General features: G+C 52.3%; 1 protein-coding gene across 1 annotated transcript; it reads left to right on the top strand.

The window, feature by feature from the left end:
• Positions 1-8,624: 8,624 nt before the first annotated feature.
• Positions 8,625-52,255, top strand: LOC147116825 (fucolectin-like). The gene is made up of 5 exons (XM_085987238.1): positions 8,625-8,704; positions 24,813-24,883; positions 26,155-26,434; positions 32,994-33,171; positions 51,662-52,255. The coding sequence occupies exons 2-4, from the start codon at positions 24,817-24,819 to the stop codon at positions 33,142-33,144; spliced, it is 498 nt and encodes a 165-aa protein (XP_085843364.1). The 5' UTR covers positions 8,625-8,704; positions 24,813-24,816; the 3' UTR covers positions 33,145-33,171; positions 51,662-52,255.
• Positions 52,256-64,799: the final 12,544 nt, after the last annotated feature.

Below are 64,799 nucleotides of genomic sequence, written 5' to 3' on the forward strand. Positions count from 1 at the left end.
ACCAACCCCTTCACAACACTGGTGAACTGTTGGATCCTGAGCTGAGCTTCTGACCCAGGCCCCAAACTGAGGCCAGGATTATGCCCACTGGGAACCTTGGCCTTTGACCCTCGCAGGTATCTGGAGTCAGGAGGTGGACACTAACTGCCTGCCAATGGTGGCCACCCATGTTGCTGCAGGGGGGAGCGGGGATCAAGGGAGTTGCCTATCTAACAAGGAAAGTCTGGCTGAGGTGTCTGGGATAGGAGGACTTTCGAGGGCCCCCTCAGATTGAAGTGAAAGCTGACCCCTGTGCACCATTCCCCGGCATCCCCTTCCACCACAAAAGAAAGTTTGGCCTCCCAAATCTTGAGGTGGGTCCCACAACCTCCGGTTATTGGAAGGAGCCTTCTGGCCTGAACAGGAGCACCTCTGCCGACCATTTGCTGGATCCCTTGGAGGGCCCGTGATGCAGGAGCCCCAACTCTGGCTCCGTGCAAACATGGTCGATGGACACATTTGTGGGAGATAGAGGCACCGCCCAATGGCCCACCCCAGGAAGCTCACCTCAAGGCCAGGATCTGGTCCCGGCCTAGTTTCTGACTTTTCCGAAAGAATCCTGTAAATTTCTCTCCCTAAACCCCTCTGGGAGTCGCTGCCAGGCTGGCATTTATTGCCCATCCCTAGTTGCCCTGAGAAGGTTGTGGTGGGGCTTCTTCTTGACCCACTGCAGTCATTCTTTGTAGTGGTTTTGATAGAACTGAGGGCCTCGCTGGGCCAATTCAGAAGACAGTTAAGAGTCAACCAGGTCTGGCTCACCCCCCTTGAAAATCCTTCTCAAAACTCATCTCTTTCGGTCACCGCTTTAAACCTCTCCCTGCCTGGTTTAGTGACCATGTTCCTCACACCTCTAGGACTTTAGTTAAAGGCACCATAAGAAGATAAAAAATAGGATTAGAAATAGGCCACTTTTCCCCTCGAGCCTGTTATACCATTCAATAAGATCATGGCTGATCTTGGGCACAAAGCCATTTCCCAGCCTGCTCCCTATAACCCTTCACTCCCTTATCTTGCAAAAATTTGTCCAGCTCCACTTTAAATGTATTTAATGACCCAGCCTCCACCGCTCTCTGGGGCAGAGAATTCCACAGATTTACGACCCACTGAGAGAAGAAATTCCTCCTCATCTCAGTTCTAAAAGGGCGACCCTTTATTCTGAATCTATGCCCCCGAGTTCTATATTCCCCCATGAGGGGAATCATCCTCTCTGCATCTACCTTGTCGAGCCCCCTCAGTATCTTATATGTTTCAATAAGATCACCTCTCATTCTTCTAAGTTCGAATGAGTATAAGCCCAACCTGCTCAACCTTTCCTCATAACTCAACCCCCTCATCTCTGGAATTAACCTAGTGAATCATCTCTGAACTGCCTCCAGTGCAAGTATATCCTTCCTTAAATAAGGAGACCAAAACAGTACGCAGTACTCAAGGTGTGGTCTCACCAATTACAGTCGTCGAATTACAGTAAGCAGACGACGCTTGCATCTGCGCTCACTCAGAGGTCGAACTCCAAACCATCGTCAACACCTTCACCGAAGTGTACGAGAGCATGGGCCTTACACTAAACATCCGTAAGACAAAGGTCCTCTACCAACCTGCCCCCGCCACACAGTACTGCCCCCCGATTATCAAAATCCACGACAAGGCCTTGGACAGCGTGGACCACTTTCCATACCTCGGGAGCCTACTGTCAAAAAGGGTAGACGTCGATGACGAAGTCCAACACTACCTTCAGTATGCCAGTGCAGCCTTCGGTCGCCTGAGGAAGAGAGTGTTTGAAGGCCAGGACCTCAAACCCAGCACTAACTCATGGTCTACAGAGCAGCAGTGATACCCGCCCTGCTGTATGCTTCAGAGACATGGACCATGTACAGCAGGCACCTCAAAGCACTGGAGAGGTACCACCAACGCTGCCTCCACAAGATCCTGCAAATCCATTGGCAGGATAGGCGCACCAACGTCAGTGTTCTTGCTCAGGCCAACATCCCCAGCATCGAAGCTTTGACCACACTCAATCAGCTCTGATGGACGGGTCACATTGTCCTAATGCCCGATACGAGACTCCCAAAACAAGCGCTCTACTTGGAGCTCCGGCATGGCGAGAGAGCTCCAGGTGGGCAGAGAAAATGCTTCAAGGACACCCTCAAAGCCTTCTTGAAAAGTGTAACATCCCCACCGACACCTGGGAATCCCTGGCCCAAAACTGCACAAAGTGGAGGAGGAGCATCCGGGAAGGCGCCGAACACCTCGAGTCTCTTCGCCGGGAGCAAGCGGAAGCCAAGCGCAGGTAGCGCAAGGAGCGCACGTCAACCCAAGCACCCCACCCGCCCGCCCCTTCAACCACCGTCTGTCCCACCTGTGACAGAGACTGTAGCTCCCACATTGGACTCATCAGTCACCTGAGAACTCATCTTTCATGTGGAAGCAAGTCATCCTCTGTCCGAGGGACTGCCTAAGAAGCAGGTACAGTTGTAGCAGGACTTCCCTGCTTTTATACTCCAAACACCTTGAAATAAAGGCCAACATTCCATTTGCCTTTTTGATTACTTGCTGTACCTGCATGCTAACTTTTTGTGTCCCTCTGAACTGTAGCATTCTGTGACCTCCCTCCATTTAAATAATAATTTGCTTTTTTATTTTTCCTGCCAAAATGGATAACCTCGCACTTTCCCACATTATACTCCATCCGCCAAATGTTTGCCCACTCACCTAGCCTGTCCACATCCCTTTGCAGATTCTTTGAGTCCTCTGAACCACTTCCTTTCCCACCCATCTTTGTATCATCCACAAACTTGGCTACATTACGCTCGGTCCCTTCATCCAAGTCACTAATGTAGATTGTAAATAGTTGAGGCCCCAGCACCGATCCCTGTGGCACCCCACTAGTTACCGTTTGCTAACCAGAAAATGACCCATTTATCCCGACTCTCTGCTTTCTGTTAGTTAGCCAATTGTCTATCCATGCTAATAAATTACCCCCAATTCTGTGAGCTCTTATCTAATGCAGTAACATTTTATGTGTCATCTTATTGAATGCCTTCTGGAAATCCAAATACACCACATCTACTGGTTCACCTTTGTCCACCCTGCTCGTTACATCCTCAAAGAACTCCAGTAAGTTTGTTAAACATGATTTTCCTTTCCTAAAACCATGCTGACACTGTTTGACTGCATTATGTTTTTCTAAATGCCCTGCTACTGCTTCCTTAATGAAGGACTCCAGCATTTTCCCAACGACAGATGTTTGGCTAACTGGTCTATAGTTTCCTACTTTCTGTCTCCCTCCTTTCTTAAATAGGGGTGTTACATTTGCGGTTTTCCAATCCGCTGGGACCTCTCCAGAGTCCAGGGAATTTTGTACGGCTGAATCCTGCCGCTGCAGTGGGTGTGTGTGGAGGAGGATGCAGAGAAACTCCAGTATGATTTGGACAGGTTGGGTGATTGGGCAGATGCATGGCAAATGCAGTATAATGTGGATAAATGCGAGGTTATCCACTTCGCTGGCAAAAACAGGAAGACAGATTATTATCTGAATGGCAATAGATTGTGCAAAGGGGAAGTGCAACGAGACCTGGATGTCCTTGTGCACCAGTCGCTGAAGGTAAGCATGCAGGTGCAGCAGGCGGTTAAGAAGGCAAATAGTATGTTGGCCTTCATAGCGAGACGATTTGAGTACAGAAGCAAGGATGTCTTGCTGCAGTTGTACAGGGCCTTGGTGAGACCACACCTTGAGTATTGTGTGCAGTTTTGGTCACCTTATCTGAGAAAGGATGTTCTTACCATGGAAGGAGTGCAGCGAAGATTCACCAGACTGATACTGGGATGGCAGGAATGATGTATCAGGAGAGATTAGGTCGATTAGGCTTATATTCGCTAGAGTTTAGAAGAATGAGAGGGGATCTCATTGAAACTTATAAAATTCTAACAGGACTAGACAGACTAGATGCAGGAAGGATGTTCCTGATGGTGGGGGAGTCCAGAACCAGGGGTCACAGTCTAAGGATAAGGGGTAAACCATTTAGGACTGAAATGAGGAGGAATCACTGCACCCAGAGAGTGGTGAACCTGTGGAATTCTCTACCACAGAAGGCAGTTGAGGCCAACTCATTAAATATATTCAAGAAGGAGTTGGATATATTTCTTAAGGCTAAAAGGATCAAGGGATATGGGGAGAAGGCAGGGACAGGGTACTGAATTTGGATGATCAGCCATGATCTCATTAAATGGTGGAGCAGGCTCGAGGGGCCGAATGGCTTACTCCTGCACCTATCTTCTATGTTTCTATGTTTCTATGTTGCTATGCACCTTCTAAATCCGCCGGTGACGGACAGGTATAGCCGCATGACCGCGGTCTCTGATGTAAGAAAACTACTAGGCACTTGGTCTGAGTATTAAACAAAGCTTTAATCAACTGTTTCACAACATGGAGGTCTAGTTGTGTCCTTCACTAGTTCCTGTTAAAGAATGTCCTGAGCAAGCTGGGCCCATGCCCAAGTATTTATACTCTCCCTGGACAGCGCCACCAGCAGGCCGCCCAGTATTATTTCATACGTCATTTCCACATGAATGACAAGATTCATGTCGTTCTTCCCGCCTGAAAGATTGGAAGTCCGGCGGCTTCCTTCTACCGAATTAATCGGACTAAGAATAGACGCAGTCATTTGGATCTCCATTGGAGGCCAGAAGGCACGTCTCCTCAGACTGTGTTTTGGTCCCTGGGTCGCTTGGTTCGTACCAGTGGGCTGGCAGAGTCCGTGTCGCTTTGATCGACCTGAGGGGGACTGGGGAGATCATGGCTCCGGGTGCGGGCCCCCACAGGCGCAGAGCTGGCTTCACCCTGCTCAGTAGTCGGTGACTGACCGGCGTCCTGGCTTCGGGTGGCCATCCCGCGGGGAGCGCTCTGTTCCCCGGGTTAATCCGGTGGAATAGCTGGCAGATCCCTTGACGTCCCGGGTAGGGCGTCATCCTCAGAGGAGCGCAGGGTATCGGCGTCATTAATATGGATCCCACTATCGATTGGGTCCATGGGACCGGTTGGGCAGGGAGCCAGATCCTGAAGTGACACTGTGGATTCCCGGCCATCAGGGTACCGCACGTGCGCGTACGTGGGATTGACATCCGTCAGTTCCACTTCGTCGATAAGGGGATCACTCTTAGAGGATCGGACGAATCTTCGGAGCAGCACGGGGCCAGGAGCTGCCAACCATGACAGTAGGGATGTCCCATGAGTGGAGCGATGCTGGAACTTGAAGAATCGCTCGTGAGGCGTGACATTGGTGGATGTAGAAAGAAGAGACCTGATGGAATGTAACGCGTCAGGGAGCATAGTTTCCCACTGCTAGTCTGATAGGTTGGGTGACCTCAGTGCAAGACGAAAAGCGTTCCAAACGATGGCGTTGCATCTCGCAACCTGTCCGTTTCCAATAGGATGATACGGTGTCATTTTACTTGTGGCGATTCCCCATTGGGAGAGATAACTTTTGAGTTCGCTTGACATGAAGGAGGGACCCCGATCAGAGTGGATGAAATTGGCCTTACCATAAAGGGAAAAGACCTGATCGAGGCATTTGATCACTGTGGTACAGCAAGTAATCAAAAAGGCAAATGGAATGTTGGCCTTTATTTCAAGGGGGTTGGAGTATAAAAGCAGGGAATTCCTGCTACAACTGTACCTTCTTCTTAGGCAGTCCCTTGGAACCGAGGATGACTTGCTTCCACATGAAAAATGAATTTGCAGGTGACTGATGAGTCCAATGTGGGACCTACAGTCTCTGTCACAGGTGGGGCAGACGGTGGTTGAAGGGGCGGGTGGGTGGGGTGCTTGGGTTGACGTGCGCTCCTTGCGCTGCCGGCTCTTGGCTTCTGCTTGCTCCCGGCGAAGAGACTTGAGGTGTTCGGCGCCTTCCCGGATGCTTCTCCTCCACTTTGTGCGGTCCTGGGCCAGGGATTCCCAGATGTCGGTGGAGATGTTACATTTTTCAAGGAGGCTTTGAGGGTGTCCTTGAAGCGTTTCCTCTGCCCACCTGGGGCTCTCTTGCCGTGCCGGAGCTCCGAGTAGAGCGCTTGTTTTGGGAGTCTCGTATCGGGCATTACGACAATGTGACCCGTCCATCGGAGCTGATTGAGCATGGTCAAAGCTTCGATGCTGGGGATGTTGGCCTGTGCAAGAACACTGACGTTGGTGCGCCTATCCTGCCAATGGATTTGCAGGATCTTGCGGCAGCAGCATTGGTGGTACCTCTGCAGTGCTTTGAGGTGCCTGCTGTACATGGTCCATGTCTCTGAAGCATACAGCAGGGCAGGTATCACTGCTGCTCTGTAGACCATGAGCTTAGTGCCGGGTTTGAGGCCCTGGTCTATAGAAACACTCTCTTCCTCCGGCAATCGAAGACTGCACTGGCACACTGAAGGCGGTGTTGGACTTCGTCATCGACGTCTGCCCTTGTTGACTGTAGGCTCCCGAGGTATGGAAAGTGGTCTACCTTGTCCAAGGCCTTGTCATGGATTTTGATAATCATGGGGGCAGCACTGTGTGGCGGGGGCAGGTTGGTAGAGGACCTTTGTCTTACGGATGTTTAGAGTAAGGCCCACGCTCTCGTACGCTTCGGTGAAGGTGTTGACGACGGTTTGGAGTTCGGCCTCCGAGTGAGCGCAGATGCAAGAGTCGTCTGCATACTGTAATTCGACGACTGTAATTGGTGAGACCACACCTTGAGTACTGCGTACAGTTTTTGTCTCCTTATTTAAGGAAGAATATACTTGCATAGAAACATAAAAACATAGAAGATAGGAGCAGGAGTAGGCCATTCAGCCCTTCGAGCCTGCTCCGCCATTCAACGGGATCATGGCTGATCATCCAAACCCTAGCACCCGGTCCCTACACCGACAGCCATCCCACACAAGCCCTATCCCCGTAACCCTGTAACCCCACATTGGAGGTAGTTCAGAGATGATTCACTAGATTAATTCCAGTGATGAGGGGGTTGAGTTATGAGGAAAGGTTGAGCAGGTTCGGCCGATACTCATTGGAATTTAGAAGAATGAGCGGTGATCTTATTGAAACATATAAGATACTGAGGGGGCTCGACAGGGTAGATGCAGAGAGGATGTTTCCCCTCATGGGGGAATATAGAACTCGGGGGCATAGATTCAGAATAAAGGGTCGCCCATTTAGAATTGATGAGGAGGAATTTCTTCTCTCAGTGGGTCGTAAATCTGTGGAATTCTGTGCCCCAGAGAGCGGTGGAGGCTGGGTCATTAAATACATTTACAGTGGAGCTAGACAAAGTTTTGCAAGATAAGGGAGTGAAGGGTTATGGGGAGCGGGCTGGGAAATGGCTTTGTGTCCAAGATCAGCCATGATCTTATTGAATGGTATAACAGGCTCGAGGGGAAAAGTGGCCTATTTCTAATCCTATTTTTTATCTTCTTATGGTGCCTTTAACTAAAGTCCTAGAGGTGTGAGGAACATGGTCATTAACCAGGCAGGGAGAGGTTTAAAGTAGTGACCCAAAGAGATGAGTTTTGAGAAGGATTTTCAAGGGGGGTGAGCCAGACCTGGTTGACTCTTAACTGTCTCCTGAATTGGCCCAGCGAGCCCCTCAGTTCTATCAAAACCACTACAAAGAATGACTGCAGTGGGTCAAGAAGAAGCCCCACCACAACCTTCTCAGGGCGACTAGGGATGGGCAATAAATGCCAGCCTGGCAGCGACTCCCAGAGGGGTTTAGGGAGGGAAATTCACAGGATTCTTTCGGAAAAGTCAGAAACTAGGCCGGGACCAGATCCTGGCCTTGAGGTGAGCTTCCTGCGGCGGGCCATTGGAGTGGAGCCTCTACCTCCCCCAAATGTGTCCATCGACCATGTTTGCACGGAGCCAGAGGTGGGGCTCCTGCATCACGGGCCCTCCAGGGGATCCAGCGAATGGTCGGCAGAGGTGCTCCTGTTCAGGCCAGAAGGCTCCTTCCAATAACCGGAGGTTGTGGGACCCACCTCAAGATTTGGGAGGCCAAACTTTCTTTTGTGGTGGAAGGGGATGCTGGGGAATGGTGCACAGGGGTCAGCTTTCACTTCAATCTGAGGGGGCCCTCGAAAGTCCTCCCATCCCAGACACCTCAGCCAGACTTTCCTTGTTAGATAGGCAACTCCCTTGATTCCCGCTCCCCCCTGCAGCAACATGGGTGGCCACCATTGGCAGGCAGTTAGTGTCCACCTCCTGACTCCAGATACCTGCGGGGGTCAAAGGCCAAGGTTCCCAGTGGGCATAATCCTGGCCTCAGTTTGGGGCCTGGGTCAGAAGCTCAGCTCAAGATCCAACAGTTCACCAGTGTTGTGAAGGGGTTGGTTCAGTCCCCCCTCCCCCCCCCATCCCCCTGCCCCGAGCTCTCAGTCTCGCTGCACTTCTCCTTTCAAACAGTCCGTTCCCTCTTTCCCCATCCTGGGTAACGGTCCGACATGTATTGCGAATTCCTCTTGTTCTTCTATTTTATGCGTGTTTTGCTCAATTGATACTTCCAAAGATTGACAAATGGCATCAAACTTTTAGCCAATAGAAACCCAGCTCCAGCAGCATGTGACCAGTTGCACACTGACCCGTCTCTAAGCTGCTGTGATATAAACTCTAACCAAACCGCCAATCTAAGCACCTGTGAGGATCCTGCACAAGGTGAGCAAGCTTTCCTGATCTCTTTTCCTGCAGTCCGATTGTAGTCTGGGGATCGGGGAGTGCATCCAGGCTGGGACTTTTCCCTAGCATCCTGTTCCTCAATGTCCATCTTCAATCTGTATTAGAGCTTACAGTCAGTAGACAGGGCACAAAATAGGAACCTATTTCTGCAGTTGGGGTGCTTTTCCCACTCATCAATCCAGTCCCTGTGAATGGCTACATCTGAGTTTATTCTGCATTCACTGAATGCACTCCTTTCAAAGTCCTCTCTACAATTATAGAGTAAGTACCAACCTACTGAAGGTAGCAGGACAAGTAGATAAGGTGGTTAAGAAGGCATACAGGACACTTGCCTTTATTAGCTGGGGCATAGAATATAAGAGCAGGGAAGTTATGCTTGAACTGTATAAAACACTAGATAGGCCGCAGCTAGAGTACTGCGTGCAGTTCTGGTCACCACATTACAGGAAGGATGTGATTGCACTAGAGAGGGTACAGAGGAGATTCACGAGGTTGTTGCCTGGGCTGGGGAATTTTAGCTATGAGGAAAGATTTGATAGGCTGGGGTTGTTTTCTTTGGAACAGAGGAGGCTGAGGGGAGATTTAATTGATTTAATTGAGTTGTATAAAATTATGAGGGACTGAGATAGTGGATAGGTTGGACCCATTTCCCTTAGCAGAGGTCAATAACCAGGGTCATAGATTTAAAGTAATTGGTCGGAGGATTAGAGGGGAGTTGAGGAGAACTTTTTTCACCCAGAGGGTGGTGGGGGTCTGGAACTCACTGCCTGAAAGGGTGGGAGAGGCAGAGACCCTCATCACATTTAAACAGTACTTGGATGTGCACTTGAAGTGCCGTAACCTACAGGGCTACGGACCAAGAGCTGGAAAGTGGGATTAGGCGGGATAACTCTTTGTCAGCCGGCACGGACATGATGGGCCGAATGGCCTCCTTCTGTGCCGTAAATTTCTATTATTCTGTCCTTTAAATCCATTGGTTAATGTCTCTGTTAAATTAGGGGAGAGAAATCCGACATGAACAATGGACACATTCTGGTAGCCTCGCCGATGGGCACATTCTGGTAGCCTCACTGATAAACTAGAGAATATTTCATATACAGGAAACTCTCGTTTAAACGGCACCTAAATATCTGGTATTCTCTATTAACCGGCAAAATTCATGCTCCGAAAACAACACCTGAATAACCAGCAATGTTGCCGAGTCCGAGTCCGAGTCTCCCGCGGTGGCCGAGTTAGTCAGTGGGGGTAGTTCTCCAAACTGCCACAACTCGGCCTCTTGGCGCTGTCGGAAGTCCGAACACCTCAATAACAGGAGTCTGACTCTCCCGCGCTGCCGGGAGTCTCTTCTGATTATTGTATAAGTTTTGTTTTACTGTTGAGTAATTAAAGAGTTATGGATAACCCTCAACTGGCAGTACTGTACTTAATGAAGCATCTTCCACCATCCATTTAACACAACATTCTGTAGGTGAGGACCCAATTACTGTAAACTGAACATTTCTTGATTTTTTTATTTTTGTTTGTTAAAAATAGTCACAGTAGATTTACCCTCTCCGTCATCCGGAACGTTTGATCAACCTGCACCATCCCGGTCCCGTCGGTGCCGGATACCAAAGAGTTTCCTGTATAAAGGATTGAACTTTTATGCTGAGGAGGGGACCGAGTGTAACATGTCAAAGTTTGCAGATGATACTAAGATGGGAGGGAAAGTAGTGAGTGAGGAGGACATAAAAAACCTGCAAGGGGACATCGACAGGCTAAGTAAGTGGGCAGAGATTTGGCAGATTGAATATAATACTGGAAAGTGTGAGGTTATGCACTTTGGCAGGAAAAATCGTAGAGCAAGTTATTATCTTAATGGCAAGAAACTGGAAAGTACTGAAGTACAAAGGGATCTGGGGGTCCTGGTGCACGAAACTCAAAAGGTTAGTATGCAGGTGCAGCAAGTGATTAAGAAGGCCAATGGAATGTTGGCTTTCATTGCTAGGGGGGTAGAATATAAAAATAGGGAGGTATTGCTTCAGTTGTACAAGGTATTGGTGAGACCGCACCTGGAATACTGCGTACAGTTTTGGTGTCCATACTTAAGAAAGGACATACTTGCTCTCGAGTCAGTACAAAGAAGGTTCACTCGGTTAATCCCGGGGATGAGGGGATGGACATATGAGGAGAGGTTGAGTAGATTGGGACTCTACTCATTGGAGTTCAGAAGAATGAGAGGCGATCTTATTGAAACATATAAGATTGTGAAGGGGTTGGAGCGGGTGGATGCGGGGAAGATGTTCCCGATGATGGGTGAAACTAGAACTAGGGGGCATAGTCTTAGAATAAGGGGCTGCTCTTTTTTCAAACTGAGATGAGGAGGAACTACTTCACTCAGAGGTCCATGGAATATGCTGCCCCAAAAAGCTGTAGAAGCTACATCATTGCATAAATTTAAAACAGAAATAGACAGTTTCCTAGAAGTAAAGGGAATTAAGGGTTACGGGGAGCGGGCAGGAATTTGGACATGAGTCTAGGTTCGGATCAGTCATGGCCCTGTGGGTAGTGGAGCGGGCCCAGGGGCCGTGTAGCCTGATCCTGATCCTATTTCGTGTGTCTAATTCTGTTAGATTCAGGAGATGGTTCTGTGATAGTGGATTGGCGGTTAGGATCAGATCAGCCATGATCTTATTGAATGGCGGAGCAGGCTCGAGGGGCCGATTGGCCTACTCCTGCTCCTATTTCTTATGTCTTATGTCTTATTAAAAGGCTGCTTAGAGAGGGTGCAGGGGAGATTTACCAGAATGATTGCAGGGACGAGGGACTTCCGTTATGTGGAGACACTGGAGAAGCTGGGTTTGTTCTCCTTACAGCAGAGAAGGCTAAGGGGAGATTTGATAGAGGTGTTCAAAATAATGAGGGGGTTTTGAAAGAGTAAATAAGGAGAAGCAGTGGCATAAGGGTCGGTAACCAGAGGACACAGATTTAAGGTGACTGACAAAAGAGGCAGCGGGGCGATGAGGAGGATTTTTTTACGCAGCGAGTTGTGATCTGGAATGTGCTGCCTGAAAGGGCGGTGGAGCAGATTCAATAATAACTTTCAAAAGGGAACTGGATACTTGAGAAACTTTACAGGGGCTGTGGGGAAAGAGTGGGGGAGTGGGAATCTTCCAAAGAGCCGGTACAGGCTCGATGGGCCGAAAGGCCACCTCCTACCCTCCTGTTAAGTGGTAGCAGCTATCAGCTGGAGCTCTCCTCTCGCACAATAAATGTTACTAATTAACTGGGTTTGATGTATATTCTCAGTCAGTCGGTAAGAATCTCTGTCCTTGACGGGAAGCAGGTACTTTCCGCTGTGACCCGAATATCTACAAGGGAGGGATCTACAAGAAAGGTAACCAGCCTAAATATAAACAAAACAGGAAAAGAGAGCACAGGAAAGAATAAAGTAAGGGAGGACATTCATCGCAAGGGAATAAATAGAGTTATAGAAGAGAAATCTAAAAAGATGGTTAAACATAAAGTGAGAGGAAATCCTATTAAAAATGAGTTAAACTGTCTGTGCAGCAATACACACAGTGTCCGTAATAAAACAGGGGAGCTGGAGCCAATCATGCGTTGTGAGGAACCAGACATAGTAGGGATTACTGAGACATGGCTACAGAAAAATCAGGACTGGGAATTAAACATTGCAGGGTATAGCATATTTAGAAACGATAGGGAGGGAAAAAGGGGAGGTGGAGTAGCTGTACTTATTAGGGATAACATAATGGCAGTAGAAAAAAGTGACGCAGATATCAGCAAGACAAAAATAGAATCCATGTGGATAGAGATAAAAGATTATAAAGGATCGCCTAATAGTGGAAGGGAGATGGAGGAAGAAATATGCAGACAAATTAGGGAAATGAGAATAATAATCATGGGGGATTTCAACTACCCCAAAATTAATTGGACAGAAGAGGCAGGTAAAGGGGATAAGGGAATGGAGTTCCTACAATGTTGTACAGGACTCCTTTCTAACCCAATATGTAAAAAACCCAACAAGGGAGGATTCTATATTGGATCTAGTAATGGGGAATGAACCAGAGCAGATAAGAGAAGTAAAAGTAGGGGAACATAAAAACAATAGTGACCGTAATATAACGCGCATTAAGATGATAATTGAGAAGGACATAAGTGTGACGAAGACCAGGTTAATAGATTGAAGAAAAGCTGATTTTGAGGGGCTGAGAATAGAACTTGGGAAAATAAAACGGCCAACAATATTGGCAAACAATGTAGAGCAGCAATGGGAAACATTTAAAATGGTGTTTAACAGAGTGCAGGAAAAATATATTCTGCTAAAAGGAAAGAACAAACTAAACACTAATGAGACTCCATGGATGAATAAAGCCATAAGGGAACAATTGAGGGTAAGGAAAGAGGCATTCATTAAGTACACACACAGCAGCGGAGTGCATGATAAGAGAGAAAGGAAAAGATTCAGAGAGAAGTCAAAAAAACAATTAGGGTGGCAAAGAAGAACTATGAAATTAAATTATCAAGGAGCATAAAACAAAACAGTAAAATATTTTATAGGCACATCAATAAAAAAGGAAGGTTGGGATGGGAACAGGCCCATTAATGGATAGGATAATACCACAGGTAATGGTAGAGAGAGGGCAGAAATATTAAATCATTATTTTGCTTCAGTATTTACCAGGGAGATAGAACAGGTGGACATGACATTGGGTGATGAGATTAGTAATGAGATCAGTGCATTTAAAATAAAAAGAAGGGATATAATAAATAAAATAATCAAACTCAAAGAGGATAAAAGCCCTGGATTGCATCCACACATTTAAAAAGAATCTCGAGAAGAGATAGCAGAGGCATTACTACACATATTTAATAATTTGTTAGTAAAAGGTGTAGTGCCAGAGGACTGGTGGATAGACAACGTAATACCGATATTTAAGAAGGGAGATAGAACATGTCCAGGGAATTATAGACCAATCAGCTTAATATCGGTGGTAGGAAAAATAATGGAATCCCTACTAAAGGAGAAAATAGAAGAACATCTAGAAACCAAAAATATAATCATGAATAGTCAACATGGATTTCAAAAGGGAAAGTCTTGCTTGACCAACCTTATTGAACTTTTTGAAGAGGTACCAGAGAGAGTAGACAATGTTAATGCAGTAATGTAATTTATCAATGTAGCCAAGTGGGAAAATGCAGTGAATATTTAAGTCCACTAGATGGCGCGGTTCATTTTCCCCTTTAGAATTTGAAAAAAGGAGAAAAGGGTTATGGGAAGGGCCATGTGATGCCAAAGGAACCTCCCCTTTCTTCACAGCCTCCATTTTCTAGATCCAGCGTGAGGGGTGTGCTCTGAGGAGAGTTGGGGTGAATATGACTTTTGAAATGAACTTAGTCTGCGTAAAGTACAACTAAAACAGCATTTAGTGCAGCCAGACATAGTTTTAAAGTGATATTGTTTCCCAAATCACTCGATATCACGGGGATGCTTGTCGATTGTCCCACCATGTGCTGGTGTTAACCTTTGTTAAAATTGTTGCTGAGTCCTTGGGGCTACGTTTCGAACGAGTTTAATACTTTCTGTTTGCTTGTAAGAGGTGACAAGTGATAACGGGACATACGAATGTATGGTATGATATGTTTTGTTTTGTATAATGATTGTTAGTTAATTAACTGCCTTCACCTGTGGTTTGCCTCATGTTCTGTTTTGCAGCAAGCCACTGCCGTATTTTGTCGACTGTGTTTTATGTATTTACAATTTCATCCTAAACCTAGACCCAAGTTATTAATACAGAATAAAAAACCCCAAAAACGAAAGTTCGTGTCCTGTGCTGCTCCATTTCGCCAGGCTACATCTAGATTTTCAAAAGGCCTTCGATAAGGTACCCCATAATAGACTGATGAACAAGGTCAGAGAATGTGGAGTCAGGGGACAAGTATCAGAATGGATTGCTGGCTGTCTTCAGGACAGAAAGCAGAGAGTGGGAGTAAAGGGTAGCTATTCACAGTGATAGAACGTGGGCAGTGGTGTTCCACAAGGATCAGTGCTGGGACCACTGTTGTTCACAATTTATATTAACAAATTAGACTTTGGAATCAAAAACACAATTTCTAAATTTGCAGATGACACCAAATTGGTGGGACAGTCAATACTGAGCAGGACTGCAACAAATTACAGGAGGACATTAATAAACTTGCAGAATGGGCATATAATTGGCAAATGAAGTTCAACACAGATAAATGTGAGGTATAGGGCCAGAAATTCCAGGCCAGAAGCGTGAGTACGGTCGGGTTACTCACGCATCTGGCCGTTGGAAATGCCGGCGTTCAGCAGGAACAGCGCATGCGGGGAACGCCGGCATTTCCAGACCCGAGGTCTATTCACAGCGCGTGCGACTGCACAGGCAGTGCTTGCGCAGTGAACTTTGTAGATTTCACTGATGGATTCAGTGAGGGTAAGTCCCTAGAACTTGCATTTGAAAAAAGCAAGTGTAAAGTTGTTCATTGGCTGGGGAAGGAGATATATTTTATGGAGGAGCGTATGAAATGCAATATTTAGGTTTGGGAAAGGGAGGGAAGTTATTTTAAGAAATTTTAACTAAGTTTTAAACTTTAATTTTTTTTTTTTAAACGGGTTTTCAGAACGGTAGGTAGAAGGAGCAATTGTGGCTGTGTGAATGGAATGTGAGAATGAGTTATGTATGTATATCCACATATATTCCTTTACGTATATGTATGTATGTTTTATATTCCTTTACTAATGTGTATGAATGTATATTTTTAATTATGATTTTCCAATAAGTTACTTTCTCTGAAAGTCATAATTAAATAATACATTCATACACATAAGTAAAGGAATATATACATAACACGCAAAGGAATATATACAGACATACATACTTTCAGAAGCTCCACGATAAGAAATATCTTCCTCCGCAGCCTCTGGAGCAACTGTACCCATGCTTTTTTCATGTGTAAGTTGTAATGACTGGACCTCACTGAAAGCATTAATGAAAGCGGCGAATTATACCGCGCACGCGCTGCCTGTGCAGTCGCACGCGTTCTGCCTCTGAACCCCTTCGTTCAGAGGACAGGAAATGCCGGTTTTCCCCACATGCACTGTGCATGCTGAAAACCGGCATTTCATCCGGCCAGATGCGTAAGTACCCCGACCGTACTAGCGCATTTGGAAGGGAATTACTGGGCCAACATTTTACATGTCAATAAAATAAAACATTTAACAATTGCACAACTTGCCCCCTCGCATCTGCGACTGAGGGTCCAAGGAGGTGCATTGCGCAAGAGGTCATCATCGTACGTATCCTCACACTGTTCCCTTTGGGGAACTGTATGAAGTGGTGGAAGGATTTATAGCCGTGATTAATGCTCATTCCGTGACCGTAACCATCTTTGAACCAGCCATTAGGGTGGTTAGTCCTATGGCGGGCGGGTTTTACGGGCTCCCACAACCCATCTGAGGGGGGGGGGGGGCCACCAACACCCACGGACGCAAGCATCCCGCTGGATGTCCACCCAGAATTTAAAGTTGGAGCTCCGACTCCACTTGCCGGGACTGTCTGGAGTGGGGTTCAAAACCCTACTCCTTCTGGCCCAGCGGCGGGGATGCTTACTGCTACGCAAAAGGCCCACTCCGCACAAAAGGTGACACCCATACGTTTCCTGCGCCTTTTCCCTCCCCGTGACTGGAGCCCTATGCTGCCATTTCACGTTGCTAATTGGATTGGGCCTTTGTCATAGCGGTAGGATCCCCGCCGCTGGGCCAGATCAGCGTAGGGTTTCGAACCCCGCTCCAGACAGTCCCGGCAAGTGAAGTCGGAGCTCCGGCTCTAAATTCTGGGTTGACATCCAGTGGGATATTTGCGTCCGTGTGTGTGGGTGGCCCCCCCTCCTTGTATAGCTTGTGGGAGCCCGTAAAACCCTCCCGCCATAGGACTAACCGCCCTAATGGCTGGTTCAAAGATGGTTACGGTCACGGAATGAGCGTTAATCATGGCCATAAATGCTTCCACCACTTCATACAGTTCCCCAAAGGGAACAGTGTGAAGACACGTATGACGACGACATTGCTAAATAAATAAATGGAATTTAAAAAATTCTTTTATGGCTTTTAAAAGTCTTTAAATTGCTTTAATTCTCTTTAAAACTACTTCAGATTACTCAAAATAATGTAAACATTTTAAAAAGTTTATAAAAGTTACCAAAATCTTCAAAAAACTTCCAAAATCCTATTTAACCTGCTGCTTTGCATGTAAAAATCCTTAGCAGCTTGACAGAAACATTGGGGGCGTGTCCAGTGAAACTGAGACCTCAAGGGGCGTGTCTCACTTACACTGCACGCTCCTGGCTTCACGCTGGCTGCACTCCTGGGCGGCGTGACGTCATACGCTGCCCGGGAATGTGCTTTCTATTTCTGCAAGTTCAGGCGTCCCAGAAGCTGATCGGCACGAGCGCGGGGTAAGTGCAAATACGGGGCTTGCACGCGCTGCAAGCCCCGTTCTGGAATTTCTGGGCCATTACATTTTGGTAGGAAGAATAGGGAGGTCACTCATTACTTGGAGAGTGCGAGTCTGGGTGGGTAGAGGAACAAAGGGATCTCGGAGTACAAATACACAAATCACTAAAAGTTGCGACACAGGTTAGCAAGGCCATAAAAAAGCAAACCAAGCACTAGGGTTTATTTCTAGAGGGATAGAATTGAAAAGTAGTGAAGTTATGCTAAACCTGTATCGAACCTTGGTTAGACCACACTTAGAGTACTGTGTACAGTTCTGGTCGCCATATTAAAAAAGGATATAGAGGCACTGGAGAGGGTGCAGAGAAGATTTACAAGGATGATACCAGAAATGCGAGGGTATACATATCAGGAAACGATGAACAGGCTGGGTCTCTTTTCTCTTGAAAAAAGAAGGCTGAGGGGTGACCTAATAGAGGTCTTTAAAATCATGAAAGGTTTTGATAGAGTGGATACAGAGAGAATGTTTCCACTTGTGGGGAAGAGCAGAACTAGAGGCCATCAATATAAGATAGTCACCGAGAAATCCAATAGGGAATGCAGAAGAAACTTCTTTACCCAGAGTGTGGTGAGAATGTGGAACTCGCTACCGCAGGGAGTGGTTGAAGCGAATAGTATCGATACATTTAAGGGGAGGCTGGACAAGCATCTGAGGGAGAAGGGAATCGAGGGTTATACTGATAGAGTTTGATGAGGAAAGACAGGAGGAGGCTCGAGTGGAGCATAAACGCCGGCATGGACTGGTTGGGCCGAATGGCCTGTTTCTGTGCCGTAGATCCGGTGTAATCCCATGTAATCCTGGTTTGTTAATTATCAGACTTTATTTTTCATTGATTATCAAATCCTTTTTAATTTATATCATACTTAACAATTATACTCTATTTTCTACACAATTTTAGATAGTCAGTATAAGGGGGTGACTTGGTTATTACAAGGCACAGAATTTTTTTGGAAATTGAGGGATATGGAGATCGGCGGGAAAGTGGAGTTGAGGTCGATGATCAGCCATGATCTTATTGAATAGCGGAGCAGGCTCGAGGGGCCGTGTGGCCGACTCCTGCTCCTATTTCTTATGTTCTTAATTACAGATTATACAATAATACTCACGAGCCTCAAACAATGAGCAGGGTTTCAGTTAACATGATCCCTGGCTGTTCCTTCCTCTCCTTTACTCTGTTGCCCTTCCTTTCTATTTAAACTACTAGTGATAACATCTCAACTGGTGGACACTGATAGCGGTTTCAATCTATTTATAGCAACAACAGACTTCTGGTTTTTAATTATACTTGACCAGACTCTAACCACATGTTGTTTGCTACAGGGCTGATGGGAAGATGGTGAGGGATGAGTGATGAAAGCAGAGAGCAGTGGGCTGAATGATGAAGGATATAAGGAGAAGCGAGGGGTGAGATTAATGATGGGAGAGGGAGGAGGACCATTGGCCTGTAAAAAAATATATACAGAAATAGGTGAAAAACAAGATTAGGTGTGTGAAGAAAGAGCTGGAGTGGGACAAAGCAGAAAATAGAGAAGGTCACCGCCATATGATGCTGTCAGTAGTGTCCCAGCAACAGGAGGAGGTAACTCGCTGAGGGCCACACCTGGGGTCGGGAGTGAATGGGAAATCGTCAAATGCTCACTGGCTGCTTCTCGAATCTTATTCCAGATGGACACTAGATGGGCTAAACTCAGTAGATTTGCAAATCAACTAGCGCCTTGAGGTGGCGCCGCTAACGCTTGCTGCGAAATCCAGTGGGAGGTTAGCGGCAACGCTAACAGTTAGTGCCACGCGGCGCTGTGCCGCCACCGATGACGTCATCGCCATGAGCAGCGCCCCGCTTGCGCCCCGGCTGTAATATTAGGTGATGTCCCCCCAATTACCGCCGGACGCTATGTCCGCCGTGGTCAGGGGGGGCCGATCTGCGGCCGGGGCGGCACTAGTTCAAGGGGAGGTGGCGGGCGGCCATTTTTGTTGCTGGCTGCCTGGCAGCCATTTTTGTTGCTGGCCGCCTGGCAGCACATGCCTCCGTTGCGGTCCCCGGCCCCCGTGAAGCCCCCCGTGGGGTGCAGGCTGCTTCCCGTGATCCCAGCAATCCTCAAGTGCCAGACTTGTTTGCCGGCACTCCCGATCCCTGGTGGCCCAGCTGGACGCCGGGACGGACTGCGCCTGGCCCCTCCCCTTTACTAAATGAGTTTTACTCTGTATCTAACACATGCTGTACCTGCCCTGGGAGTGTTTGATGGGACAGTGTAGAGGGAGCTTTACACTGTATCTAACCCGTGCTGTACCTGCCCTGGGAGTGTTTGATGGGGACAGTGTAGAGGGAGCTTTACTCTGTATCTAACACATGTTGTGCCTGCCCTGGGATTGTTTGATGGGGACAGTGTAGAGGGAGCTTTACTCGCTATCTAACCCGTGCTGTACCTGCCCTGGGAGTGTTTGATGGGATAGTGTAGAGGGAGCTTTACACTGTATCTAACCCGTGCTGTACCTGCCCTGGGAGTGTTTGATGGGGACAGTGTAGAGGGAGCTTTACTCTGTATCTAACACATGTTGTGCCTGCCCTGGGATTGTTTGACGGGACAGTGTAGAGGGAGCTTTACTCTGTATCTAACCCATTATGTACCTGCCCTGGGAGTGTTTGATGGGACAGTGTAGAGGGAGCTTTACTCTGTATCTAACCCGTGCTGTACCTGCCCTGGGAGTGTTTGATGGGACAGTGTAGAGGGAGCTTTACTCTGTATCTAACCCGTGCTGTACCTGCCCTGGGAGAGTTTGATGGGACAGTGTAGAGGGAGCTTTACTCTGTATCTAACCCGTGCTGTACCTGCCCTGGGAGTGTTTGATGGGTCAGTGTAGAGGGAGCTTTACTCTGTATCTAACCCGTGCTGTACCTGCCTTGGGAGTGTTTGATGGGACAGTGTAGAGGGAGCATCACTCTGTATCTACCCTGTGCTGTACCTGCCCTGGGAGTGTTTGATGGGACAGTGTAGAGGGAGATTTACTCTGTATTTAACCCATGCTGTACCTGCCCTGGGAGTGTTTGATGGGAGAGTGTAGAGAGAGCTTTACTCTGTATCTAACCCGTGCTGTACCTGCCCTGGGAGAGTTTGATGGGACAGTGTAGAGGGAGCTTTACTCTGTATCTAACCCATGCTGTACCTGCCCTGGGAGTGTTTGATGGGACAGTGTAGAGGGAGCTTTACTCTGTATCTAACTCATGCTGTACCTGCCCTGGGAGTGTTTGATGGGTCAGTGTAGAGGGAGCTTTACTCTGTATCTAACCCGTGCTGTACCTGCCTTGGGAGTGTTTGATGGGACAGTGTAGAGGGAGCTTTACTCTGTATCTAACCTGTGCTGTACCTGCCCTGGGAGTGTTTGATGGGACAGTGTAGAGGGAGCTTTACTCTGTATCTAACCCGTGCTGTGCCTGCCCTGGGAGTGTTTGATGGGACAGTGTAGAGGGAGCTTTACTCGCTATCTAACCCATGCTGTACCTGCCCTGGGAGTGTTTGATGGGACAGTGTAGAGGGAGCTTTACCCTGTATCTAACCCGTGCTCTAACTGCCCTGGGAGTGTTTGATGGGACAGTGTAGAGGGAGATTTACTCTGTATCTAACCCATGCTGTACCTGCCCTGGGAGTGTTTGATGGGACAGTGTAGAGAGAGCTTTACTCTGTATCTAACCCGTGCTGTACCTGCCCTGGGAGAGTTTGATGGGACAGTGTAGAGGGAGCTTTACTCTGTATCTAACCCATGCTGTACCTGCCCTGGGAGTGTTTGATGGGACAGTGTAGAGGGAGCTTTACTCTGTATCTAACCCTTGCTGTACCTGCCCTGAGAGTGTTTGATGGGACAGTGTAGAGGGAGCTTTACTCTGTATCTAACCCGTGCTGTACCTGCCCTGGGAGTGTTTGATGGGACAGTGTAGAGGGAGCTTTACTCTGTATCTAACCCGAGCTGTACCTGCCCTGGGAGTGTTTGATGGGACAGTGTTGAGGGAGCTTTACCCTGTATCTAACCCGTGCTCTACCTGCCCTGGGAGTGTTTGATGGGACAGTGTAGAGGGAGCTTTACTCTGTATCTAACCCGTGCTGTACCTGCCCTGGGAGTGTTTGATGGGACAGTGTAGAGGGAGCTTTACTCTGTATCTAACCTGTGCTGTTCCTGCCCTGGGAGTGTTTGATGGGACAGTGTAGAGGGAGCTTTACTCTGTATCTAACCTGTGCTGTACCTGCCCTGGGAGTGTTTGTTGGGACAGTGTAGAGGGAGCCTTACTCTGTATCTAACCCATGCTGTACTTGCCCTGGGAGTGTTTGATGGGACAGTGTAGAGGGAGCTTTACTCTGTGTCTAACCCATGCAGTACCAGCCTGTGCACCAGGAACTGGGTAGATTCTGCCAAATGCACGTCAATTAGAACTCTTACAGGTACATAGAGGAGACGTCAATGCTCTGAGCCTGTGCTGTATTGAGAGGCGTTTGCCAGACATGAAAGGAGAGTGCTGGCCACTGTGGCCATGTGTCACCTTGGGCCTCTGCCGTTCAGACCCTGTCTCCTCTGCCTTGACTGCACTGCCAGCGTCTGACAGATTAGCTGAGTGGTGGGAATCACAGCTGAATATTGACCAGGAAACACATCAGTAGGAAATGCAGCATCTGGTGAGGGAGTGAAGGGTACGGAGCAGGAGGGGCACATGTTCTGCCCCCGCTCTGCGTTGAGTTAGCTGATTTCTGTCAGGATGGGCAGTGGTTGTTTTGCTCTCTTATCTAGATGGCTAATATCAACATTGCGGATCAATGATCCAGTGATCCCACTTGGAACACCTGCCAGTTTTCCATCAGTGCCAAGGCCTGCTGTACCTGTCCAGATCAAGCGCGCCCAGGTTTGTTGTACCCGGGCACTAATGTGGCCCAGCTTTACTCCCAACCCTGCCTGGTCTCCTTCAGCTCCTTCAGATAAAAAGTGGGAGCAGATAGAAGAGCACAGCGGCAGGGCGGAGTTGTCTGAAAGTGGTCTTGTTGCTACTGTGCGAGCTCCCACACGATGGAGGGGCTGTTGGTGAGGTGAGTGAAAGAGTGTTCAACGCGTGGCTGGTTCCAGTTCGCGAGCATCATTTTCCTTCCCAGTGCCAGACAGATGTCGAATTTGGTGAGTGCTTTGAAGAAGTGGCCTTAGACCCTCGGCCCTCGTCTGATCCCTTGTCCAAGGCCTCTCTCTGACCCTTGTACAGGCCTCTCTCTGACCACCGGCCCAGGCCTCTCTCTGACCCTTGGCCCCTCTCTGATCCCTTGGCCCCTCTCTGACCCTCGGCCTCTCTCTGACCCTCGGCCTCTCTCTGACCCTCGGCCCCTCTCTGACCCTCGGCCCCTCTCTGACCCTTGTACATGTCTCTCTCTGACCCTCTCTGACCCTCGGCCCCTCCCTGATCCCTTGGCCCCTCTCTGATCCTCGGCCACTCTCTGACCATGGCCCAGGCCCCTCTCTAGCCCTTGGCCCAGGCCTTTCTCTGACCCCCGGCCCTGACTTCACTCTGACCCTCGGCCCCTCACTGACCCCCAGCCTGTGTCCCTCTCTGACGCCTTGGCCCCTCTTTGACACTTGGCACCTCTTTGACCCCTTGGCCCAGGCCCCTCTCCGACCCCCATCCCAGGCAGCTCTGACCCTCGGCCCAGACCCCTCGCTGATCCTCAGCCCAAAGGATCTGAGGAAGGATGTTCTTGCCATGGAGGGAGTTCAGCGAAGTTTCACCAGGCTGATACCTAGGATGGCAGGAATGACGTATGAAGAGAGATTGGATCGATTGGGCTTGTATTCGCTGGAGTTTAGAAGAATGAGAGGGGATCTCATTGAAACTTATAAAATTCTAACAGGACTGGACAGACTAGATGCAGGAAGGATGTTCCCGATGGTCGGGGAGTCCAGAACCAGTGATCACAGTCTAAAGATAAGGGATGAGCCATTTAGGACCGAGAGGAGGAGGAATTTCTTCACCCAGATTGTGGTGAACCTGCGGAATTCTCTACCACAGAAGGCAGTTGAGGCCAATTCATAAATATATTCAATAAGAAGTTGGATATATTTCTTAAGGCTAAAGGGATCAAGGGATATGGGGAGAAAGCAGGGACAGGGTACTGAATTTGGATGATTAGCCATGATCTCATTGAATGGCGGAGCAGGCTCGAGGGTCCGAATGACCTAAACCTGCTCCTATCTTCTATGTTTCTATGTTTCTATGACCCTCGGCCCAGAACCCTCTCTAACCCTCGACCCAGACGTCTCTCTGACTCTTGGCCCCTCTCTGACCCTTGGCCCCCCTCTGACCCTCGACCCAGACCCCTCCTTGCCCCCCAGCCCAGAAGCCTCTCTGAACCTCGGCCCCTCTCTGACCCTCTGCCCCCCTCTGACCCCTGGCCCATACCCCACTCTGACCCTCGGCCCCTCTCTGACCCTCGGCCTCTCTCTGACCCCCGGCCTAGTCCCCTCTCTGACCCTCGGCCCCGCTCTGACCCTTGGCCCTGCTCTGACCCTCGGCCCCGCTCTGACCCTCGGCCCAGGCCCCTCTTTGACCAGAGGATCAGGCACCAAAGACAAAAGGCCCTTTTTTCACTTCCAGAATCAAGGATTGGTGTTGGACTCCTTCCGGCTGCTGTTTCTCGACAGCAGTGAGAAGCCTCTGACACTACAGGTCTAAGCTGCTGCTCCTGACCTCTCGTGCTCAGGTAACGGCTGACGTTCTCATCCATCATCCAGGCTTTAAGCACTGCCAGGGACTGGGCCTGCGTCTGAAGAGCATTTGGTTTATGGCACTGCCTAGATTGTGCACGGGAACATAGGAACAGGAGGAGGCCATTCAGCCCCTCGAGCCTGTTCCGCCATTCAATCAGATCATGGCTGGTCTGTATCCTAATTCCGCCCGCCCATATTGGCTCCATGTCCCTTAATACCCTTGTTCAGCTAAACTCTGTCAATCTCAGATGTGAAATGATTCATTGAGCTAGCGCCTACTGCTGTTTGTGGGGGGGAGTTCCACACTTCGACCACCCTTTGTGTGAAGAAGTGTGTCCTAACTTCTCTCCTGAATGGCCTGGCTCTGATTTTCAGATTATGTCCCCTTGTCCTCGACTCCCCCACCCCTCGGAGCCTGGGTAACATTCTGGTAAACCTACACTGCCCTCCAGCCAAGACCATTAGATCCTTCCTCAGGTGCGGTGCCCAGAACTGCTCCCAGTGCTCCAGGTGTGCTCTAACCAGGGCTCTGTATCGCTGCAGCAAAACTTGTTCCTGCAGCAGCTTCAGGGCCCTGCAGGTGGCGTGCACTTCAACTACAACAACAACTTGCATTGATATCGCACCTTGAAGGTTGTAAAATGTCCCAAGGCGCTTTGCAGGAGCGTTAGGCAAAATACGACACCGATTGGTGTCAATGAGAGATCGAAGGGCCCGAAAGTCACTAGAATATAAATCAGTCAGGGGCACTGACGTTTCCCTGCAACTCACGAATCCCTGTTTCCAATCTCAGTAACAGTTCCCTCTCTCTGTGATTTCAGAAGAATGAAGTACCATTACCTGCTGGTGTTGGCCTTTCTCTGTGGGGTAATTCACACTGGAAACTCACAAGGTAAGAAATTAACATGTGTCAGTTACCACCAGTTACAAACATGGGCAGGAAGAGTATGAAGGATCGGACTCAGATTCAGTCAGCGTTTGATTCGCATTTACACTGGTTATTGATGCAGACTGGGGCTGATCAGACTGGGTCAGTGCTCAGTGACTGAGAGCAGGAGCAGCCCGCCTTGGATTAGACTGGCCCTGACTGGCAGCTACCTGAGCTCAGTCACAGCTCTGATAGAGACCAGCGGATAATGGGCCCAGCCAGGGTTTGTGACTGTCTGTGTGTGTCTGTGTGTTTCTGCCTGTGTGTGTGTGTCTGTGTGTGTCTGTGTGTTTCTGTGTGTGTGTGTGTGTGTGTGTCTGTGTGTGTCTGTGTGAGTGTGGGTGTGAGTGTGTGTGAGTGATGAGACACAGACACAGACTGAGGGATGAGACACAGACACAGACTGAGGGATGAGACACAGACACAGACTGAGGGATGAGACACAGACACAGACTGAGGGATGAGACACAGACACAGACTGAGGGATGAGACACAGACACAGACTGAGGGATGAGACACAAACACAGACTGAGGGATGAGACACAGACACAGACTGAGGGATGAGACGCAGACACAGACTGAAGGAGGAGACGCAGACACAGACTGAGGGAGGAGACGCAGACACAGACTGAGGGAGGAGACACAGACTGAGGGAGGAGACGCAGACACAGACTGAGGGATGAGGCACAGACACAGACTGAGGGATGAGGCACAGACACAGACTGAGGGAGGAGATGCAGACACAGACTGAGGGAGGAGACGCAGACACAGACTGAGGGAGGAGATGCAGACACAGACTGAGGGAGGAGACGCAGACACAGACTGAGGGATGAGACGCAGACACAGATGGAGGGATGAGACGCAGACACAGACTGAGGGAGGAGACGCAGACACAGACTGAGGGAGGAGACGCAGACACAGACTGAGGGAGGAGACGCAGACACAGACTGAGGGATGAGACACAGACACAGACTGAGGGATGAGACACAGACACAGACTGAGGGATGAGACACAGACTGAGGGATGAGACACAGACACAGACTGAGGGAGGAGACGCAGACACAGACTGAGGGAGGAGATGCAGACACAGACTGAGGGATGAGACACAGACACAGACTGAGGGGTGAGACACAGACACAGACTGAGGGATGAGACACAGACACAGATCTTGCAGTTTCCCGAGAACAGACGTGCTACTTTCAGGGTTGTGTCAATTACCTCCTTTCTATTTTCAGCAAATTTGGTGGCTGGGATCCGAGCCACCCAGTCCACCACAAACCCACATTATTCTGATGCAGACAACGCCATTGATGGGAATCATGACAGCAAAATCTGTCATTCATCCTGCAGCAGAACCCAAACGCAGTCTCACCCGTGGTGGAGAGTGGAATTAGGGGCATCTTACAAGGTTTTCATTGTAAGAATCACCAACACAGATTGGCATCCACAATGGCTGAACGGAGCTCAAATTCGCATCGGAGACTCACTGGTTAATAACGGCAACAACAACCCGATGTAAGTGCATCAAACTGCAATCTACATCCTCACAATCCACATCCTCACAATCCACATCCTCACAATCCACATCCTCACAATCCACATCCTCACAATCCACAACCTCCACAATTCACATCCTCCACAATCCACATCCTCCACAATCCACATCCTCACAATCCACAACCTCCACAATCCACATCCTCCACAATCCACATCCTCACAATCCACATCCTCACAATCCACATCTGGACAAGATGTATCCCAGGCTGCTGTGTGAGGCAAAGGAGGAGATTGTAGGGGCTCTGACACACGTTTTCAAAACCTCTCTGGCCACAGGGGATGTGCCAGAGGACTGGAGGACAGCTAACGTAGTACCATTATTCAAGAACGGTAGTAGGGATAAACCAGGGAATTACAGGCCAGTGAGCCTAACATCAGTGGTAGGGAAATTATTGGAAAAAATTCTGAGGGACAGAATTAGTCTCCACTTGGAGAGGCAAGGATTAATCAGGGATAGTCAGCATGGCTTTGTCAAGGGAAGATCATGTCTGACCAATTTGATTGAATTTTTCAAGGGGGTGACTAGGTGTGTGGATGAGGGTAGTGCAGTGGATGTGTATACATGGATTTCAGTAAGGCTTTCGATAAAGACCCGCACAGGAGATTGGTCAAGAATGTAAGAGCCCATGGGATCCAGGGTGCCTTGGCACATTGGATCCAAAACTGGCTTAGTGGCAGAAGGCAGAGGGTGATGGTCGAAGGTTGTTTTTGTGACTAGAAGCCTGTGTCCAGTGGGGTACCGCAGGGATCGGTGCTGGGTCCCTTGCTGTTTGTGGTCTACATTAATGATTTGGATGTGAATGTAAAAGGTATGATCAGTAAGTTCGCAGATGACATGAAAATTGGTGGGGTGGTAAATAGCGAGGAGGGTAGCCTCAGTCTGCAGGACGATATAGATGGGTTGGTCAGATGGGCGGAACAGTGGCAAATGGAATTTAACCCTGAAAAGTGTGAGGTGATGCATTTTGGAGGGACTAACAAGGCAAGGGAATACACAATGAATAGTAAGACCCTAGGAAAGACAGAGGATCAGAGGGACATTGGTGTGCATGTACATAGATCCCTGAAGGCAGCAGAACAGGTGGATAAGGTGGTTATAAAGGCATATGGGATACTTGTCTTCATTAGCCGAGGCATAGAATATAAGAGCAGGGAGGTTATGATGGAGCTGTACAAAACGCTGGTTAGGCCACAGCTGGAATACTGTGTGCAGTTCTGGTCGCCACACTATAGGAAGGATGTGATTGCTTTGGAGAGGGTGCAGAGGAGATTCACCAGGATGTTACCTGGGCTGGAGCGCTTCAGCTATGAAGAAAGACTGGACAGGCTGGGCTTGTTTTCCTTGGAGCAGAGAAGGCTGAGGGGGGACCTGATTGAGGTGTACAAAATTATGAGGGGCATAGATAGGGTAGATAGAAGGGAACTTTTTCCCTTAGTAGAGGGGTCAATAACAAGGAGGCATAGATTCAAGGTAAGGGGCAGGATGTTTGGAGGGGATTTGAGAAAGAACTTTTTCACCGAGATGGTGGTTGGATTCTGGAACTCACTGCCTGAAAGGGTAGTAGAGGCAGGAACCCTCACAACATTCAAGAAGCATTTGGATGAGCACTTGAAATGCCATAGCATACAAAGCTACGGACCAAGTGCTGGAAAATGGGATTAGATTAGACAGGGCTTGATGGCCGGCGCGGACGCGATGGGCCGAAGGGCATCTTTCTGTGCTGTATAACTCTATGATTCTATGACATTATCCTCACAATCCACATCCTCACATTCCACATCCTCCACAATCTACATCCTCCACAATCCACATCCTCACAATCCACATCCTCACAATCCACATCCTCACAATCCACATCCTCACAATCCACATCCTCACAATCCACATCCTCACAATCCACATCCTCACAATCCACATCCTCACAATCTACATCCTCCACAATCCACATCCTCACAATCCACATCCTCACAATCCACATCCTCACAATCCACATCCTCACAATCCACATCCTCACAATCCACATCCTCACAATCCACATCCTCACAATCCACATCCCCACAATCCACATCCCCACAATCCACATCCCCACATTCCACATCCTCACAATCTACATCCTCACAATCCACAACCCCACAATCTACATCCTCACAATCCACATCCTCACAATCCACATCCTCACAATCCACATCCTCACAATCCACATCCTCACAATCCACATCCTCACAATCCACATCCTCACAATCCACATCCTCACAATCCACATCCTCCACAATCCACATCCCCACAATCCACATCCTCACAATCCACATCCTCACAATCCACATCCTCACAATCCACATCCTCACAATCCACATCCCCACAATCCACATCCTCACAATCTACATCCTCACAATCCACATCCTCACAATCCACATCCTCACAATCCACATCCTCACAATCCACATCCTCACAATCCACATCCTCACAATCCACATCCCCACAATCCACATTCTCACAATCCACATCCTCACAATCCACATCCTCACAATCCACATCCTCACAATCCACATCCTCACAATCCACATCCTCACAATCCACATCCTCACAATCCACATCCTAACAATCCACATCCTCACAATCCACATCCTCACAATCCACATCCTCACTATCTTCATCCTCACAATCCACACCCTCACAATCCACATCCTCACAATCCACATCCTCACAATCCACATCCTCACAATTCACATCCCCACAATTCACATCCTCACAATCCACATCCTCACAATCTACATCCTAACAATCCACATCCTCACAACCCACATCCTCACAATCCACATCCTCACAATCCACATCCTCACAATCCACATCCTCACAATCTACATCCCCACAATCCACATCCTCAAAATCCACATCCTCACAATCTACATCCCCACAATCCACATCCTCACAATCTACATCCCCACAATCCACATCCTCACAATCCACATCCTCACAATCCTCATCCCCACAATCCACATCCTCACAATCTACATCCCCACAATCTACATCCCCACAATCTACATCCCCACAATCCACATCCTCACAATCCACATCCTCACAATCTACATCCCCACAATCCACATCCTCACAATCCACATCCCCACAATCCACATCCTCACAATCCACATCCCCACAATCCACATCCCCACAATCCACATCCTCACAATCCACATCCTCACAATCCACATCCTCACAATTCACATCCTCACAATCCACATCCCCACAATCCACATCCTCACAATCCACATCCTCACAATCCACATCCTCACAATCCACATCCCCACAATCCACATCCTCACAATCCATATCCTCACAATCCACATCCTCACAATCCTCATCCTCACAATCCACATCCCCACAATCCACATCCTCACAATCCACATCCTCACAATCCACATCCTCACAATCTACATCCTCACAATCCACATCCCCACAATCCACATCCTCACAATCCACATCCTCACAATCCACATCCTCACAATCCACATCCTCACAATCCACATCCTCACAATCTACATCCTCACAATCTACATCCTCACAATCCACATCCTCACAATCCACATCCTCACAATCCACATCCTCACAATCTACATCCTCACAATCCACATCCCCACAATCCACATCCTCACAATCCACATCCTCACAATCCACATCCTCACAATCCACATCCCCACAATCCACATCCTCACAATCCACATCCTCACAATCCACATCCTCACAATCCACATCCCCACAATCTACATCCTCACAATCCACATCCTCACAATCCACATCCCCACAATCTACATCCCCACAATCCACATCCTCACAATCCACATCCTCACAATCCACATCCTCACAATCCACATCCTCACAATCCACATCCTCACAATCCACATCCTCACAATCCACATCCCCACAATCCACATCCTCACAATCCACATCCTCACAATCCACATCCCCACAATCTACAACCTCACAATCCACATCCTCACAATCCACATCCCCACAATCTACATCCCCACAATCCACATCCTCACAATCCACATACTCACAATCCACATCCTCACAACCCACATCCTCACAATCCACATCCCCACAATCTACATCCCCACAATCCACATCCCCACAATCCACATCCCCACAATCCACATCCTCACAATCCACATCCCCACAATCTACATCCTCACAATCCACATCCTCACAATCCACATCCCCACAATCTACATCCCCACAATCTGCATCCCCTCAATCCACATCCCCACAATCCACATCCCCACAATCCACATCCTCACAATCCACATCCTCACAATCTACATCCTCACAATCCACATCCTCACAATCAACATCCCCACAATCCACATCCTCCACAATCCACATCCCCACAATCCACATCCTCACAATCCACATCCTCACAATCCACATCCTCCACAATCCACATCCCCACAATCCACATCCTCACAATCCACATCCCCACAATCTACATCCTCCACAATCCACATCCTCACAATCCACATCCTCACAATCCACATCCTCACAATCCACATCCTCACAATCCACATCCTCACAATCTACATCCCCACAATCTACATCCCCACAATCCACATCCCCACAATCCACATCCTCACAATCCACATCCTCACAATCCACATCCCCACAATCTACATCCTCCACAATCCACATCCTCCACAATCCACATCCTCACAATCCACATCCTCACAATCCACATCCTCCACAATCCACATCCTCATAATCCACATCCCCACAATCCACATCCTCACAATCTACATCCCCACAATCTACATCCTCCACAATCTACATCCTCAGAATCCACATCCCCACAATCCACATCCCCACAATCCACATCCTCACAATCCACATCCTCACAATCCACACCCTCCACAATCCACATCCTCACAATCCACATCCCCACAATCCACATCCTCACAATCTACATCCCCACAATCCACATCCTCACAATCCACATCCTCACAATCCACATCCTCACAATCCACATCCTCACAATCTACATCCTCACAATCCACATCCTAACAATCTATAACTCACCACAATCTACAACTCACCATAATCTACCGTCCGCCCATGTACCACACCAAATTTCTCACCGGGATATCTTCACTGCTTTCCTCCCTCAGCCTCTGCATCGATTGTCCAGCTCTCCTCTGCCGACAGTGCTTGCTCTTCCAGGATAATCCTGGAATGCAAGGATATCCCCAGCTTCTCTTCTCCCCTGCCTCCACCAGCCACCTTCCAGCAACAAACCCGAGGAGCTCATGGACTTCTTTGTCTAAATGTAATCGGATAAATACTTGAAGTGGAAACATTTGTCTGGCTCTGGGCTAAGATCAGGGAGAATGAGACCAATTGGAGAACTCTTTCAAAGAGGTGACAGAGGCTCGATGGGCCAAATGGCCTCCTTCTGTGCTGTATTATCCTATGATCACCAAGGCCGCCTACTTCCACCTCCATAGCATTGCCCGTCTCCGCCCCGCCTCAGCTCAACTGCTGCTGAAACCCTCCTCCATACCTTTGTAACCTCCAGACTCGACTGTTCCAACACTCTCCGGGCCGACCTCCCACCTTGCACCCTCCATAACCTTCAGCTCATCCAAAACTCTGCTGCTCCCGTGTCCTAACTCGCACCCAGTCCCGCTCACCCATCACCCCTGTGCTCGCTGAAATACATTGGCTCCTGGTCTGGCAAAGCCTCGATTTTAAAATTCTCATCCTTGTTTTCAAATCCCTCCATGGCCTCGCCCCTCCCTATCTCCGGCCCATAACCCTCCGAGATACCTGCACTCCTTCAATCCTGTGCTAATACCTCTGTGTGTGTTTGCTAACGCGCCTGTGAAGTGCCTTGGAATGTTTTACTACGTTAAAGGTGCTATGTAAATGCAAGTTGTAGTTGTAATATGCAGCCTATTGTGATATAGACTCTGACTCAGACGGTTGTGGGTTCAAGTCCCACTCCAGGGACTTGAGCACATTAAGCTAGGCTGACACTCCAGCGCAGTGCTGAGGGACCGCTGCACTGTCCAAGGTGCCGTCTTTCAGATTCGACGTTAATCTGAGGCCCCGTCTGCCCTCTCAGGTGGACGTAATAGATCCCAAGGCACTATTTTGAACAGGAGCAGGGGAGTTCTCCCCGGACTCCTGGCCAATATTTATCCTTCAACCCATATCACAAAAACAGATTATCTGGTCATTGTTGCATTGCTGTTTGTGGGACCTTGCTGTGCGCAAATTGGCTGCCGCGTTTCCCACATACAACAGTGACCATACTTCAAATGTACTTCATTGGCTGTAAATCATTTTGAGACGTCTGGTGGTTGTGAAAGGCGCTATAGAAATGTAAGTCTAAATGCAAGTCTATCTATACAAAGTGGTGTCCCTCCTGTAATGTAGGACATCCTGTGATGGCTACAATCTGCAGAGTGTGTTACAGATTCATCTAACACCCCACTGTAATCCTTGTTCTCACTCTGTCTCTTACAGCTGTGCAACAATCTCCTCCATTCCTGGGGGACAGACTGCGACATTTTACTGTGCACCATTCGGCCTGCACGGTCGTTTTGTGAACATTGTCCTCCCGACGTTTCGGGGAGTTCTGACTCTGTGTGAGGTGGAGGTGTATGGAGGCCCCTAACTGATTCTGCAGCTCCCATTTCCTCCTGTGAGTATCAATCGTCTGCTCCAGTGTTTGCTTATTCTTCATTCTCACCACTGCAACACTTCATCTCCCCGCTTCCGAGCTCCCTCCCTCCTGTAAATATTTAATTATTTATTCATGGGATGTGGGCGTCGTTGGCCAGGCCGGCATTTATTGCCCATCCCCTGTTGCCCTGAGAAGGTGGTGGTGAGCCGCCTTCTTGAACCGCTGCAGTCCGTGTGGTGAAGGTGCTCCCACAGTGCTGTTAGGGAGGGAGTTCCATGATTTTGAGCCAGCGAAGATGAAGGAACGGCGATAGACTTCCAAGTCAGGATGGTGTGTGACTTGGAGGGGAACTTGGAGGTGATGGTGTTCCCATGCGCCTGCTGCCCTTGTCCTTCTAGGTGGAAGAGTTCGCGGGTTTGGGAGGTGCTGCCGAAGAAGCCTTGGTGAGTTGCTGCAGTGCATCTTGTAGATGGTACACACTGCAGCCATGGTGCGCCGGTGGTGGAGGGACTGAATGTTTAAGGTGGTGGGTGGGGTGCCAATCAAGTGGGCTGCTTTGTCCTGGATAGTGTTGAGCTTCTTGAGTGCTGTTGGAGCTCAACTCATCCAGGCAAGTGGTGAGTATTCCATCACACTCATTACTTGTGCCTTGTAGATGGTGGAAAGTCTTTGGGGAGTCAGGAGGTGAGACACTCGCCGCAGAATACCCAGCCTCTGACCTGCTCTAATGGACTTGGGGCTCGGGCCACTCAACACTCCCTGCAGTGTGATGGGGAAACTGGGCACCTACCCAACCATTCTTGAACGTAGCAGTCATGGGGGTATTTGAGTGGCGGGAATGATCCGTGTGTTTCTGGAGACACCAATCTCAGTTCCCGCCCCATTCCAGACCTTGCTCGCAACTCTTTCCTTGTGTTTACTGATCGCTGTGTCAAAACAAACTAAAGGGCCACATAGGCTGAAATCAGTGCTGGAGATTACAGTATCATAGAAATTCACGGCACAGAAGGAGGCCATTCAGCCCATTGTGTCCGAGCTAGCCGACAAAGAGCGATCCAGCCTAATCCCACTTTCCAGCTCTTGGTCCGTAGCCCTGAAGGTTACGGCACTTCAAGTGTATATCCAAGTACTTTTTAAATGTGATGAGGGTTTCAGCCTCTCCCACCCTTTCAGGCAGTGAGTTCCAGAACCCCACCACCCTCTTGGTGAAGAAATTTCTCCTCAAATCCGTTCTTAAACCTTTGACCAATTACTTTAAATCTGTGCCACCCTGGTTATTGACCTCTGCTAAGTGAAATAGGACCTTCCTATCCACTCTATCCAGGCCCCTCATTAGCAGCTCTTTTAAAATGGACAACATATTCGCCCAATGCCTCGGTTTAATGGGTCGCATTTGTAGTGTATGTACCTTTAAGAGGAACTATGTTTTTGAAGCCCCTGTATACTGTAGTACCAGTAGTGACCACTCGGGTATATAAGCCTGTGTAGCGTCTTGTGTAGTTAGTTCACCTCCAGACTTTGTTCAGTAAGCACTTGTTAAATCAACTCCTGCATTCCGTGTCTCCATTAACACACAGCTCTAACAGTGGCGACGAGTTAGAAACGAACTTACCTGCAATTCGGCAGCACCTCAAGGGGATCGATTCCTCAGACGAAGGTCGAAGCCAGAAGCAAAAAAAAAAACTGTGGAAACGGGCTGGTGGCAGGTAGTGCACTGATCCTTCCTGGGCTGCGGTGGGCTAGAGCTCGATCGGGTGGCTCTGCAATGGGGCCGGGCAGCGAGTCGGGAAGCAGAAGCAAAGAGAGAGAGAGGGTGGAGCACTCAGGGCGTGGCCGGTGCTGCAAAGCAGGTCAGCGTTCGGACCGAGCAGAGGGAGGGGAAAGTCCCAGAGGGTCCGCTCCACGATGGGAACGGTTCTCCAAGTAATGGAGAAACTATTGAAGAGATATATATAAAAAAAAATAGAAATACCGCGAAAAGCTGCAGGTCGCAACGGGAACCGCGGGGAACAGCGTTGGCAGCAGCGGCAGCGGCAGGAAAGCGCGGGAGGCGCCATCTTAACTCGGCAGGGAAGAAAAGCGCGGGAGGCGCCATTTTGATCCATCGGGGACGGAGGAAAGGCGCGGGAAGCGCCATTTTAGATTTTCAAGACGCCGAAGACTGGCAATATTACTGCTTTTGATAGTGATATAGAAGATTGGACCACATATGTGGAAAGAGTGGAGGTATATTGCAAGGCGAATGAAGTAGCGGATGATAAAAAGGCATCAGTACTTCTAAATCTGATGGGCGCAAGGACATACGGGCTGTTACGAAACTTGATCACTCCAGCCAAACCGATGGACAAGAATTTTAAGGAGATTGTTGATACCTTACAGGAGCACTTAAACCCAACACCGCTGCTGATAGCGGAACGATTCAAATTCTTCAGGAGGAATCAGCACAAGAATGAAAGTAACGCTGATTACCTCACCGAATTATGAAAGCTGTCAAAGCACTGCCAATTCGGGGCAGGACTGGCAGATTCTCTTCGAGACAAATTCGTCTGCGGTCTCCTAAGTGAAGGAACACAGAAAAGACTACTTTCTGAGAAAGATTTGACACTGGACAAGGCTTTCAGTGTGGCTGTAAAGCAGCAGCAAGAGGAGCTGCAGAGATACAGCAAAAGCCACAGGACTTCAGCACCCATGAAATGACATGGGGTTTTGAGAGATGTTATCGCTGCGGCAGATCCACCCATGACCAGAGGGACTGCTGGTTCAAGGACAAAGCATGCAGGCAATGCGGAAAGATGGGACACATTGCACGTGTATGCAGATCTGGAAAAAAATCCGCTGACAGTAAAAAGGTCAATAAGGAAAAGTACAGAAAGGTACAAATGATGACGGACAGTAGCTCCGAAGACCAGAAGAGCGATAGCGACTCCGGAAACAAGAGACTAAGCTGTCTCAAATTACATAATGTATTTGCCAAAGAAGATTACCAGACCATTTGGGTTACCCTCACGATAGCGGGGTCCCCAGTCAAAATGGAGCTGGATACAGGATCAGCTCTGACCATCATTAGTTGACGGGATTACGAGCGGCTATTTCCGCATATACCTTTGAAAGACACATCCATTATCTTGAAGACATACACGGGGCAGAAAGTATACCCCAGAGGGAAAATAAGGGTGCCTGTTGTATACAACGGCAAGGAAATACAGAAGTTGTATTTATACGATCTGCAAGATGGTGGTCCACCGTTGTTGGGACGTGAATGGATCAGAAAGATACGTTTAGACTGGCACTCCATTCAGGCACTGACGGTGACCAGTAAGAAAAAAAATGATGATGACCTCATGCCTGGACGATTAAAAGAAATCTTGGCTAACGCCAAAGAAGTGTTTCAACAGGAACTAGGAATCCTGAAAGGCGCCACCGCCTCAATAAAAGTGGAAGATGCGGCAATTCCCAAGTTTTTTAAGGCAAGGCCGGTGCCATACGCAATTCGTCCAGCCGTCGAGGCAGAACTGGAGAATTTGGAAAAAGCAGGCGTGTTATCCAAGGTAGATTGGAGCAAGTGGGCAACACCCATCGTCCCGGTCATGAAGAAAACGTTGAATAATGATAAATCTGAAGAACAGAGAAAAATTCGCATCTGTGGGGACTTCAAGGTGACTGTAAACCCGATTCTTCACATGGTACAGTATCCTCTTCCGAGGATAGAAGATTTTTTCGCCTCACTATCCGGAGGGAAACGTTTCACCAAAATTGACTTAGCACAGGCATATCTACAGATGGAGGTTGAGGAGGCCTCTAAAAAGTATCTCACAATAAACACACACAAAGGCCTGTACCAGTACAATCGACTGGTTTTCGGAGTGGCATCAGCTCCGGCTATCTGGCAAAGAGTTATGGAGCAAGCCCTGCAAGGGATTCCGGGGACTCAATGCTACCTAGACGACATCCTTGTAACAGGAGAAAACGACATCGAGCACCTTGCCAATTTGGAGCAGGTGCTCACGAGGCTGAGAGAACGGGGCCTACGAGCAAATCGCCCCAAGTGCGAATTTTTCCAAAAACAAATATCATATTGTGGCCATGTCATTAACGAAGAAGGGTTGCATAAGTCACCTGAAAAAATTGAAGCAGTCGTAAAGGCCCCAGCACCTGAAAATGTCTCACAATTAAGGTCGTTCCTGGGATTCATAAATTACTATCATAAATTTTTACCAAACTTGTCGACGGTTCTGCACCCTCTTAACGCACTGCTACAAACAGGAGTAGTTTGGAAATGGAGCGAAGACTGTAAACGTGCCTTCCATAAATGCAAAGGCTTGATCACGTCCAGGGAAGTGTTGGCTCATTACAACCCATCACTGCCAATCAGACTGGCGTGCGATGCATCCCCTTATGGCGTGGGAGCGGTATTATCGCACAGATTCCCTGATGGCTCGGAGCGGCCGATAGCTTTTGCGTCACGCTCATTGAACTCAGCTGAGCGTAACTATGCCCAGATCGACAGGGAGGCACTCAGCCTGGTGTGGGGGGTGAAGAAATTCAACCATTACCTACATGGACAAAAATTTACCTTGTTGACTGACCATCAACCCCTCGTCTCCATATTCAACCCTAGAAAGGGCGTTCCCATTATGACAGCGCAAAGGCTACAGAGGTGGTCCCTTTTCCTAGGGGCACACCAATATGATATAGAATACAAAGGAACAAAACAGCATGGGAAAGTTGACGGGTTATCGCGCCTACCGTTGCCAACGGTAGAAGAGGCGCCTACAGTGGACCCAGTGGAGATGTTCCACTCGACCATAGTCGAATGTCTACCGGTGACAAATTCTACCATTAAAAAGGAAACGAGAAATGACCCGACTCTCTCACGAGTCTACGATTTAACGGTGAAGGGATGGCCAGCACATGGCAAACCACTGTTGCCAGCATTCTCGCAAAAAAGAGAACAGCTGTCAGTGTGCTGAGGAACCTTGATGTGTGGATCTAGAGTGGTGATTCCACCCAAACTCAAGGATAAAGTGCTAAAGGAGCTTCACGAGGGGCATCTGGGTGGAGTGAAAATGAAGAACTTAGCCAGAGCGTTTGTGTGGTGGCCAGGTATCGATGGAGACATCGAAGAAATGACCAAGAGCTGTCTAGGATGCCAGAAGGTCCAAAACGCCGCACCACAAGCCCCTCTACATCCATGGGAGTGGCCCTCATCTCCATGGCAAAGGGTACATATCGACTTTGCTGGTCCATTTATGGACTCAATGTTCTTAATCGCGGTTGATGCACACTCCAAGTGGCCGGAGGTAATAAAGATGTCCTCCACCACCACGGAAAAAACCATCACAGTATTAAGGACCATATTCGCCAGGAATGGGCTGCCTGAACAGATCTGTTCTGATAATGGACCGCAATTTGTATCCGAAGAATTCAGGAAGTTCTTAAAAAACAATGGGGTTAAGCACTACACATCCGCCCCATACCATCCCGCCACCAATGGATTGGCTGAAAGGTTTGTCCAGACCTTCAAGAAGGCCATAAAGGCCATGGGTAATGAAGACATAAATCTACAACATAAGGTAGATAACTTCTTGTTTGCGTACAGGAATGCAACACATGTGGTTACAAACCAAACCCCCGCCATGATGTTTTTCAATAGAAGACTAAGATGCCGGCTGGACTTGGTCAAGCCAAACATCAGAAGGGACGTAGAGAACCGTCAATTTCAAAGCATGAACGAAAGGCCAACTAGAACCTTCCAGATAGGTCAACCAGTTTTGGCCCGGGACTACCGTACCGAGAAATGGCAGCCTGGAACTATTTGCACACGACTAGGACCGCTGATGTATACCGTGGACATTGGAGAAAGCATAATAAGGCGCCATGCTGACCAGGTCATAGAGTCATCCGAAAAAGGACAACCTACACCACAACTCTATATGCCTAGTGATGAAGCAGAGATACCCATAGTATCTACCTCCGATCCGGTGATACTGGAACCAGATGAACCCGACACTGGCCTTGAAGCCGAATCGACCTTGCCAAAAGAACCTACTACACCACCGAAACCTACTACACCACCGAGGCGTTATCCGGACTGAGTCAGGAAGCCTCCAGAGAGACTGAATTTGTAATTGATTAACTTCAGCAAATGTGTATATTATTGTTCTTGTAAAAATGTTATTTAATGATTACTTAAAATGTTATGTACTATTTATCTAAAACGGGAGGAATTGCAGTGTATGTACGTTTAAGAGGAACTATGTTTTTGAAGCCCCTATATACTGTAGTACCAGTAGTGACCACTCGGGTATATAAGCCTGTGTAGCGTCTTGTGTAGTTAGTTCACCTCCAGACTTTGTTCAGTAAACACTTGTTAAATCAACTCCTGCATTCCGTGTCTCCATTAACACACGGATCTAACAGCATTAACCATTTATTTTTACTGTTTGAAGTCCATTTAAATACTTTGGTTTACAATTTCTGATTTAAAAAACTCACGCACTTCCAGGGGGTTGAAAGGCAGAGCAATAGAAAGGGGAGAGGAGGAGGGGAGAGAGAGCAACAGGAAGGGGGAGAGGAGGAGGGGAGAGAGAGCAACAGGAAGGGGGAGAGGAGGAGGGGAGAGAGCAACAGGAAGGGAGAGAGGAGGAGGGGAGAGAGAGCAACAGGAAGGGAGAGAGGAGGAGGGGAGAGAGAGCAACAGGAAGGGGGAGAGAGGAGGAGGGGAGAGAGCAACAGGAAGGGAGAGAGGAGGAGGGGAGAGAGAGCAACAGGAAGGGAGAGAGGAGGAGGGGAGAGAGTAACAGGAAGTGGAGAGGAGGAGGGGAGAGAGAGCAACAGGAAGGGGGAGAGGAGGAGGGGAGAGAGAGCAACAGGAAGGGAGAGAGGAGGAGGGGAGAGAGAGCAACAGGAAGGGGAGAGGAGGAGGGGAGAGAGAGCAACAGGAAGGGAGAGAGGAGGAGGGGAGAGAGAGCAACAGGAAGGGAGATAGGAGGAGGGGAGAGAGTAACAGGAAGTGGAGAGGAGGAGGGGAGAGAGAGCAACAGGAAGGGGGAGAGGAGGAGGGGAGAGAGAGCAACAGGAAGGGAGAGAGGAGGAGGGGAGAGAGTAACAGGAAGTGGAGAGGAGGAGGGGAGAGAGAGCAACAGGAAGGGAGAGAGGAGGAGGGGAGAGAGAGCAACAGGAAGGGGGAGAGGAGGAGGGGAGAGAGAGCAACAGGAAGGGGGAGAGGAGGAGGGGAGAGAGAGCAACAGGAAGGGGAGAGGAGGAGGGGAGAGAGAGCAACAGGAAGGGGAGAGGAGGAGGAGAGAGAGAGCAACAGGAAACTCCACTAATGACAGAAAATGCCTCAAATGAATGTGCTCCATGACCCTTGGAAAATATAACCCACCACATCCCACTCCCCCTCTCTCCCCCTCCTTCACCCCCTCCCCTCCCCCCTCTCACCCCCTCCCACCCCCTCTCAGCCCCCCATCCTACACTTCCTCTCCTGCTCCCCCTCAACACCTCTCACCTGCTCCACCCCTCTTTCCCCCTTCTCCCCTCACTCCCCCTCATTCCCCTCCACCCCTCCCCTCTCCTCTCACCCTCTCTGCCCATCTTTCCCCCTCCTCTCCTCCTCCCTCACCCCCGGCAGTTAGTTCTCCAAGCCATGTTCTTCTGAACTTTGGGAAGATTCCCCCGCAGTGAGGAGATCAGGGTTGTGGACATGGCCGGATATCAGGCTGGATTTAGGCCGGTTTCTCAGGGGCTGTGACAGCCTTTGTGAAGCTTTGCCTGCTGTCCTATAACAACAACAACTTCACGTAGTAAACTGTCCCACGGTGCTTCACAGGAGCAAATTACCAGACAAAATTTCACGTCAGGCCACATGAGGTGTTAGGACAGGGGACCAAAAGCCTGGTCAAAGAGGTGGTTTTAAGGAGCATCTTAAAGGAGAAGAGGTTTAGGAAAGGAGAAAGAGGGCCCAGTGTCCACTGGAGGGAGTGGAGAGGGAGGGCCCAGGATCCACAGGAGGGAGTGGAGAGGGAGAGCCCAGTGTCCACTGGAGGGAGTGGAGATGGCGGCCCCAGTGTACACTGGATGTAGTGGAGAGGGAGGGCCCAGTGTCCACTGGAGGGAGTGGAGAGGGAGGATCCAGTTTCCACTGGAGGGATTGGAGAGGGAGGACCCAGAATCCACTGGAGTGAGTGGAGAGGGAGGGCCCAGTGTCCACAGGAGCGAGTGGAGAGTGAGGGCCCAGTGTCCACTGGAGGGAGTGGAGAGGGAGGGGTCAGTGTCCACTGGAGGGAGTGGAGAGGGAGGGGCCAGTGACCACTGGAGGGAGTGGAGAGAGAGGGCCCAATGTCCACTGGAGGGAGTGGAGAGGAAGGGCCCAGTGTCCACTGGAGGCAGTGGTGAGGGAGGGCCCAGGGTCCACAGGAGGGCGTGGAGAGGGAGAGCCCAGTGTCCTCTGGAAGGAGTGGAGATGGCGGCCCCAGTGTACACTGGAGGTAGTGGAGAGGGAGGGCCCAGTGTCCACTGGAGGGAGTGGAGAGGGAGGATCCAGTTTCCACTGGAGGGATTGGAGAGGGAGGACCCAGAATCCACTGGAGTGAGTGGAGAGGGAGGGCCCAGTGTCCACAGGAGCGAGTGCAGAGTGAGGGCCCAGTGTCCACTGGAGGGAGTGGAGAGGGAGGGCCCAGTGTCTACTGTATGGACTGGAGAGGGAGGGCCCAGTGTCCACTGGAGGGAGTGCAGAGAGAGGGCCCAGTGTCCACTGGAGGGAGTGGAGAGGGAGGGCCCAGTGTGCACTGGAGGGAGTGGAGAGGGAGGGCCCAGTGTCCACTGGAGAGAGTGGAGAGGGCGGATCCAGTGTCCACAGGAGGGAGTGGAGAGGGAGGGCCCAGTGTCCACTGGAGGGAGTGGAGAGGGAGGGCCCGATGTCCACTGTAGGGCCTGGAGAGGGAGGGCCCAGTGTCCACTGGAGGGCCTGGAGTGGAAGGGCCCAGTGTCAACTGGAGGGAGTGGAGAGAGAGGGCCTACTGTCCACCAGAGGGCGTGGAGAGGGAGGGTCCAGTGTCAAGAGGGCGTGGAGAGGGTGGGCCCAGTATCCACTGGAGGGCATGGAGAGGGAGGGCCCAGTGTTCACCGGAGAGAGTGGAGAGGGAGGGCCCAGTGTCCACTGGAGGGAGTGGAGAGGGAGGGCCCAGGGTCCACTGGAGGGAGTGTAGAGAGAGGGCCCAGTGTACACTGGAGGGAGTGGAGAGTGAGGGCCCAGTGTCCACTGGAGGGAGTGGAGAGGGAGGGCCCAGTGTCCACTGGAGGGAGTGGAGATGGAGGGCCCAGTGTCCACTGGAGGGAGTGGAGAGGGAGGGCCCAGTGTCCACCGGAGGGAGTGGAGAGGGAGGGCCCAGTGTCCACTGGAGGGAGTGGAGAGGGAGAATCCAGTTTCCACTGGAGGGATTGGAGAGGGAGGACCCAGAATCCACTGGAGTGAGTGGAGAGGGAGGGCCCAGTGTCCACAGGAGCGAGTGGAGAGTGAGGGCCCAGTGTCCACTGGAGGGAGTGGAGAGGGAGGGCCCAGTGTCTACTGCATGGACTGGAGAGGGAGGGCCCAGTGTCCACTGGAGGGAGTGCAGAGGGAGGGCCCAGTGTCCACTGGAGGGAGTGGAGAGGGAGGGCCCAGTGTCCACTGGAGGGAGTGGAGAGGGAGGGCCCAGTGTCCACTGGAGAGAGTGGAGAGGGCGGATCCAGTGTCCACAGGAGGGAGTGGAGAGGGAGGGCCCAGTGTCCACTGGAGGGAGTGGAGAGGAAGGGCCCGATGTCCACTGGAGGGCCTGGAGAGGGAGGGCCCAATTGTTAAGTCTGTGTGTTATATTGAGAATTACTACACAGACCACAAGAGTAAAAATTAACAGGTCTTTACTCGTCGAACGTCAGGGCGGAACTGCCCAATAAATCATTACACAGCACTTATATACTGGTGTGGTCACCACCGGTATTACAGTATACAGCAGCCAAGATAAAGTAGTGCAACCCTTAAAGTAGTTCTCTTAAAGGTGGAACGGTTACATACACTACAATCCTCCCTTTTTAGCTTAACAGTATATATTCCCCATTAAACATAACATCATAACATATATACACAACTTCATGTAAAACAGTTCACAGATTCAGTCTCTGCGGAGGCGCCTCCTGCGCTTCCTGACTCGGTCCGGATAACGCCTCGGTGGTGTAGTAGTTCTCGATGGTGTAGTAGGTTCTCGTTGCTGGGGTGACTCATCTAATAGTCCTTCACGGTACTTAACAGCTTGAACTTTCGTAACTTCAGAACCAGCCTTGCTGACTTCTAAAGGCTTGAGTACCTTGGGAAGTTTTTCTACTTCCAGACTGATTTGGCTCAGTTCAGAGGGACCACGTGCGTGACCTGGTAAGGGTGATAATGGTTCAGATGAGTCATCATCTTCTGCTTCTTCTCTTTCGTCTACTATTTCCTCCATCACTTCAGCTTTTGCCTCTGCCACCAATTCCCTGAGTGGCTTATTACTGCTGACACTGCTCACAAAAGGGTGCTCTTTCTTCTTAGCTTTCAACTGATCAATGAATTTGACATATTCCCTTTCTTGCTCAGCTTTGATTCGTTTGGCCTCATCGTGCAGACGGTTTGTGTGTTACTGCTCCATTTTCTCAATCAGCTGCTTCTGCTGTCTTCCCAGATTCTCCCACTCTGTGTCAAAGAACTTTTTCTTTGCATTCATCTCTTGCTCAAAACAGTGAATCATTTGTTCTAATTGCTGTTGTGGCTGTTGCTGCAGTGAATTTACAACCTCAACCGTTTCTGTGTTCCATTCATCAGCTTGCTCTTTCTGGTTGCTGCTGAACTGTGTCTCTGCAATGAACTGCCTATTCACAAACTCTCTTGCCTCTACATCAGTTTGCTCCACATATTCTTCAACTGCTTCAGGTTCTGGTTCTGGAGGCTGTTCTTCAACAGCTACAGGGGATGGTTCCTCTTCTTCACACACACCATTCTGGTGATTATGAATGCTGTCAAAGTAGCCACTCTGTAGGAGTCTGTTGACAATTGCCTTCAGGCTCTTGTAAGTTGTGGCCCCGACTTTCTTGTCTTTGCCTTCCAGTAGGTCCCATAAGTGCACTGATGCTTGTTCAAATTGTTCACACAACCTGAGGTTCATGTCTCGCTCAGGTTGTACCAGCTTGTAGAATTCGTCCAACATTCCCAGTTCTTCTTCAGTAAGGACAGGAGACCCATTCCAACCTTGTTTCAAGTCAGTGCGCGTATCATCTTCACCCAATTTGTCCAAAACGTACTGTAGCTCAAGGACAGTTTTTAACCGCTTCTGTTCTGATACTTTGTTCTCTTTTGAAGCATTTATGCACTCCTTCGTTTTTCCATCATTAGTCTGCAAGTCCATTTTAGACTTGTCTTTTGCACATGGGCTGGTCTTACCATCATCAGTTCCAGAGTCTGAGCTGATTGTCTTCACTGAGTTCTCACTCTCTACTTTGTCACTGTCACTGCTGCATATGCCCTCATCCAATATTCTGGACAATCGTTCAGGTTTGACATCTTTTCTTTTTCCGGAATCTACCGTCATTGCTTTTAGGGAGTGCCAGTCCATATTTATTTTCTTGATCCACTCCTGTCCCAGAAGTGGTGGACCTCCCTCAGGTAGTACATATATGTCCGTTCCTTGGTGTTCTTTGCCCTTGTGTCTCACCTTGACTTTTATCTTTCCGATGGGGTATCCTCTTTGCCCCGTGTATGTCCGCAATACTATCTCCGTATCCCGTAGGGGAATATGTTTGAATAACCTTTTGTAATCTTGCTTATTCATGACCGTCAACGCCGATCTGGTATCCAATTCCATCTTCACATGGACTCCTGCTATCTGCAATGTGACCCAGTTAGTTTGTCGGTCAGCTTCCTTACTCACATTGTGAATTCTCAGACTACCCAGTTCCTTGCTGTTGGAGTCTGAATCCGAATTCTGTTCATCCGAACTCTTCTCAGCCACCTTATGTACCTTTCTGCACTTTTCCTGCGGTGACTTTTTGTTGCTGGTCTTCTTTCCTGACCGGCATACTTTAGCTATGTGACCAAGCTTGCCACATTTTCTACATTCCTGGTTTTTAAACCAGCATTGGTTCTGATCGTGTGTTGTCTTCCCACAATGATAACATTTCGTTGTACCCAAAGCCATTTGATCTACGCCGAGTACCGCTGCCTTCAGCTGCATTTCCGCAGTGCCTCTCACCGCGGCTTCGTGCGATGCTGCAATAGAGACAGCCTTATCAAGTGTAAGATCATTCTCTTCAAGCAGCCGCTTTTGTGTTCATTCTTTCGACAATCCGCACACGAATTTGTCTCTCAGTGCCTCTGTCAGTCTTTCCCCAAACTGACAGTATTTCGCTAGCTTACGCAGTTCAATTAAGTACTCCGTGTTGCTTTCCTCTTTCAGTTGTGTTCTCGCATAAAATTTAAATCGTTCCGCTAACATCAGCGGTGTGGGGTTCAAATGATCCTTCAGGACAGCAACAATATTAGCGAAAGTCTGATCCGCCAATTTAGCTGGTGATAGAAGATGCTTCAATAGCCCGTATGTCTTTGCACCCATTGAGTTTAGTAAGGTTAGTGCTTTATCATCATTTGATATTTTATTTGCCTTACAATATATCTCTATGCGTTCTACATACGTGGCCCAATCTTCCACATCGGGATCGAAATCATTGATGTTACCACGCTTAGGCATCCTCGCAATCTTCTTGAGAACAAAAAGAAATTTTGCTTTAACTTTTTTTTTTTCAAAATGGCGGTTTCCCGCGCTTGTCTTCTTCCCCGCCTCCGAAAATGGCGGCTTCCCGCGTTTGCCTTTCTCCCCCGCTGGCTGTCTCTTGTCACTCCCGCTGCTCGGTCTCGGTCTCCCTCGCTCGGTCTCCCTCACTCGGTCTCGTTCTCCCTCGCTCGCTCGGTCTCCCTCGCTCGCACAGTCTCCCTTGCTCGCTCGGTCTCGTTCCCCCTCGCTCGCTCAGTCTCGTTCTCCCTCGCTCGCTGAGTCTCGTTCTCACTCGCTCGCTCGGTCTCCCTCGCTCGGTCTCGGTCTCCCTCGCTTGGTCTCCCTCGCTCGCTCGGTCTCTTCTCTCTCCCGCTCACTCAGTCTCGCTCGCTCGCTCGGGCTCTGTCTCTCCCGCTCGCTCGGGCTCTGTCTCTCCCGCTCGCTCGGGCTCTGTCTCTCCCGCTGGCTGTAACGGTGATTGCTGTATTGCTGCGTTCGCCCTCCCCAGCGGTTTTCAATCGTGCCTCCCAGCCCCTCTTGCAGTACGGTCCTTTCCCCCCGGCTGCGGCTGAGTTCTCCGCGTTTTTTTTTTTTTTTTTTTAATTTTCTCCCGCGCAAGCGGTTCTCAAATCGTGCCTCCCAGCCCCTCTTGCAGTCCGGTCCTTTCCCCCCCGGCTGCGGCTGAGTTCTCCGCGTTTTTTTAAAATTTTCTCCCACGCCTTGCTGTCCCGGTCACTGCCCCTCGTGGCCTCGGTAGCTGCCGGCCTTTTTTCACCGGTCGCGGTCGAGCTCTCTCTCGACGCTGTTGTGTCTCCCAGCCCGCTTGCAGCCCGGTCTCTCACACCGGCTGCGTTTGCATTCGCTGCGGTCTCTCACACCGGCTGCGTTTGCCTTCACCGCGGCTTCCGTGCCTTACGCTGCCCCAGTCTCAGCGCCTCTGGCCCCGACTTCTGTCCGGCTCTTTTCCCCGGCCGTGGTCGAGTTCTCCGCCCTTATATCCTCCGTTCTTCCCTCCCCTATTTCACAGCCAACGTGGCCGAGTTGCTGCTCGTCGCTGATCGGCTTACCCACCACCGTGATAGAAGGGATGATCCTGCCTGTTGCTGATGGAAGGCTTCGTGTCAGAATTCTTCCTTTGCTCTGCAGACCCGAGTCTTCTCTCAGCAGAATGATGAGGGCGGATGCCTCTTCTCGATGCCCGTTAAACTGCTTTGGATGTATCTCTGCCGCAGGGTAAGATCGAACTCGTCACCACTGTTAAGTCTGTGTGTTATATTGAGAATTACTACACAGACCACAAGAGTAAAAATTAACAGGTCTTTACTAGTCGAAGGTCAGGGCGGAACTGCCCAATAAATCATTACACAGCACTTATATACTGGTGTGGTCACCACCGGTATTACAGTATACAGCAGCCAAGATAAAGTAGTGCAACCCTTAAAATAGTTCTCTTAAAGGTGGAACGGTTACATACACTACACCAATGTCCACTGGAGGGAGTGGAGATGGAGGGCCCAGTATCCACTGGAGGGAGTGGAGATGGAGGGCCCAGTATCCATTGGAGGGATTGGAGAGGGTGGGCCCAGTGTCCACCGGAGGGAGTGGAGAGGGAGGGCCCGGTGTCCATCGGAGGGCCTGGAGAGCGAGTGCCCATGTCCACTGGAGGGCCTGGAGAGGGAGGGCCCAGTGTCCACTGGAGGGAGTGGAGAGGGAGGGCCCGGTGTCCACTAGCGGGAGTGGAGAGGGAGGACCCAGTGTCCACTGGAGGTCCTGGAGAGGGCGGACCCAGTGTCCCCTGGAGGGAGTGAAGAGGGAGGGCCCAGTGTCCACTGGAGCGAGTGGAGAGGGAGGACTCAGTGTCCACTGGAGGGAGTGGAGAGGTAGGACCCAGTGTCCACTGGAGTGAGTGGAGAGGGAGGGCCCAATGTCCACTGGAGTGAGTGGAGAGGGCCCAGTGCCAACTGCTGTGAGTGGAGAGGGAGGGCCCAGTGTCCACTGGAGGGCCTGGAGAGGGAGGGCCCAGTGTCCACTGGAGGGTGTGGAGAGGGAGGGCCCAGTGTCCACTAGATGGAGTGGAGAGGGAGGGCCCAGTGTCCACTGGAGGGAGTGGAGAGGGAGGTCCCAGTGTCCACTGGAGGGAGTGGAGAGGGAGGGCCCAGTGTCCACTGGAGGGTGTGGAGAGGGAGGGCCCAGTGTCCACTAGATGGAGTGGAGAGGGAGGGCCCAGTGTCCACTGGAGGGAGATTAGAGGAAGGTCCCAGTGTCCACTGGAGGGAGTGGAGAGGGAGGGCCCAGTGTCCACTGGAGGGAGTGGAGAGAGAGGGCCCAGTGTCAACTGGAGGTAGTGGAGAGAGAGGGCCCATTGTCCACTGGAGTGAGTGGAGAGGGAGGGCCCAGAGTCCACTGGAGCATTGGAGAGGGAGGGCCCAGTGTCCACTGGAGGGAGTGGAGAGGGAGGGCCCAGTGTCCACTGGAGGGTGTGGAGAGGGAGGGCCCAGTGTCCACTAGATGGAGTGGAGAGGGAGGGCCCAGTGTCCACTGGAGGGAGATGAGAGGAAGGTCCCAGTGTCCACTGGAGGGAGTGTAGAGGGAGGGCCCAGTGTCCACTGGAGGGAGTGGAGAGAGAGGGCCCAGTGTCAACTGGAGGTAGTGGAGAGAGAGGGCCCATTGTCCACTGGAGTGAGTGGAGAGGGAGGGCCCAGAGCCCACTGGAGCATTGGAGAGGGAGGGCCCAGTGTCCACTGGAGGGAGTGGAGAGGGAGAGGTCAGTGTCCACCAGTGGGAGTGGAGAGGGCATGCCCAGTGTCCACTGGAGGGAGTGGAGAGAGAGGGCCCAGTGTCCACTGGAGGGATTGGAGAGAGAGGGCCCAGTGTCCACTGGAGGGCATGGAGAGGGAGGGCCCAGTGTCCACTGGAGGCAGTGGAGGTGGAGGGCCCAGTGTCCACTGGAGTGAATGGAGAGGGAGGGCCCAGTGTCCACTGGAGGCAGTGGAGAGGGAGGGCCCAGTGTCCACTGGAGTGAATGGAGAGGGAAGGCCCAGTTTCCACTGGAGGGATTGGAGAGAGAGGGCCCAGTGTCCACTGGAGGGAGTGGAGAGGGAGGGCCCAGTGTCCACTGGCGGGAATGGAGATGGAGGGCCAAGTGTCCACTGCAGGGAGTGGAGAACGAGGGTCCAGTGTCCACTGGAGGGCCTGGAGAGGGAGTGCCCAGTGTCCACTGGAGGGAGTAGAGAGGAAGGGCCCAGTGTCCACTGGAGGGATTGGAGAGGGAGGGCCCAGTGTCCACTGGAGGGAGTGGAGAGGGAGGGCCCAGTGTCCACTGGGGGGCCTGGAGAGGGAGGTCCCAGAGTCCGCTGGAGTGAGTGGAGAGAGAGGGCCCAGTGACCACTGGAGTGGCTGGAGAGGGAGGGACCAGTGTCCACTGGAGTGCCTGGAGAGGGAGGGCCCAGCGCCCACTGGAGGGAGTGGAGAGGGAGGGCCCAGTGTCCTCTGGAGGGAGTGGAGAGGGAGGGCCCAGTGTGCACTGGAGGGAGTGAAGAGGGAGGGCCCAGTGTCCACTGGAGTGCCTGGAGATGGCCCAGTGCCCACTGGAGTGAATGGAGAGAGAGGGCCCAGTGTCCACTGGAGGGCCTGGAGAGGGCCCAGTGTCCACTGGAGGGAGTGGAGAGGGAGGGCCCAGTGTCCAGCGGAGGGCCTGGAGAGGAAGGGCCCACTGTCCACTGGAGGGCCTGGAGCGGGCAGGCACAGTGTCCACTGGAGGGCCTGGAGAGGGAGGACCCAGTTTCCACTAGAGCGAGGGGAGAGGGAGGGCCCAGTGTCCACTGGAGGGCCTGGAGAGGGCGGAACCAGTGTCCCCTGGAGGGAGTGTAGAGGGAGGGCCCAGTGTCCACTGGAGGGAGTGGAGAGGGAGGGCTCCGTGTCCACTGGAGGGAGTGGAGACGGAGGGTGGACTCTGTAAATAATCTTCTGATTTAATTTATTTGTTTACTTTTCCACTTTGGTTTTACTTATAATTTGAATTTTAATATTTGTTCCTCTTTAAGATGGGTCCTCTTTTTTATTGAACCAAATTAACTGTAAATTAAATGAAAATTATCAGAACTTTAAATAAAACTTATCAAATTAAATTAAAATTTGATTGTCTGGGGAGATGATGCACTCCAGTCCCCGCGGCTCCCACCGGAAGGCCTCGAGCGCGCCGGCGGACACCACGTACTCCATCTCCAGGGCCACCCAGGGGTGAACGTGGCTGTGGAAGAGAGGCAGGCAGTCGGGCCGAACAACCCCCTGGACCGCCCGCTGCCTGGACCTGTTAATGGCCACTTTGGCCAGGCCCAGGAGTAGGCCCGCGAGGAGGTCCCCTGACCCGCCCGCTCCCCTCCGCACCGGGTGACCGTAGATCAGGAGCGTGGGACGGAAGTGCAGCCAAAAATCGAGGAGCAGCCCCTTCAAAAAATGGAACAAGGGCTACAACCTCTCACACTCCGTATAAACATGGAACACAGACTCCTCTCGGCTGCAATAATAGCAAGCGGCCTGGGAGTCCATGAACTTGTTTAAAATCTTATTGCACGGGACTGCTCTGTGCAACACCCTCCAGGCCAAGTCCCCAATAAAGAAGGGTCACTCTTGTTAATTGGATTTTTTTGATTGGGGACACCAGTGTCATCCAAATCGTCCAATCAGAAGAGGAGGATCTCTCTGCCATTCCCATTGGTTGGGCTGATATATGTCACAGTCTCAGTCTGCAGGACGATATCGATGGGTTGGTCAGATGGGCGGAACAGTGGCAAATGGAATTTAACCCGGAAAAGTGCGAGGTGATGCACTTTGGGGGGACTAACAAGACAAGGGAATACACAATGAATGGTAAGACCCTAGGCAAGATGGAGGGTCAGAGGGATCTGGGTGTGCAAGTACACAGATCCCTGAAGGCGGCGGAACAGGTGGATAAGGTGGTAAAAAAGGCATATGGGATACTTGCCTTCATTAGCCGAGGCATAGAATATAAGAGTAAGGAGGTTATGATGGAGCTGTATAAAACACTGGTTAGGCCACAGCTGGAATACTGTGTGCAGTTCTGGTCGCCACACTACAGGAAGGATGTGATAGCTTTGGAGAGGGTGCAGAGGAGATTCACCAGGATGCTACCAGGGCTGGAGTGCTTCAGCTATGAAGAGAGACTGGGCAGATTGGGTTTGTTTTCCTTGGAGCAGAGGAGGCTGAGGGGGGACATGATTGAGGTGTACAAAATTATGAGGGGCATAGATAGGATGGATACTAAGGAGCTTTTTCCCTTAGTAGAAGGGTCAATAACTAGGGGGCATAGATTCAAGGTAAAGGGCGGGAGGTTTAGAGGGGATTTGAGAAAGAACTTTTTCACCCAGAGGGTGGTTGGAGTCTGGAACTCACTGCCTGAAAGGGTTGTGGAGGCTGGAACCCTCACAACATTCAAGAAGCATTTGGATGAGCACTTGAAATGCCATAGCATACAAGGCTACGGACCAAATGCTGGAATATGGGATTAGATTAGACAGGGCGTGATGGCCGGCGCGGACACGATGGGCCGAAGGGCCTCTATCCGTGCTGTATAACTCTATGACTCTATGACACTCCGTCCAATCCCATAAAATATTCAGCTTCTAATGATCCCAATGAATGGGTTCCAATATTAGACGTGGATATTCATTCCCACACCAACTGAACGTTTGTCCTGTCATTTTTTTTTCCAGAATTCCGCAATGTTCCAAACTGCAATGACCGCTTGTTTGGGAATATCCGCTTTGTGCTTTGAGCTTCTGCAACCAATCCTGATCATTCCCAGCTTCTTCTCCTGGGCCCAGCTCAGGCCAACTCAGCTTTAAGCAATGATTTATCACAATGAGACTCCCTTTAAGGGTTTCTGCAACACATCCGAGAAGAAACAGTCGATGGACTATCAGTAAAATACCTGCAGAGAAATCACAAGCACCAGGGCAGTGATCAGTGAAAGGGAACCAGTCACCAGGGAAAGAGTCTGTGGATCACTGCGCCCAGGACAAAGGGTACAGAGTGACCGCATCAGACCCAGCCCCGTCCCACTGACTGTCCCACACCTTGAAACAGGAATTCCTGCTCGAATGTAACATCTGCTGTTCTGAACAGAGCCAGGATTAATCCTGGAGTCCGTGCAGTTTATCCCCATCAGTGTCTGTCTGATAAGGGCCCTGTACTGACTCCCCATTCACTGTCTGCACTGGAGAGTTACTGTTCTGTGAGGATGTGCGTGTGATCTGTAACCTTCCTGCCATTTCTGTCTGAATAAATCAATAAAATAACTGACTGCAGGTCCTTGTTGCTGTGTCCGTTCTGTTCACTAAAACAGAGACCCACTGGATGCTCAGAGACTCGTTCCACACAATCTCCCTCCCCTTGAAGGAATATTTCTCACCTTTTCACATTCCCATTTCCCCATTGTACACGGAAACCATCTCCCCCGGGATCTGCCCCTCCCCCCGGGATCTGCCCCTCCCCCCGGGCTCTGTCTCCCCGCTCCCCCGGGCTCTCTCTCCCCCCCACCCCGGGCTCTCTCTCCCCCCACCCCGGGCTCTCTCTCTCCCCACCCCGGGCTCTCTCTCCCCCCGCTCCCCCGGGCTCACTCTCTCCCCACCCCGGGCACTCTCTCCCCCCACCCCGGGCTCTCTCTCCCCCCACCCCGGGCTCTCTCTCCCCCCACCCCGGGCTCTCTCTCCCCCCGGGCTCTCTCTCCCCCCACCCCGGGCTCTCTCTCTCCCCACCCCGGGCTCTCTCCCCCCCACCCCGGGCTCTCTCTCCCCCCGGGCTCTCTCTCCCCCCACCCCGGGCTCTCTCCCCCCACCCCGGGCTCTCTCTCCCCCCACCCCGGGCTCTCTCTCCCCCCACCCCGGGCTCTCTCTCCGCCCACCCCGGGCTCTCTCTCTCCCCACCCCGGGCTCTCTCTCTCCCCACCCCGGGCTCTCTCTCCCCCACCCCGGGCTCTCTCTCCCCCCACCCCGGGCTCTCTCTCCCCCCACCCCGGGCTCTCTATCCCCACCCCGGGCTCTCTCTCCCCCCACCCCGGGCTCTCTCTCCCCCCACCCCGGGCTCTCTCTCTCCCCCCACCCCGGGCTCTCTCTCCCCACCCCGGGCTCTCTATCCCCACCCCGGGCTCTCTCTCCCCCCACCCCGGGCTCTCTCTCCCCCCACCCCGGGCTCTCTCTCCCTCCCCCCACCCCGGGCTCTCTCTCCCCCCGGGCTCTCTCTCCCCCCACCCCGGGCTCTCTCCCCCCACCCCGGGCTCTCTCTCCCCCCGGGCTCTCTCTCCCCCCCACCCCGGGCTCTCTCCCCCCCCACCCCGGGCTCTCTCTCCCCCCACCCCGGGCTCTCTCTCTCCCCCCACCCCGGGCTCTCTCTCTCCCCCCACCCCGGGCTCTCTCTCTCCCCCCACCCCGGGCTCTCTCTCTCCCCCCACCCCGGGCTCTCTCCCCCCACCCCGGGCTCTCTCTCTCCCCCCACCCCGGGCTCTCTCTCCCCCCACCCCGGGCTCTCTCTCCCCCCGGGCTGTCTCTCCCCCCACCCCTGGCTCTCTCTCCCCCCACCCCGGGCTCTCTCCCCCCCCCACCCCGGGATCTCTCCCCCCCCACCCCGGGCTCTCTCTCCCCCCACCCCTGGCTCTCTCTCCCCCCCACCCCGGACTCTCTCTCCCCCCACCCCGGGCTCTCTCTGCCCCCTCCCTGGGCTCTCCCCCCCACCCCGGGCTCTCTCTCCCCACCCCGGGCTCTCTCTCCCCCCACCCCGGGCTCTCTCCCCCCACCCCGGGCTCTCTCTCTCCCCACCCCGGGCTCTCTCTCTCCCCACCCCGGGCTCTCTCTCCCCCCACCCCGGGCTCTCTCCCCCCACCCCGGGCTCTCTCTCTCCCCACCCCGGGCTCTCTCTCCCCCCACCCCGGGCTCTCTCCCCCCCCCACCCTGGGCTCTCTCTCCCCCCACCCCGGGCTCTCTCTCCCCCCACCCCGGGCTCTCTCTCCCCCCACCCCGGGCTCTCTCTCCCCCCACCCCGGGCTCTCTCTCCCCCCGGGCTCTCTCTCCCCCCGGGCTCTCTCTACCCCCACACCGGGCTCTCTCTCCCCCCACCCCGGCCTCTCTCTCTCCCCCCACCCCGAGCTCTCTCTCCCCCCGGGCTCTCTCTCCCCCCGGGCTCTCTCTCCCCCCACCCCGGGCTCTCTCTCCCCCCACCCCGGCTCTCTCTCCCCCCACCCCGGGCTCTCTCTCCCCTCACCCCGGGCTCTCTCTCTCCCCCCACCCCGGGCTCTCTCTCCCCCCACCCCGGGCTCTCTCTCCCCCCACCCTGGGCTCTCTCTCCCCCCACCCCGGGCTCTCTCTCCCCCCGGGCTCTCTCTCTCCCCACCCCGGGCTCTCTCTCCCCCCACCCCGGGCTCTCTCTCCCCCCGGGCTCTCTCTCCCCCTGGGCTCCAAAATGGGGAAATGATAAACTGGAAATCAGCTTTTTGAACAGATCCAAGTCCATCAATAACTACTTTCTGCCTACTTCCTGTCAGCCGGTTCTCATAGAATCACAGAATAGTCCAGCACTGAAGGAGGCCATTCGGCCCCTTGAGTCTGTGCTGGCTCTGTCGAAGAGCAATCCAGTCAGTCCCCCTCCCCCGCTCGCTCCCCACATCCCGGCAACTTTTTCTCCTTCATTTATTTATCCAATTCCCTTTTGAAGGCAACTCAATGCAGCTCAATATATTCCCACTAATAACAGAGGCTCCGAGCCTGTATTGAACTTTTCACAAACTCTTTGGAGGTATAAGTAGGCAATGTTCACCGGACGACCCTCATCCACCACCTTGGTCACTTCTTCAAAAAATGTCACCAAATTAGCAAGACATGACCTTTTTTATGAAGCCATGTTGGGTGTCCCTAATATTAACCTTTATATCCAAGTATAGGGGACCTTGAAGGAAAGGGGCAGACTTGCATTTCTGTAGCACCTTTCACAATGTCCCAAGTGATTTACAGCCAAGAGAAGTACTTTTATTTTTCAAGTGTTGTTATGTTGAAGTGTAGGTAACGCAGCTGCCAATTTGTGCACAGCAAGCTGCCACAGACAGCAATGAGATAATCTGCTTTCACAATGTAGGTCGAGGGGGTAAATGTGTGGCCAGCACACTTGGGAGAACTCCCTGCTTTTCTTTGAAACAGTGCGCTGGGATCTTTTATGTCCACCTGAGAGGGCACCATGGGAGGGGGGCGCAGCACCCACGGCGGGCGACGATTCCCCGGTACTGAGGGAGCGCTGCACTGTCGGAGGGGCAGTACCGAGGGAAAGCTGCACTGTCGGAGGGGCAGCAGTGAATGTGTGCAGCACTGTTGGTGGGGTATTAATGAGGGAGTGCCGCACTGTCTGAGGGGCAGTAATGTGGGAGCGCTGCACTGTTGGAGGGTCAGTACTGAGGGAGCGCTGCACTGTCGGAGGGGCAGTACTGAGGGAGTGCTGCACTGTTGTAGGGTCGGTACTGAGGGAGCGCTGCACTGTCATAGGGTCAGTACTGAGGGAGCGCCGCACTGTCGGAGTGTCAGTACTGAGGGAGCGCTGCACTGTCGGAGGGGCAGTACTCAGGGAGCGCCGCACTGTCGGAGGGTCAGTACTGAGGGAGCGCTGCACTGTCATAGGGTCAGTACTGAGGGAGTGCTGCACTGTTGTAGGGTCGGTACTGAGGGAGCGCTGCACTGTCATAGGGTCAGTACTGAGGGAGCGCTGCACTGTCGGAGGGGCAGTACTCAGGGAGCGCCGCACTGTCGGAGGGTCAGTACTGAGGGAGCGCTGCACTGTCATAGGGTCAGTACTGAGGGAGTGCTGCACTGTTGTAGGGTCGGTACTGAGGGAGCGCTGCACTGTCATAGGGTCAGTACTGAGGGAGCGCCGCACTGTCGGAGGGGCAGTACTGAGGGAGCGCTGCACTGTCAAATGGTCATGTAGTTTGCGCTAACAGACGGCCCAAAGGCACCAAATTTCACCCCCTTTATCTGCTTATTATCTCGTTGTTGTTTTTGGGATCTTGCTGTGCACAATGGGCTGCCGCATTTCTTACATTACAACAGTGACTACACTTCAAATGTACTTCATTGGCTGTAAAGCGCTTTGGGACGTCCTGAGGCCATGAAAAGTGCTGTAGAAACGCAAGACTTTCGTTTTCTTTTGAAGTGTAAAATGATTGCTGATCTGATCTGGTGTAACAAGGAAACTATCAACAAGGACCAAAGAGCCACCTGCAGCCCATCCAATGGACAATATCCCAGAGAGACAGGTGAATGGCAACAGGTGAAGCAGCGCCATCCTGTGGAGAGAACAAACAATGCAATCAGTGCCCCTCACCACAGTTGGTGGAAGGATTGGCCAGGTACTATTCCCAGCATCGTGCACTCTCACCAAACTCTTTCATCTTCTCGGAAGGGCAATGAATAAAGCAGGAAAGCTTCCAGGATGATCTTGTGTACTCTTTTTGATGAGGGTGGATAAACAAATTGACTGTACATTAATAACACTTTAAAGAAAATTTAACAAATTAAATTATAATTCTGTTCTCTGAATTGAAAATGCACTCCAGTCCCCGTGGCGCCCACCGGTCGCGGAAGAACTCAAGCATGCCGGCGGAGACCGCGTGCTCCATCTCCAGGGCCACCCTGGCACGAACATAGCCGCGGAAGAGAGGCAGGCAATCGGGCCAAACGACCCCCTTGACCACCCGCTGCCTGGACCAATTGATGGATTTTTTAGCCAGGCCCAGGAGCAGTCCCACGAGGAGGTCCTCTGACCCGCCCTCTCCCCTCTGCACCGGGTGACAAAGATCAGGAGCGTGGGACTGAAGTGCAGCCAAAAATCAAGGAGCAGCCCCTTCAAGTCGTGAAAGCGGGGCTGCAACCCCTCACACTCCAGGCAAACGTGAAACACGGACTCCTCCAGGCCGCAGAAAAGGCAGGCAGCCTGGGAGTACGTGAACCTATTTAAAACCATGCTGCACGGGTCTGCTCCGTGCAACACCCTCCAGGCCAAGTCCCCAATAGAACAAGGGAGGACTCCCGCATAGAGAGCCCTCCATTGGGGACCTCCACCTCTGCCAGACGGCAAGATGGCATGCCAAGGCGTGTCCGGATGGCAGGCGAAGATGGCAAAGTGGTGATTGTGCAGGAGCAGCCTATACAGGAAACGCGTCCGTGCGGAATGAAAAGGCACGGAGGGCATTTCCCCGAGACGGCTCAAGTTGTGAGGCGCCGGTTCCCAAGAGGGGTTTCGGGGCCGGGCACTGATGAGGAATTCCGTCCGAACGGGGGTCAGTTCGGACGGGATCACCCCACATGCTTGAGCCTCCTCGATACACCTAGTGGAGTCGGGGCCCAGTGCCACTTTCAGCGACTCGATGGCTTTGACCGCGAGCCGGACGTTGGCCCAAGACAGGCACTGCGCCAGCTGCTCCGGCGCCATCCAGCCCACTCTTCCGCCATCGAGCAGGTCCCCGACTCTAGTCACCTTGCCAGGCACAGCTCTGCCCTCCGCCAGCCACCCAAATCCGCGGTCGTGGAGGTGCGGATTCCTGAGCAGCGGCTCCCGGAGGAGAGCCGCCACTCCTGACGGGGGAGAACTGTGCCTGGAGGCGACCCTGTTCCAGACCCATAGCAGTTCCTCGTAGAAGACAGGTAGCTCCCGCAGGCAGGCACGCACACCGCCCACTTTCACAAACAGGAGCTGCGTGTCGTAGTTGAGGCCGTGCAGCTGACGGAAGAAATACGTCACCAGCGCACACCATCGCGGAGGATTATTGACGTACAGGTATCTCTGCAGCGTCGGAAGACGGAAAGCCGCAGCCTGGCTGCGAAGGCACACCAGTGCCTGACCACCCTCCCTAAGTGGGAGACACAGAACCGCGGCAGAGACCCAGTGCTTCCTTTTGTCCCAGAAGAAGTCGATGAGCTTCTTCTGCATCTTGGCAACAAACGCAAGGGGAGGGATCAAAGTGAACAACCGGTACCACAACATGGCGGCCACCAGCTGGCTTATGACCAGCGCTCGACCCCTGTAGGACAACACTCGGAGCAGTCCTGTCCAGCGTCCTAGGCGAGCGGTTACTTTGGCCTCCAGCTCTTGCCAGTTCGCCGGCCAGGTGTCCTCGGCAGGGCTAAGGTAACTCCCAAATAGAGGAGGTGCGTGTTGCTCCAGGCAAAGGGCTTGAACTCCTCCGGCAGGGAGTCCACCCGCCACTGGCCCACCAGGAGTCTGGAACATTTCTCCCAGTTGATCTTGGCGGATGATGCATCCGAGTAAATCTGCTGGCATTCTCGCATCCTCCGCAAGTCGACGGGATCCGTGACTGCGAGGAGCACGTCATCTGCATAAGCCGAAAGGACCACCTCCACGCTCAACCCTTGCAGAGCCAGTCCCATCAACGTCTTCCGCAAGAGGTGCAGGAAAGGCTCCACGCAGATGGCGTATAACTGGGGCATGGGGCATCCCTGACGCACCTCCCTCCCGAAGCGAAGGGGCACCGTCAAAGACCCGTTAACTTTAATCAGACACTCCGCGGCGGCGTACAGAAGTCGGATCCGGGCGACGAAATGCGTCCCGAACCCGAACGCGCGCAGAGTCCCGAAGAGATACTCGTGATCCACCCTGTCGAACGCCTTCTCCTGATCCAGGGAAAGGAAGGCAACCGACAGACCAGCCTTCTGGGAATGGTGGACCAGGTCCCGGACCAGATGGATGTTATCATGAATGGTCCGGCCCGGGACCGTGTAGGACTCGTCGGGGTGGGTCATGTGGGCCAGCATGGCGCCAAGGCGAGCAGACATGGCCCTGGCAAAGATTTTATAGTCCGTGCTGAGGAGGGAGACTGGGCGCCAGTTCTTAAGGAGGCGGAGATCGCCCTTCTTAGGCAGCAGGACAAGAACCGCCCTGTGCCAAGAGAGGGGCATCTCCCCGGTCGCCAGACTTTCCCCCAGGACCTACGCATAGTCGCCCCCAAGACATCCCAGAACGCCCTGTGGAACTCCACGGTCAGCCCATCCAGCTCCGGGGACATTCCCCTCGAGAGCTGGCTGAGGGCGTCGGTCAGCTCCGCCACGTTTAGCGGAGTGTCCAATTTTTCGGCGCCCTCCAGGCCGACCTTCAGCAGGTCCTCCCACAAAACTCTGCGCGCATCCTCACTGGATGGATCCGGAGAGAACAGAGCCCCGTAATAGGCGCGGGCCTCCGCGCTGATCCCCTCTGGATCCGAGACCAGAGATCCATCATCGGCCAGCAGCCCCAAGAGCTGCTTACGGACCCCCTGTCTTTTTTCCAGCGAGTAGAAGAAGGGGGAGCCACGATCCAGGTCCCGGAGGATCTGGATCCGCGACCTCACGTACACACCTCAGGACCCGATGAGCTGCAGGTCCTTCAGCACGCCCTTCTTCTCTTCATATACATTCCGCAGGGCCGGGTCCTCGACGACTTGACTGAGACGGGACTCCAGGTCGAGCACCTCCCTCTACAACCGCCCGACCTGGGTCTCCCGCCTCTTGGTCGACCCCCTCGCGTACTCCTGACAGAAGAGATGGACGTGAGCCTTGTCCACGTCCCACCATAGCCTCAAGGAAGGGAAGCCCCCCCGCTTCCTTCTCCAGTCGGCCCAGAACCGACGAAATGAATCCCGGAACCACGCGTCCTCCAGCAGCAGGTTGTTAAAATGCCAGTACGCGGACCCCCCCCCGTGCGCGCAGCAGAATGAGCTCTGCCCACACCAGGTGGTAGTCCGTGCACGGCACCGGCCGCATGGAAGCCGCTGGAACGCAGGAGACGTACGCCCGGGAAATGTAAAGGCGGTCGATTCTGGACCTTCCTCCTCCAGACCTCACGCTAGTGAAGGCGCTGGAGTCGGGATGGAGATTTCGCCAGACGTCCACCAAGTCGAAGGACCCGACCAGGTCCCTCAACTTCTCCATCGCCGCCGGGCATCGCCTCGAGGGTGCAGTTAAAATCCCCCCCCCGAGGATGACGCACTTGGCCACGTCAACGGAGCCCAGAAGAGCAGACACTTCTTCAAAGATGCACACTTGCTGCACAGCGATCTGGGGGCCGTACACGTTCACTAAATGGAGCGGCACGCCCCCCAGGCGAACAGTGACCTGGAGCAAGCAGCCTGGCACGTGCTCCTTGACCCCCAAGATCTCCGGCTGAAAATGTGGGGCCAGCAAGATGGCCACCCCGCTGGACCTACTAGAGAGGTGACTCATGCTGACCCCTCCTTGCCACTCCAGGAGCCACGTGGCCTCGTCCTCTGAAGCGGTGTGGGTTTCTTGCAGGAAGCACACCACATACCTCCCAGCCCGGAGGACAGAGAAGTTATAAAATCTACGGCGTGCTTCATTGCTGCCATTGATGTTGAGGCTGGCTATGGTTATCTTCAGGTCAGAAGCATAGTGCAGCCTCTACATTAACCTAACGGGAGGAGGCAGCGCGGCCGCTAGTTGACCTCCACTCCCTTCACAACCCAGCGAGGAACTTCTGGATCCAACACCGCTCGGCCGGGCTCCCGCCCTCGTCTGCGCCCATGGTTTTGGCGACAGCGCGGACAGAGTTGACCAGCAGCGCCAGATCCGACCACCTGTCGAGGGCCAGCCGAACTATGTCTTGGCGACCCTGGCACATGGCCACAAAGTCCCGGAGATCCACAACGGGGATGAGGGGGGCCCGGAGGGGGGCACAAGGATATCTGCCGCCTCACTGGCAGCGGAGTCCGACTCGTCCTCCATGCCTTCCGCCGGGTCCCCGTCCTCCTCCGAGAGGTCACCGTCAGCCAGCCCCACCTCTGCCCCGATCCTACCCCCAGGCAGAGGGTTCCTCCCTGGGTGCCTCCGGGGGCGTTGGGGCAGGAGGCGGCGGTGGTTCGGGGCCCCCCTCCGCCCCAGGCACCGGGGTGCACGGGTAAACCGGGGAGAACACTATGCCCAGTTCCCCCAACACCTCCGGCGCCAGTGCTGAGGACGGAGTCAGGGGGCTTTCCCCTTCATCGCCACCAGCCACCGACCCAGCAGACTGGGGAGTTTGAGTCAGAAATTCGACCATGTCGAACAGCTCCTGGGAGAATTCCTGATCGATTTGGGCGGGCTCAGCCTCAATGGCCTCGCTCACCCCAGTCTCCAGGGCGCTCGACATGGCGGGACATAAAAGTGACCCTTCGGAGGTCGCGTCTGTGGGTAGTTCCGCGGTCCCCCCCCCGCGAGCAGGGCCTCTTCCCCGTCCTCAGGAGGCACAGACCGGACAGACTCATCCGTCGTTCCCTCCAGAGGGACAGGCGGCTCCTGCCGGATGTCGACGGTGACGACTGTCGGGGGGGGGGTGCGCAGCCCCCATGGTGGACGATGATTCCCCCCACGAGGAGGGACCTCGTCTCTCGTGCCCCTCCTCTTCTCCCAGGGACTCGCGCCTCCTTTTTGGTATGATGGGACACAGAGGCTGGGAGACCTCCATACCTACCGAGGCCTCCTCCTCCGCTCCCTCTTGTCGCGCGGGTTGCTCGGGTCCCTCGAGCCCGTGCCCGGTCGCAGGTCTGGATTCTCCCACCTCAGCGGTTGCGATCAGGAGCCCGGGCTCGAGGCCCCCGAATCTCTGAGACTCCGCCACCACCCGCGCAAGGTAAGCGGGCGTAAGTTCCACCAGATCATCTGTATCTGTGCGCTCACCGAGGGGACCCACCCCAAGGTGCTTCGTCTTCTTCCGCACCTTCCCTCCGTGCAGACGCTCTCCCTTCCCCCCGCCAGAGGCCGTGATGGCTTTGGCCTCCGACGTCAATCACGCATCAGGTGTTGAGGATGCGCGGACAGAATCGGGGGGAGGAGCGGCGGCGGCGCCAGCCTTGGCCACCTCCGATGTTCTGGCGGCATTGGAGACAGGGCAGTCCTTCTGTACGTGCCCCACCTCCTTACAGGCGTGGCACCACACACCGTCCGATGTCAAAAGACGCGGTGGGCAGCCCCATCATGCCACACGACAAAAGTGCCCTCGGTGTCCTCCTCCCGCGCCAGCTGAACAAAAAGCTGGCGCCGGAAGGAGAAGACGTGCCGGAGACTGGCCTCGCTGCAGCCGAGCGGGATGATCCTCACCTCCCCCAGTTGGCGTAGGTGGGGGAGGAGGAGTTCAGCCGAAACAAAGGGTGGGACGTTTGATAGGACGATCCTCTGTGCAGTGGCCTCGAGAGGATCCACCGGCAGGAAGGTCCCGCCCACAGTGAGCCCCTCTGTGATGGCCAGGGACACCGCCCGCTCCGACCTCAGGAAGAACACCGACTTTCCGTACATTTTCAAGGTGGCGACGATGGCTGAAGGGCCGACAACCCCAGCCATGGCCCTCACGCACGCCTCAATGGTCATGTTGGGGAGAGTGTAGCTCTTCACCCCGTGTTTCTAGTGATGAGGCGGAATGGTGACGGGGCAGCAGAAGCAGCGGGAGGAGCTGAGGCCACGGCTGCCACACTGGCGTACGATCTCGTTGGCCCTGTCACCAGCGATGATGAACTCGCCATCATGGGGTGCTTTTATGAAAGACTACACTCACCCCTGGTCTCAGGCCTGATGTTGGTAATGGCCTCGGTAGGTTTCTTTGTTTTCCCTGAGCAGAGGGAGTTGTTATAAATGAAGGCTCACCTCTCCCCTTGTTGACTGAAATTGGGAGAGGGGCCTTCTCCCCTCTGCTCAACGGGCAATTAGTGTAAAGGAGGTGCCTCTTTAAAGAAAGAGGCAGAGAGAGAAAGAGAGGGAGAAAGCGGGTGAGAAGGAGGGAGGCCGCAGCAGCGGGGTCACTACCCTCCAATGGTGGGTGGGTGGGTGATGTCAGGGGGTGCACTCTCCTGGTGGTAAAGAAAACAAAGTCTCTGATGGCGGTCTCCTCTTCTGGTTGGGGGAGACGATGTCTTTACCTGGGGATAGCTGGAGACGCCCAGGCACCGTCCCCCACCAGGAGAGGCCCAGGCACAGTCCCCCACCAGGAGTGGCCCAGGCACCGTCCCCCACCAGGAGAGGCCCAGGCACAGTCCCCCACCAGGAGAGGCCCAGGCACAGTGCCCCACCAGGAGCGCCCCAGGCACCGTCCCCCACCAGGAGAGGCCCAGGCACCGTCCCCCACCAGGAGAGGCCCAGGCACCGTCCCCCACCAGGAGAGGCCCAGGCACCGTCCCCCACCAGGAGAGGCCCAGGCACCGTCCCCCACCAGGAGAGGCCCAGGCACCGTCCCCCACCAGGAGAGGCCCAGGCACCGTCCCCCACCAGGAGACGCCCAGGCACCGTCCCCCACCAGGAGACACCCAGGCACAGTCCCCCACCAGGTCTTAAGGATGTGTTTAAATGAGGACTTCACCTGGGCAGCTCCGGCTATCCCGGGCCAGGCAATGGGGGGGGCTCCCAGGAGTGGTGTGTGCTGCCCAGTTGTTGGCAAGGCCGCACACACTCACAGGAACCCCAGTACGGTGTTCCCGCCTTTCCTTCTTTCCTCCCCCCACCTACAGTAACACAAAGGGGGTGAAATTGGGTATAGCCCCGCTTGGGGCGCTAGAATTGGCGGTGCACAAATTCTATCGCCAGGCGCAACTTATCGCCACCTCGAGCGATATTGGGTTGCATCGCCCCTAAAGGTGATTGCGGCGTATAATCAGGCGCTGCACGGGACTCCTAAGGCACTAACCTGGTGGCGCTACTCAATATCTGGGCGGCCGGGCGCAGCGCAGGTGCTGTCAATAATCGATTACCCCGAGACATGCTGGCGCCGGCCAGCTCTTAAAGGGACGGGTCATTTAGGATCAGCAGCCACACTCATCGCCCTGTAGGCCTCAAAATCGGCGCTGTGCATTCTGTGGCATTACAAACTTTGACCAGATGGAGAGGGTGAGGCAGAGAGCGGAACGCTTTACCGATGGGGCATTGGATGCTTTGGTTGGCGCAGTGGAGCGCTGGCGAGCAGTGCTGTACCCTGACAATGGCAGGAGGCCTCATCAGAACGAGTACCGCAGAGCTTGGAGGGAAGTTTCGCAAATAGTCAAATCCAGCAGCGTGGTGGCCAGGACTCCTGTGCAATGCAGGAAGAAGTTCAACGATCTCACTCGGGTCGTTAGGGTGAGTGGCTTTTTGGCAATCTTCTTCATCCCTCCATCTGCACCTGACTTTATGGCCAGAGGGTGTGCGATGCCCCAATGGCCATCTGTCAGCCAGCACCCATGGCCCTTTCTGGGAACGCACACGCACATTCCACTCAGGGCATACTGTAAGGGCTGTTCCACCATGGGGGGCATGAGATGACAACTCAGGGCAGCATGTTTCATCACTTCCCGTCCTTTCTCCTGCAGGCCAAGCTGGCCAGGAACCGGAGGGAACAGATTCGGACCGGAGGAGGCCCTCCTCAGCTGCAGACACTGACGGACCTGGAGGAAAGAGTCCACCAGATTGTTGGAGGCCGGATGAGTGGTCCTGTCACCACTGGAGCTGCTGACCCCATTGTGCACAGCGATGGTAAGGTCATCGCCTTTTTGAACTGTCTCCTTCCACTTGTTTCCCCGACCAGCATGCTTTTTCACTCTGGACCCATGTCAGAGCATTGCAGCACTCTTGCATCCCTTGCTGCCACCCTGTCCTTTCGTTAAAGCCACTCTTCAACCTCCCTGCTTTCAGATGCTGCATCACCAGCTCGGGAGCCGGGCCATGAAGCTGCCAGGGACACTGACCCCGGAGGCGACGAGCAGGAGGAAGCCGGACCATCCGTACCACCCTCAGGCGAGCCAGCCCATCTGCAGACTGGGGATAGTGCTTCCCTGGAGGGGAGCGGGGGGGATGGCTCTGAGGAGGAACCAGT

This window comes from Somniosus microcephalus, chromosome 5 (genome assembly GCF_052327205.1).
Source record: "Somniosus microcephalus isolate GS21.2 chromosome 5, FLI_Smic_1.0, whole genome shotgun sequence".
In the NCBI taxonomy this organism is placed as follows: Eukaryota; Metazoa; Chordata; class Chondrichthyes; order Squaliformes; family Somniosidae; genus Somniosus; species Somniosus microcephalus.

What these genes read in the sequence shown, in the direction of transcription:
- LOC147116825 (XM_085987238.1), top strand. Translation starts at nt 24,817, where the DNA reads ATGAAGTACCATTACCTGCTGGTGTTGGCCTTTCTCTGTGGGGTAATT. An exon ending in TCACACTGGAAACTCACAAG is followed by an intron (nt 24,884 to 26,154) that starts GTAAGAAATTAA and finishes TTCTATTTTCAG; the next exon opens with CAAATTTGGTGGCTGGGATC. An exon ending in AACGGCAACAACAACCCGAT is followed by an intron (nt 26,435 to 32,993) that starts GTAAGTGCATCA and finishes TGTCTCTTACAG; the next exon opens with CTGTGCAACAATCTCCTCCA.